This window comes from Apodemus sylvaticus, chromosome X, assembly GCF_947179515.1.
Source record: "Apodemus sylvaticus chromosome X, mApoSyl1.1, whole genome shotgun sequence".
NCBI lineage: Eukaryota > Metazoa > Chordata > Mammalia > Rodentia > Muridae > Apodemus > Apodemus sylvaticus.
Window position 1 is genome coordinate 4371525 of NC_067495.1, and position 72089 is coordinate 4443613.

At 39.9% G+C, this 72089-nt stretch overlaps 1 protein-coding gene across 1 annotated transcript; it reads left to right on the plus strand.

Annotated features, from left to right (window-relative positions):
• Positions 1-18621: 18621 nt before the first annotated feature.
• On the plus strand, positions 18622-28665 carry Ndp (norrin cystine knot growth factor NDP). Its single transcript, XM_052171427.1, has 2 exons — positions 18622-18985; positions 27569-28665. The coding sequence occupies exons 1-2, from the start codon at positions 18818-18820 to the stop codon at positions 27794-27796; spliced, it is 396 nt and encodes a 131-aa protein (XP_052027387.1). The 5' UTR covers positions 18622-18817; the 3' UTR covers positions 27797-28665.
• Positions 28666-72089: the final 43424 nt, after the last annotated feature.

Here is a 72089-nt window from a genome sequence, read left to right on the forward strand (position 1 = left end):
TGCTGTGCCAACCACAGGCAAATCACCCAAACTCTCAGAGCTCTTGCTTTCTTCATTGGTTAAAAATAGAAACAAGAACAGTATATAGAGAGTTGGATAGCTTTCTGAAAGAAATAATGCATATGGAATATTTGGTATACGGTATAGTAGAGAGTAAGCATCCATTAGAGGATTGCTACTTTTATTAACTAATATTTCCTAGATGAATGAAATTTATATTTGAGAGGGCAAAAAGATTAGTACTTTCATAAGTAAATATAAAACTGTGCCTAATATATTGTGTTGGTGGTTTGAGAGCACACATACACACACATGCACACACACATACGCACACATGCACACACATGCACACATACACATACACACATGCGCGCACGCGCGCGCGCGCACACACACATACACACACACCTGTACACACACACACAAATACAAACAACACTATGTACCTTGTTATATACACATATAAGAATTTTCTTTGTGTCTGGAGAGACATAGCAGAAACTATAACAGAACTGACAATGATTCTGAATGTATTTATTTTTGAAGATGTGGTAGCTGTATGTCTATGTGTTTATTAATGGTATTAGTTTCCCTAAATTTGGAAAAAGAGCATTAAGGAAAGGATTTCTGGTTACCAACCTCCAAAACTGACTCTAGTTAATTAAATCAGGAAGGAATTTATTGGCAAGATTATGGCCAGGCGAGGGTTAGGTTGTAGTTCATTGAGTCATCAGAAAAGCTCTGTAACTTTTATGTTCATAAATGGTGGTCAACACAGATACAGCGGGAAAAATATCAAACTGCTAAGATTGCCCTCCCATAAGCCTTCTGTCCCCAAGGCCACCCACTGTCACATTAATGGGTTCTGTTTTCCCTAACATTGGCCTGCTGCAGCCCCCAGGCTTTCCATTCCATTGTGACCACAGAGAATAATTTCAGAGTGTCTGTATGCCTTGTTCATTTTTCCTCATCCTGTCTAGTGAGTTACACATAATCACACTCCTCCAGAATGGCTTGATCCTTTAAGTCTGCAATGAGGAAGTGGGGCCTGTCTCCCACTTGCCTTGGGCTTACATTCTGCAGGAGTATTTAGATAATGGGTAACTCTTCTCACTGTCCACTAATACACTTAGAGAGAAGCAATTGGAAGACAAGAACAGAAACAAAAGATTCAAATATGGTCCCTTGGGACAGGGGTGTAGTTCAGTGGCAGAGTGCTTTCCTAACATGTCTGAGTCGCTCTGTTTCATCTCCAGCACTGGGGTATAGATGCCTTTGAAGATTATCCCCTGAGATATCTCCTTCTTTCCACCCCAAATATATATGAAGTGGTAGTAAGAGAATCCCCATTCTTTTGCATAGATGGAAATTTAAAGGGAATCTTTCTGAGCAACATTTATCATGGCCAGTAAAGCAACTGCATGACATACTGACATTTATAAAAACCTCGCTGATGTGCTGAAAACAGTTGCTGTTGCCAGATACCTATTGGCAGGCTTAGAAACAGGTCTCTTGGAGCCTGATGGGCAGTGGCAGAACCTCCCTTTTGAAAGGCGCAGCAGATGGTAGTCTTTGCCATCCCTGACAGAGTAAAGCAGGAGGAAGCCATGGGGTTCCATCTGGGAAAGAGCCTATCTTCTGAGGCCAAGCAGTCAATGTGTTTGCAGTCTTTACACTTTCTGTGGTGCTCTTTTATAAAGAAGGGCAGATTGTAGAAGACTGGAAAATTCCATCCAGGAAGAACCACTCCTTTTATGTTGCTTCACAGCAGATAGGGTAACCCTGAGAAACTCTAGGCACAATATGGCAAGATGGAGCAGTAAGCACCTTCTGCTTAGGAGGTTCTTAGGAAATGTTTCTTAGGAAAATGAAGAGATGGGTGGCTGTCAAACTCTGATATTTGAAAATGCTGGTGATCTCAGACTTTATTTTCCCTCTGAATCTGATCCACCTAAGTCAGAAAATGTATTCCTGATTGTTTCCATGGCTCTTACTCAGGGGCAAGTCATATGCTATTGAAGTCTATTTCCATTTTTAAAGATCCATTTATCCTGAGCTCTTAGAAGTAGATTCTGTGACTGGTCCAAGGTAGATAGGGCTTTCCTGATAGAACAAAAGAAAGCTACTTCTTAAAAGGTTGTGGCAAAGCTGAAAAAATTTGCATGCCTCTAGTAAAACACTAGTAGCTGTTTGGAGTAATGGGTCTGTGGAACAATACAATTTGGTTATCAATTTATTGATGAGAAATAAATAATCAGATACAGTATGATATGATGGTTTGGGAATCAGCAATTAACTGGCAGGAGCTCTTAAAAGAACATTTTTTTCCTCAAGGTTTATGAAATATTTACATTTTAATAAAATATCATAAAGACTTCATTTCCTTGGTTTAAGTTCTCATCAGTTTTAATAAAATAAATTGTTCTGTGTCTGAATCTACCTGACATGAAAACAATTAAAAATGGTTCTTTGTATTGCCCTCTGGTTTCTAAAATTGCTGATCATTTTATCTTTAAGCATTTTAAGGGCAAGATTTGGGAAATCTTTCCCTTTGTTGTCCCAAAGCTCCTAACAGGGCATTATTAAGTAGCAGGTGCTTAGCGCACACACAGAGTTCACCTTTGTCTCTTTTCTACTAAGTGTGATGTGATGGCTTGGCCTCACCTTTTAGTCACAGCCTCACATTTCTCAAGGAGTCCTGGACCAAACATTTTGCCCTTTGTTTCTAAATCTATTACAAAGTTTTGCTCCAAATGATGTCAGTGAAGGCACTTATTAAAGTGCCACAGAGAGCTGAATCGCATTTATGCTGCTAAAAATCATTTAATGGATGAACAACTTGGAAAAAAGAGCTCTCACCACCCACGCACACCATGCTAAAACAGGGTAGCGTTTTGCACTTGCTTCTCAGCTTAGTCTGAGAAAGACTGCTGATGTCCACCTTTCCCTCCCTTAGCATTTCAACTTCATCCTGACCAGCTGCTTAATCGTTAAACAGAATGCCACCCTGTCTTTGTATTTCCAAAACCATGTGTCTCTACTGCCAACTGCACATCTTTATAGCAGCCACATGCTTGCAAAAGAATTAGACTCAGAATATTCATGTAGCCTGTTCTTAGTGTACAAATACAAAAAACGTAATGGGGGAGGGGGGAAGAAAACTTCCGTATTCTATGCTGTTGTTCTCATCGTAAGATGCTCCATGGAAAAGAGCCCGAGCAGTGGGCAGAGGCTGCGAGTCCCAGATAACGAGAGCGCCTAACATTTCCGTGGTATTCCCATTTGCTAGTGCGCTGCTGCGACCACACGCCTGATTGATATATGCCTGCAATGGCACTTTTCCATTTGACACTCTCCCTCTCTCTCTCTCCCTCTCTCTCCCTCTCTCTCTCCCTCTCTCTCCCTCTCTCTCCCTGGGTCGCTTAAACAACAGTCCTAACTTTTGTGTGTTGCAAATATAAAAGGCAAGCCATGTGACAGAGGGACAGAAGAACAAAAGCATTTGGAAGTAACAGGACCTCTTTCTAGCTCTCAGAAAAGTCTGAGAAGAAAGGAGCCCTGCGTTTCCCCCAAGGTAAGCAGGCAAACAAACGCTGACGGCTTGCCTAGGAAATTACTTCTTTCCAAACTCTGCCTTTCATCCTTCTTGCAGACAAAGAGACAACCTTTAAATACCACTTAAATTTGCATCACTTTAATTTGCATTAATCTGTAGCATGCTAGCCTTGTGGAGGGTTTTTTTTTTTAATTTGTTTGTTTGTTTTAAAATGAACGGGTCTTTGAAGTCTGTGACTGGAAGCGTCCCAGAGAAGCTCGAAAATATCTTTTGGCTTGATTTCTTTTCAAACTCCGCGTAGTTAGATGTAACTTTGGAATGGTTCTTCTATGTGACACCATAAAGGGGGACGGAGAAGCAGCAGTTGCCGACTTGCGTTTGTGGAGTCCCGTATCTTCCCTACCGCCTTCATCCCACTCACAATGGGGGCACTATTAACGCAGGCGAGTCTGCGAGGTTAAACGCGCACTATTTACTTTTGTGACTCCTTATGTATGCGGCTGATCTCCTGCCAGGGCTGTGCCGGGAGTGCTCAGAATGACTTCAAACAAAAGGCAACATTTATGCCTAGCTTTCAGTGTCAGTTGCTCCTTTGCACTCTTCTCCTATCCCGCGTTGGGACTTTGCTTCCATGGACACATTCAGCAGTGTCGGGGAGAGATGAGGATGGGATTGCTGTATGATTTTGATTGGGCAAAAAGTCTGAGGAAATGCATGCTGTTTGCCTTGGCCTTATTGCAAAGGGTTATTTTTAGTAGTCGGTTTGTCCCTGCAGCACGACCAACAATGCTCAAGAAGTGACCAGGAAAGGATGCTCTTTGACAGCACAGGGAACAGGACCTGGAGGAAAGGCTCCTACAGACACCTGAGGAATATTCAGAGGGTTCTTTCCAATTCCTGAATGCAAGTTCTCTCATTAAATGAACAATTGAGCTGTAGGAGGCCCGGGCATAACTCTTGAGGGAAGGGAAGTTTGATTGTGTACAGAATGTTAATGACTCAGAAAGCACAGTAACTGAGGCTCATTGTAATGGACAAGCCCAGATAAGCCTCTGTGAAAGAGCACCCCGGTGCACACACACACACACACACACACACACACACACACACACACCTTCCTAAGGACCAGGTGCAAAAAAGCAATCTATTTAGCAAGATGAAAATCGTTTATATTTTGTAACTGTCATTCCTAGCAGATATGGCTATTATAGAGCATGCTTCTCTCCATTTCTATTATCATTGTGTTTTAATTACAAGGTGCAACATGACAGATTGTTTCAAGACAACATTAGTTACCAGATGCACACAGAAACACAGAAATGCTGAAAATATAGTGGTGGCTGTGGCTGTCAGGCAAATACATCAGGCACTGTAGACTGTCTCACTATGGCATCTAGTCTTCATATGAGTGTCTGGTCACTTTCTTTTCACTAATTTTACTCCTTAAAGTGAACTTTAGGGTTCTGTTGGTGAGCTTTCGGTAGAACATGGGCACAATATATGGGAATTTACCCCCTGACTTTCATAAATAGCTAGTCCAAGGAGCATTGTTGAATAAAATCAGGCATTTAAATGAAGGAATTCACAACTGCTTCACTAATCAAGAAAGGCTGTAAAAATAATATGTATTGTATTTCAATATTTCATGACAATTTAAAAAAAAAAACCTACTGCTGTTAGCAAAGCATTTAAGTAACTCAAAACAATTTTCTTAAACTGTTATTCAGACCACTATGTGACAGTGTTTGAACACAAATGCAATGTAGTGCATCATTTCTTTTAAAATACATTTGGTTCAGGTAATGGCAGAACTAGCTAAGGCCTTCTTATTATGACTGTATACTGAGCAGCTGACACCCACAGATGGAAATATGCCTGTGGAGTTCTCAATCTTAATTTGAGTTCCAATGACACTGTCAAGGGAAAAATAAATCATTTTTCAATACATTTAGCAATTTCCAACTCATTTATTTTCCTAGGCTCTTGAAAAATGACTTTCTCAGAATTACAACCACCAGTGGTGGCCAAAGACTGTTACTGTCTTGAGAACTCACAATTTCAGTACATTGTTCTTCCTGGTTAATAATTCATTCCATCATCTTTTTGATAAATATTTATTAAGCATTTGCAGTGTCCCTGGCACTATGCACATTCTGGTGGATACAAAGGTGAATGGGACATTTTCTTATAACTTTATTTTTGGTTTGTATGCTCTTTCCGATTGAATCTGGGAAGAGAAATTAATGGGCTTTGCCAATGGGTAATTGGACAAGAACTTTCTGCTTATTAAGAACCATGTAAAGTAGCTGCTAGTGTTTCTAGATTTACTTAAAATACTTATTAACAGATTTTCTACTTATAATGAACGGACTCTCTTCCGCCTTGGCTGTTTGCACCAGATCCTGAGTGTATCACACTTACACAGCTAATATGGTCCTGATTTTTCTTGGGGTGGGGGTTGAAGCCATCTGGAAAAAAAGAACATCCTTCCTCAGTTCTCTTGAGCAGCCTCTGGAAGGTTTATCTCTATCAGAAGATGGGTGTGAGTCACCTCCCTAGCAGCTGACATCAGGGCTGCTTCATGAATCACTGTATTAGAAACATGCACAGAGGAAGATGCAGTCACTCTCTCTCATCACTTACTGGTCCCATTCCCTAGACCGGGGAAATCAGTGACCTCTGGGCTTGGCCTAAATTTAACAGGGCCCTGGGATAAGTAGCTGTAAGTTGTTCCTCAAATCTAGGTCTCTGTCTGAGCCACACACAGTGCTGCTTTCCAAAAAACCAGTATAGTGTCTCACCCCATGTTTAGGTTACTGGGGGGGGGGTGCGAAGACATCAAAAGTATCCTTGATTTGGGTGCTTATTAGCACAAAATGCATGGTGATGGGATTGCCTCTGACCCTCTAGAGTGCCTGACGTATCCAAGCTAAGCTACATCTTCTTGGCCATTGGCCTTTGTACCTATGCTCATTTCCCCCCATGACTGTCACTTAATGACACCCTTCTGCCAGGCCAGCAGGAACAGAGGGCAGGGAAAGGCAGGTGGAAGGACTAAGGAGTGTGAACACTCAACAGGAGAGGGAAGCAGGGCCATGGGAGGGTGGGTGAACTCCGGGGCCCAAATTGCTGTAGCCTGTCTTGGCTGTGATCAGCTGTCATTTCCTCTTCGTGTATGACACTGTGGAACATATTAAAATTTCTCTGGGATGGTATGTTTGGAATTCCTCTGATGCCCCACCTCACCAACTTACCCGGACAATAAAAGCAAGGTTGTAAGCCATTGAACAGCTGGCTGGCTATATATTTCCCCTCTTTTTTTCCCATAATCTAATACAGAAAAGAATCCAGTTAGACTGGCAGTGCCATGTCTGGGTACTTGTTTCCTGCAATTGCTTCCTCCACCACCTCCTCCACCACTGCACAGCATGAAATCTTCCTGGGTGGCAAGTGGCTTCTTTTGTTTGCCACTGCTTTCAGCCCGCCCTTTTCCCTATGCCTGATCTCCTATTGTGAGCTGCTTAGTTCTGTTTTCCAGACAGCCCGGGTCCTGTTCCATCTGGGGAGAACAGCCCATGAGTTCTCCTCATCTCCATAGTATTCCCAGGATGTCATTCTTGGCACAGGTTCTGCTCCGCCGATAGGATATGGGGGCTTTTTTGTAGCCCTGAGCCTGAACCCACTCACAGAAAGGAGCAGCCACGTGGCTCGCCAAGAGCGGGGCTGGAGTGACCCGGGTTGGCAGAGACAAGCATACCATCACAGTGACCCGGACATCTCTGGCGAAGGCCTGGGGGTGGGAGTGCTATGGGAATGCCTGGATGCACTTCGGCCCACATTAAGAGAAATGTGGTTATTCTGTTTTAGACAGACAGACAAGTGACTTGGAACAAAGATCCCCAGATCTTTTGGGCTGTGCCCTGCTCCCAGGTTCCTCAAGTTTCTCTCCTGTCTCTCCTCCCCAGACAGAAAGGAGAAACAGGACTCTGTTTGGCCAGTAGAGGCCTGATGTCTTGTCAAACCCATTGTTCAAAGGAAGAACCACGGAATTCCTTCTAAGTTGAGTGCACTGAAAATGTGTGGAGCTTGAGGTGAGAAAGGAGGCAGCCTTCCTTCCTTCCTTCCTTCCTCCCTCCCTCCCTCCCTTCTCTCTCTCTCTCTCTCTCTCTCTCTCTCTCTCTCTCTCTCTCTCTCTCTCCTTTTTTCCTCCCTGCCCCTTCCTTTCCTCCTTCTCTTCCACCTTCCCCATTTTCTTCTCTTTTACTCCTTTCCTTTCTCTTTACGTCAGAAGAACAGTTCAGTTCCTTAGTTTCAAGCCTAATGTACTGGGACTTTTCAATTTGAGATTCCCATTTAAGACCTTTATTGTACAGCATCCCAAAAGATGCTGCAAATGTACCTGGGAGCAAGAGTTATTGAAGAGAAATCTACAAGGCGATGCCCTGTTCTTTTTCACTTCCTAGGACCTTTGGCCATCTTTTCCCAATTAACTAAATTAATGTAAAAGATACAAAAGGGAAAAAAATAACAGCTGAATTAAATTGAGCCTTTTCCATTCTCTTTTGAATGGAGAGAGGGGGAAGTAGAAAGAGAGGGGAGAAGAGAGGAGAGGAGAGGAGAGGAGAGGAGAGAGAGAGAGAGAGAGAGAGAGAGAGAGAGAGAGAGAGAGAGAGAGAGAGAGAGAGAACCATCTACTCTTCACTGCCAGTTCTTGGGTTTAATATGAATTATTCCAAACAAGTCCCTAGGCTAGAGGATCTATTTAAAGAAGCCTGGCAGCATGAAGAGAGAGGGTAAAAATACAACCAGTCTTTTGTCCATCAAAGGTTTTCTTTGGGAGGACATTAAGAGCATTTCTGTTTTCCTGTCTGCCCCTGCCCGTGGCGGCACTCCAGCTGGTGGTGCCCACTCCTCACCCATCAGGTCAACAACCATGAACTCCTCTGATTCCAGGAGAAAAGCAAAGGCTGAAGAATTCTTTAGAAACTCTCATGTGTGGGCAGCATGCAGGGGAGGCCGGGCCTGGAATGAGTGCATGCTGGCTAGGCTATACAGGTTGACTAGTGAAATTCACTCCCCACACACATTTTCAGTTGGTGAGGAAGATTGTGCCATTGTGCTGGCAGCATTGTCTACCCTCCTATTTGGAAAGCTTCCTTTTTGTGTCTCTGACACTACTTTGCTTTGACTGAGTACTTCATCAGAGTATCTATGAGCCTGGTGCTTACGTATATATTACTAAGTGTCCCACTCTCTGGACCATTTTTAGCAGTTAGAACCTAGCAGCTTAGAAGTTTACAATCTGAAACAATCACTTTTCTGTTAGAAAGAGTGCTGACTCAGAAGATTCAAAGAATGGGTTAGTTCAGTTGGCAAGACACCCTGAGTGCTTATAATCAGGATTTCTTCCAATTGAGGTCCATTTCATCCACGTGTCAAAATCTGGACACGAATGCTGACTGGTAGCTTGGTATAAAATTTTCTTTTTTCCACAAAAGCTAAGACTTATTCAGTCAATTTGCTCTCTTCCAAGGCCTGGCTCGATCCCAACTTTTCTCTTTTAAGCCATGGTCCAACCGATTGCAGTATCCTTTAAAAATGAAAGGGCAACAGGTTAAGACATTCAGTGGACCAACTGTCAGAAAATGCTAAGGAGTAATCTTTCTTTAGCACAGGAAAGCAACAGTAGGTCCAAACCTGGAGTCTCTTTCCATCCTTTCATCCATAGGGAATAAAGAGAAGAGACAAGTAATAGAAGAAGCAACAAAAGAAATGAAGAAGAGATTATTCGTGATGTTAAACTTGGCTACTGACTGCCCTTTTAGTTTTCCAAATAGCTCAGTTTCCTAAAGGGAAAGTTTCATTTCCCCTACTCTCCCCCAGAGATGGGTTTGAAATAGCCTTCCTTATGTAAAAAGTGGCCAAACCCCCAGGTAAAAAAACATCCCCAAGCTCAACTTTAGGTAAAAATGTAGGTATGCACTTTCCTAACATGGACATGATGAATGAAAGAAAGCAAATCCTTAATCAATTTCCAATCTATCCTTACAACTCAGGGACATACTTTGGGACATGATACATTTCTGTGATCCCTTACCCATCCTCAATTCTGAGAACAGGCTCCTTTTCAAACTTTAAGTGTCCAAAAACAGGCGAACTGGCAGTACTCAATCAAAACAAAAGACAAAGAGAAAGCCCACACCCCAACAACTGTAGGGAGACTGGCAGCAGAGGAGCCATGTTTTTCACATGATGCTTATGCTTGTCTTACCCCTTTTCATGCAGGCCAACATCCAAGTGTCTTCTGATCTGAATTCTGTATTCAATCCCATCATGGAGCAGAAAAGGCAAATTGCATGAGCAATGGAAAGATTGAGCTGCCTCATTGTTTAGGGCCCATTCCTTAGTGAAGACCCTCCAGCTGTTATATGAGATCACTCCCCATCATTCCAGAATGTGGTTTCCGGGTAGGAGATTGCAATGCAGCTTTAGAAACACTTCACTAGACACTTTGAAGAAAAGCCAACACACTCATTTGGCTTCAGGGCAAAAGGGAACTGGAACTGTGCTAGGACTGGTCATTTCTTGTAAGACCATGCCACAGCCAGCAGTCAGGGGCAGAGCAAGAATTGCATTATGTCAGCAAGTGGGTCCCCAGAACACCTTTTCTTTCTATATGAAAGGTACATCTCTAGCAAGATTGTGCCCTCTTGGTTGGGTTTCTCAAAACTCTGGATCCCAACACAGTGAGTAATATTGTACCTAACTATTCACTGGTATTTGGCTCAGATCTCACTTCCTTAGGAAGGAGTGAATAATTTAAAGGGAATCCTCCCTTCTTGAAATAGTGCTATTTGGGAAAAAAAGTTGTGGTAGATTTGAGGCATCCAAGAATCACTTCTCCTTTTCTTCTCTTACTTCTGACGCATCTACTCTGGTTTTATGTGTATCTGTGTTGTTATTTTATTTATTTACATCCCAAATGTTGCCCCCTTCTAGTCCCCCCCCTCACAGAGTTCTTCACCATATCTTCTCCCCTTCAATTCTAAAAAGATGCAGACCCTGGGCATATCCCCCCTCCCTGGTATATTAAGTCTCTACAACACATCCTCTCCCACTGGGTCAGACAAGGCAATCAGTCCTCTGCTATATATGTGCTGATCAGCCTGGTATATGCTCTTTGGTTGGTAGCTTAGTCTCTGGGAGCTCCCAGGGGTTCAGGTTAGTTGACTCTGTTGGTCTTCCTATGGGATTTTAATCCCCTTCAGTTCTTTCCATCTTTCTCCTAAGTCTTTCATAGGGGTCCCTGGCCTCAGTCCAATGGTTGCCTGCGAGTATCTGCATCTATCTCAGTCAGCTGCTAGTAGAGCCTCTCAAAACACAGCCATGCTAGGCTCCTGTCTACAAGCACAACATAGCATCAGAAATATGTGTGTGTGTTCTTATTGTCATTTCATTTAGTTAATTTGTGTTGTTTCTTTTTTAGACATGAGCTCATGTAACTCAGGCTGGTCTTGAACACACTATGTAGCTGAGGATGATTTTGAACTTCTTATCCTCTTGCTCCTGCTTCTTGAGTACTAGAATATGGGACATGCACCAGTTTATATTGTGCCCAGGGTTTTATATACACTACCAATTGAGCTACATACCCAAAGCAACCCCACTCTGTTTATATTTTTATGCCTTGTGAATGAAAGGATAGAACAGAACTCAGAGTCCAAAGCTACTGGTGATTTCTGTCACCCTAGAAAGGCTACCATTGAGCATTTTCTGAAAGTTCATTACCATATCAGTCATAGTTCATAGTTTTGTGGCTAGATCTGCAGAATAATCTAACACCCCCCCCACCCCACCCCCCAAGAAAAAAAAGATTTAACAGAAAGTTACTTCTGTTAATCAGATCTGGTAATTTCTAATTTGTGGGAAATTTATATTCTAGAAGTCAATTATTTACTATTAATATTTTAACAATTAATCAACTGTTAAGAACTCAGAATTAGTAGTATTCCTGTGGAAACTATAGAAGGTCACAGATGTCTAGTAGAGGATTCCATTGCTACAGTCAATGCTCATATCTTTGAGACAAGTTAAGCCCAGGGTTCAACCCAAGAACCCTTGGGACAAAGGTTCTACAGAGACCTTATCAAACAGAGGGACTTATCTTTTATCCCTTGAGACCACATTAATTCATATCTTCAAGAAGACTTTGCAGATCCAGCCTTCTATCCTCTCTTCTGTGCCAGAGCCCTGCACAGGGCCCATTAGGCTCTTAGTAACTAGATGCAGCTCAATGTGGGACTATGGACTATTCCTAAGAAAAGAACCTACATGTAGAATTTAGCCTATATCAACATCATCCTCAAATGGAAGAAGTTTCTCTGATTGTCCTCTTCTCCTATGGATACATTGGATGAGACTGGAACAAAATAGCATAAACTTTAAAGGAAAAGTTAAGAAAAAATAGAAAATGGTTATCTATACTCACCAAGTGATTCTTGTTATTAAGAAGACATGAGCTTGGCATAATGGCACACCTCTATAATCTTAACATTGTGGGGGCAGGGTAAGGAGGCTCACTCAAGAATTCAATGTCAGCTTACTCTACGTAGTGAATTTCAAGCTATCTGGGACTACATATCAAGACAATGTCTAAAAAGAACCAAAGCAAAAACAAAGAAAGATATTAATAATTTATGAACTACATTTAGTAAATCACAAGCACCAAATCAATTGGATATTGGAGGCTATTTTTATTTCAGGCCACCCAAATGGCCTCATGGAAGAGCACATTCTAATAGCTTGGCCTCCTGTTGGCTCAGGCACTTCATTAGAATGTTCTTGGAATCTTGAGTGATCATTAGCTCCTTGAAGAAGAAAGGAAGTCTTGCTGTAAGATTTCTTGGGGGAGTATGTAGTCCCAGAGCAATGCTATATAGTCTGAGAGGCTTGGGAAGAGTCAGACATGATTAGACATGGACAAAGCTGCGAAGTATTACAACCAATTAACTTATTTTATAGATAAGAAAACGAAGTCCCAGAGAAAACAAATGACTTGATAAAAGCTCTCAGAGCCAATCATGGGAAGGGATGATGCAGCTTGAAGATCATCAGGTCAGCCTCCCTTCTACTGGATCAAGCAGCAGCAGACTGTTCTGTAGGTTTCAGAATGCAATGAAATAGTTATTCATTGTTTTCGGATAAGTGAATGTATAATTCAGAGATACAGAGCTCTAGTAACATAGGCTAGCAAAGATCTGGGGAAGGAGACATGATGATGCAGGGAAGTGGGGGACCAGATAACAATAAGAGCTTTTTTTTTTTCCCCTCACAAATTGCTCAAGGTCAGGAATTTTAGTTACAGTTAAACTCAAGGTCAAGTCCTCCCACTGCATTTTCTCCCCAGGTTGTAAAACTATTCAAGTCAAAGACAGACAGACAGACAGACAGACAGACACACACACACACACACACACACACAGGTATGGCCCATTTTACAGTTGGTGCATTGCTGCTCCACGTCAAGTTATTTCTATTTTCAGGCATTTGTTTGAGTGCCCTTATCTACTGGGAGTGTGATATATATTGCTTCTTTCCCTGGTTCTAGTCTTCTTCCTCCTCTTTTGCTTTCCTTTCCCTCTTCTTCCATAACTTCCTCCCCTTAAATACTTACCTGCTGCTGTAAAGCTCTGCCACAGATGTCACACAGTGGGGAGAATGCAGTGTCCTATCACAGAACAGGGGACTACTATTTAATGGTAAAGCTATTTTCCTCATTCACCTAAGGTCGCACTGTGGAGGCGGCCATTGCTTCCCACTATAAAACAGATATCCTGAGATGAAAGGAACAAGAGCTATATTCTCCTCTACTGACCTTATGGCTGTATCCTTGGAGATCCAAGTGGGCCTTGCATCTTTTCCATCAAGTACTACTGCTTCAGGGTCTGTCTACCCAGGCTTGGCTTCTTGGCTGCTACTCATGTGCTGCTAGATAGAAATAATCTTAAACCATTCATTGAGTGCAGGGGATGCTTTATACAATCCAACATGCTGTTTACAGTTTATAAATTGTCTTAGGAAGAAGCATCTGACTTTTTCTTCAAGGCATCTCGTTGACTAGATCCCATTGGAATTCTTTGGGTTTCTGGGAAGGGGCTACTTAGCACTTTGCACTCTCCGAATAAAACCCAGAATTTCTTATTTTTCCAATCCTTGCATGAAGCAATATCTAGTAGCAAGCTTTCTTCCAGCCTTATAGTTTTAATTCTCTTCCCCCCTTTTATATAATTTATTTGCTTCCACGCATCGCAATAAATTACAACATATCTGTGAGTAGTGGTGCATATCTTTAATCCCAGCACCCAGGAGGCAGAGGCAGAGGCAGAGGCAGAGGCAGAGGCAGAGGCAGAGGCAGAGGCAGAGGCAGAGGCAGAGGCAGAGGCAGAGGTAGATGGATCTCTGTGAGTTCAAGTTCAGCCTGGTATATAGAGAGTTCCAGGACAGCCAGAAGCAGTTGGATCTCTATGAGCTCAAGGCCAGCCTAGTGTACAGAAAGAGTCCCAGGAGAGCCAGTGCTACATAGAAAGACCCAGTTGCAGAAAACAAAACAAAATTGCATTAAATAATACATATTTCTGTCTTATACACTGATTTCATTCCAAAGTCATTATATTTTACCTGCTTCACTACATCTTCTCTGAGATGATGCTGTGCATGCTGGGTTTAATTTAGTTGATAAATGAGGAGTATCAATGGGATCCCAAAATTAAAAAGGAAAACAGGCCCAGACTCATTACTTATCAATGCAGTGACCCAAAAGAGATATCTAAGATAGGACCTACTTTTTCTCTGACCTTTATCTTTGTAATTTGTTTTTGTTGCTGTGCATCTAACACTGAGCCTTGGCATGCCAGCCCCCAGCCCCTTATGTTACCCCAATCTTCATGTTTTATCTGAGGAAAAGTAGGTGCATGGTTGGTGCTCAATACATAAATGTGTTGAATAAATGTTTGCTGAAAGAAACAGAGAAAGAACACCTACCTATTTCAGGACTGAAAACAGCCTGGGAGAAGACAGATATGGAAATACTTACTGCCCTCCTTTGCCTCACAAGTAGGGCAAAACCAAGGTCATTCTTGGCACAGGACACTCCTCTTAGCCTGTTGATGGAATCACTTGTGCAAAGCTAACACTTTACTCTCTGCCAGGCAGAAGGTCAGCCCTAGACTGAGCTGATCCATGGGCACAGCACCATCTCTCACCCAGGAGGCTGCGATATTATTTCAATGAGGATGACAGGTGGGGAAATCTGGGCACCAGTTGTTCTTTTCCACTGGTAGCCTTTGGAGGGTAACTCCAAACTGGGGCATGTTGGCCTACGTGCTTCTCCTGCAGCAAAGGGCTCTGCACTGGAGCCATGAGAACGTGGGCTCTGTCCTGTGGCCAAATTCAGGGCTCAGAGACCATACCAAAGCACAAAGCACAAAGGGAACACAGGACTACTGAGTTCTCTTGTTCAACTCATCATGGGCTGTCTGGCTGAGGACCTAAGTCCTGATTGCCAGCATTTGAGCTTATTACACATGGCTTAAAAAAGAGAACAAATGAATTAGTTTAGTTTTAAGAAAATGCTAGAAGGTCCAATAAAGCTAATATATGCTAGCCTGGCAGAAAGCAAGGAATTTAGTGGTGGTGTAAATTTTCTTAATTCCTTAATTCCCCCTTGTACATCCCTGCTCACAATGCACATACTGGTCTGTGCACACTACAGTTTGACTCAGTGATCCTCCTTTCTTAATCTTTAGTTTTCGAAATTCATCTTCAGCACAATAGTGCTGGTTCATTCAGTCTGTATAGTTGAAGCAAGCCAAAGTGCAACATGAATCTCAGCTGTTGCTAAGTGTTGTGGTACAGGCCTGTAATTGCAACATGACTTGGGATCTCAAGGAGTCTACTTAGTAATAGTCTGTCTCAAAAACAAACAAACAAACAAACAATTGCTTAGCTGGAGAGATGGCTCAGTGACTGAGAGCATTTGTTGGTCTTCCAGAGGACCTAGATTCATTCCATTCCCAGAACCCACATCATGGTTCAAAAACATAAACAACTTCATTTCTAAGGCATTTGATGACTTCTTCTGATCTTCTCTACCACCAAGCGTACACTGTGTATAAAAATAAATAAATCTAAACAACTACTACTAATAAAACAGATCCTAGTGTTACATTGTAAAAAGTTCACCTTTGTGTTTTGAAGGTTTGATTAATTCTGAGTTTCTTATCATTGCTTGCAGTATTATTTCAGTGCGTTCATTGCATTGTTATTTCAGTGTTAATAGAAAAAATGAAGAAAAATGTCATGAATATACTGGAAGCAAAAATCTTAAAAGTACACATAAAGCCATATGTACTTTGTCATTTTTCTGTCACTTTAAATTTTTCTATTTTTTTCCTTTATGTGTATGGATATTTGGTCTACTTGTATGTCTGGGCACTACTGTGTGCCTGGTGCCTAAGGAGGCCAGAAGAGGGTGTGTCAGATCAACTGAAACTGGAGTTACAGAAGGTCCTGAGCCTCCATGTGGTTGCTGGGAATAAAACCTGGGTCCTCTGGCAGGGCAATGTTCCTTACCACTGAACCACCTCTTCAGTTCCCTTTTGTCATTTATAACTAGTTTTGAGTGCAGTTTTTCCTGTCAGAACTACAAAGCACTTCACAGGGATCAGGATATAAAGTTCAGTCAGTAAAATAGCTGCTGCTCAAACATGAGGACCCCTGTAAGTTTAGACCCCCAACACCTATATCAAAGCTCATGTCTATAACCCCAGCACAGGAGGTATCCTGGTATTCCATGGTGAGATGTCAAGTAAACAAAAGCTTACATATCCAGCTCAGAAACTATCTCTAATTGATAGCCTCTCTCAAGTGAAAAATTAGTTTTCTCCAACAGAGTTTCACTGGGTACAGGCATAGCACTTAACACAGGCCTCATTCCTATGGATAGATGGCCAATTCAGAACGAATTGGATGCTATTTCTGGAGTTTGTTTTGTCTCACAATGCTTTATCTGAGCATGATTTTAGCCACTATGGTTTCCAGGTTTGTGATTTTATGGGATCTTTGTGTTTGCAAATGTGTGTTTCTGTATCTATGTGTGTTTCTTGTGCTTTTTCTTTGGCTCTCCCCCCCTACCCCACCCCCCACCCCCGTTTGTTTGTTTTATCCTATTCTGGTTTGTTTGATTTTATTTTAACATTATGATTTCTTAAATATTCATTTGTTTTGTAATGAAAGAGAAAGAGCAAGAAAAGGTGTGTTTTGGGTGGTTAAGGAGGTGGTCAGGATCTTGGAGGAATTGGGGGAGGGGAGACCGTATAAGAATATATTTTATGGAAAAATCAACTTTTAGTAAGAAAAGAAAATGTTCTTCTGCAGCTTTTGCTCATTTGAGATACTCGGGCACAGGCTTGATCCATTTTAAGGAGAGGTCACTATGAGCATGTACATAAAGGAAAGTGGTGCAAGGCTATCTGAGAAAGGGCTTTTCTAGTCTTATAAATGACCCTCTGCATATGGAGATAGAGATGGTAGTAGCCAAATCCATTGCTATTCAATGGTGGCATTTTAGAGCAGGAGGAGACAGCAGATGCTATTGCTGTCAATTCCTCTATCCTATAGGTGAGGAAATGGACTGGAAGAATTTAAGTGATCCGTGCAAGATGCCATAGATGATTAATGGTTGTGACTTAGTCCATGTGGGTCCTCACATTATTGGTCCCTGCCCTTCCTGCAATTTATAGGACTTCCCAGTGACACAGACTCTCAGCCTCTGATATTGCCAGAGATGCTCCACTCTGAGCTATTTCTATTGCCACACCCTTTTGCACTCAGAATGTCCTGCCCTGCATTGCAAGCTGGCTAATTGTAGCTAAGGTAGCCCAAAGCCAGACACTATTGCAGCAAAATGAATTGGCTTATACCACCTTGGACTTCTTATCTTGATCACAGCAATACTTTACCCTGTTTATTCAGACTGTTCATGAGTAGGAAGTTAAAGAAATACTTGTACTAAAAACAAAACAATCAAATTTTGATCTGAATTTCTTTGAAATGTTTTCTTTAATTACTCTATTCTGTTGGTTTGGGGTGTACCATCAGGTTCTCTCAATTTCCCCAAATGTTTGAAAATATTTTTGAATATTATGTGTCTTCTGGTATAATGAAAAGCATCAGTGAGGTAATTTTAGTAGATTCCTAAACTCAGGTCCTTGGACAAGGAGGTATGATTAAAAGAACAAAGCAAATTTTAGAAAAATGAGTCCAACACAATCTCACTTTAATGATAAGTCTCTTCTCCAATGACCACATTTTCAAATTACACTGTGGGCTTCAGCTACAAAGATTTTGTAGAAATGTGTGACTCTTGGGAAATATGTATGTACTGCCTTAGCAACGCTGGAAGCCAGTGATCATAATTCAAGTTTCATATGCAGTTGGTCACTGATGCTGGGTGGCAAGGGCTTAAAACAAAAACAGGATGAGTCCTAGAGCCCAGAAGTGGAAAATGAAGTGGGTGGGTATGGAATGGAAAATGTGCTCCCTTAGGCCATGGGCTGTGTTCATTAGTGCTGACCTGCCTCCTCTCCTACTCTGGAAGCTGATGCTGATACCAAAGTTTTGAGAAAATCTGAATAAACCCTCCTGCCCCACAAACCAAGGACAAAGATGGGACCACCCAATTTAGCTATCCTCTGGCCAGAACCACATATTTAATCTTGTCCATGGGCTCAAACTCTTCTTGCTCCTAGGCATAGGGACTCAAGCAATTAAAGTCAACATATGTTTCCACTCAACCATCATGTCCATTTCCAAATGGTCATAAATATGTAGCATAAACACTAAGGTCAGAGGACATGGAACGGATGAGAGCATAAGCTAATAAGGCTCTAGAAACCAATATTCTTTACCCCAAATGACATGGAAATGTTTAACTTCATATCTCTTGTATTTCATCCATATTTCTGGGTAAAATCATTTCTGCTTTTGTTCCAGCTGTGCAGCACATACTGCAGTGATCGGTTGCAAGTGAAAAGAAGCAAGAAAGCCTCCTGCATACAAAGGACAATGACAACCAGAAAGAGGCAGCAGCCCCATCCTGCTCTGGCCTTGAAAGGGACTGGATCCTAGGAGGTGGCAGCATTTCCGATCTATTGTCCTCTGTCTCCCTCTGCTGTTCTTCCAGAGAAGGTTCCCCTTACAACAATGAGAAATCATGTACTAGCTGCATCCATTTCTATGCTCTCCCTGCTGGCCATAATGGGAGATACAGACAGCAAAACAGACAGCTCGTTCCTGATGGACTCTCAACGCTGCATGAGGCACCATTATGTTGATTCTATCAGTCACCCATTGTACAAATGTAGCTCAAAGGTAAGATCAAGGTCACTCCAAAGCCTTTGGAGGATACCCCTCTCCCTCATTAACAGAAGAGCTGCCTTAGTTCCTTGTCAGTGGATGGAGAGCTATGACCAGAGCCTAAACTGGAGCTCTGCGACTGGCCTGTAGATCTCACAAGGGAATGTTTCTTTAGAATTTTCCCACTATGCTTTCCACTTCTGTGTCTATAATGGAACATGTGTGAGCTTATTCTGTTGTGGGTGTGTCTTGTGGCCCTGGGTGGGAAATTTATGAGCAATAACATTCCTGTATAATAAAGAAAAATAGGGACTGGGAATAGGAAAAGTGGGGAAAGGGAAAACCTCAGTTTAGATCCTTAGTTTAGGCACTCACATAAAAGAGCCTGGCATAGCAGTACACATATCTCCAATCCCAAGGCTGAGGAAGCAGAGACAAGAGAACCCATGGGGCCATGCTCACTAGTCAGTCTAGCCCAGAGAGTGAGCTCCAAGTTCAGTGAGAGACTGTCTTAAAAAGTAAGGGATCAATCGATGACCAAATCTTTGAGCAACCTCTGACCTCCACAGTCTGTGCACCCATGTGCATATGTGCAGGAACATGCACACATATTACACATGTGTGTGTGTACACACACACATGCACACACAACATATGCAAAAAGAATAAAGACAAAACATAGAGCCTTTAAATTGTCATAATTCCTTCTACTTCGATCAAGAAAAAGAAGGGGAAGCTATGGAATGTGATTGGACAGTGGAGCATATTCTTGGAAGCTCTTCAAACAGTTTCTGAACTACCCTAGAACCAGCTGGGTGGTCTAAACCTTCCTCCGCATGTCACACTGATGTTAAAATGACTCTACAACTAAAGATGATGATTTGACTGCTTCTCATTTTATCTTGTTTTAGCAGTTCATTCTTACTGGCAGTGGGTGGAGTGTTTCTTGCACAGGTCATCTGTGACTTGGTGCTTCGAAGAGGTGTGCAAAGTAATAACATGCTAACAGACCACCAAGAGTGACTGCCACATAGACCACCCAGAAGGGAGCCACATGGAGGGTGGAATGGATCTCACATGAGAGTTCTCATGACCGTCATTGTCCCAGTCACATGCTCTAAATTTGTCTACACTTAGTAAATGAGACTTTGTTTCGTTCAACCTCAAACAATTTTCACTTTAGTCCTGAGACTAATACAACAAAACCCCTTTAAACATTCTCATATGTCAAACCTTTTTAAAATTTGCAATATAGTTAAGAATTTTACAAATTTCTATCAACCACTAGAATTAAGGTCATAGGAATCAATCTCTCCACTCTTCATTTCAAAACATGTCTGCTTTTACATTTTCCATAGCTTCTTTGGTTGTAGCCCAAGGAAGATCTTTAGTTTGAGGGCTTCAAATTTTCAGTTAAATCAATTTCACCATTGTTCTAATAAGACCTAGGACTGTGGGAAAAGAAATAGAGGTTTTTTTCCCCTTAAGAAAATGTCCTGGCTCTTACTTATATTTGAGGGACAAAACCAAAGAGAAATCATTAGACATGGATAATTTTTGGTGAAATTCCTTCTTAGAAATGGAGAAATTGAGCTGCTATAGCCAGCAAGGGGTAGGGGTGGTACAGCCTTGCTTATGTTCATTTCAGCACCACAGAAGCACAAAAAGCAGCAACAGCAACTGAAACAACAACAACAACAACAACAAAGATAAGTATCTTTATAACCGTGACTGTTCAGATGTTGCTTCAGAAGCAGATGCCACAGCACTGATATCTAGTGTTTGTTAATTCATGGATGATTTCTTCCTTTGTCGAGCTGTGCTCCATAATCATGTTTCTTTAGAGAAAGAGACAGACAGATACACGGACACAGACACGGACACAGACTCAGACAGAGTAGGGGAATTCAAATTTAGAGAAAGCACCATTGTGATGAAAGGCAGAGTATAGGAAATAGTAGCATGTACAAAATGTTGAAAGTGGGCTAGGAGTGAAATTCAGTAGAGAGCACTTGCTCTCTTGTGTGAGGTTCTAGGTTTCAAACACAGAACCAAATAAAAATTTTAAAAAATCTGGAAAGATAGGACAAAATGATGGAAGACTGTCTTAGCAAGTTAACCTCAGAGGGGAAGGGTCAAGAAAGAAATGTCCTTAACTAAAAGTCTTGGGGTTTGAGCATGACTTTTAGAAATGAATTTTAGTCTATTGTTTTTCACCTTTGCTTCTTCCAGAGTGCTACAGTAAATAACAGGGTAAAGATTGTGATGATAGAAGAAATGTTTGTAATTTCATGGGAACAATGTGTTTTCAAACATACTAAATGACCCCAAATATAGCAATGGTTTTATGTAAATGCCGCTTGGAATTATTAATCTTCCTTCCTTGGCCACAAAAAAAATGTGCCTGGCACAGCTTCAGCTACCAGACCCTTTCTGGATTAAATTTTCTGTATGTATTGAGGAAGAAAATGATTTTCATTTGGAAATATTCTATAATTCTTAACTTTTCCAGACTCAGAATAATAGTCTCTTTGACAAAATTGTTTTCCATCAGAGCTTAGGAGAAAAATGTTTAGCTTATGTCCAGAAGAAAGACGTCAGGGCAGATTTTATAGCTTTACAAATATTCTCTTCAGTATCATAAGCAAGAACATTATTTTCTGGACACATGACCACTCCTTGCCCTACCAGTTAATGTTCCTGACATATATTTGTCAAGTGGGTCTGGCCTCCTGACTACATGAAAGGCACATGTGGCCCAGGGAATGAAGCACACTGGCCCCAACACCTAATCTGTGTCAGTCACTTTACAACACATATCGTAATCACTACCAACACACCTGCCATGGAGGTGTTATCATTCCCATGCTACAATGAAGGAAACTCACAATGCACAACAAAAGACAGGTTTCCTGATGCTCTGGAAAGGGCAATGTCATGTTTGAAGGGTTTGTTTTTCCACTGCCTGATTCCTCATATTGAAGGAAAGTAAAAAGAATACAGGCGCTATTATACAGAATCCAGGCCTAACTGTCTGTGGTAATGATTCATATTCTATACATTTTTTTCTAGAAAAAAATAGAGATAATATCCAGAAAAAGATTTTCTGAATACTTTTAGTGGGACTCTCTGTCTTTCATGGTCCTAAACTTGCATTTGACCAGCTTTGGTTTCTGTCATCCTCCTCCTAGCAATTCAAGAAAGACTATTATAGTCAGGCAAGAAAGACTGACCCAACAAGAAAACAATATGGCCACTGTTTAGATTATACCTGGGAGCTTTGTTAGTGATAATATAGTCCAAGAATAATATAGTCCAAAAATAGTCGAAGAGTGGCTAGGAGTGGCAAGCAAATTCCCTCTCTTCCCGAGAAACTACATTTTCTACAAAAGGTATGAAGCAAACCTTCTGAAGATCTGCAATTAGAGCAAACTGTCTCTCTGGGAAAAGTTGAAGGAACCAAGGCATCCCAGACTTGGAGGTAGCTGAGATCCTGTCTCCAATTCTCATTTCACAGTTTTCCAACTGGGTGATTTCTGGAAAGCTAAGTCGTTGTTTGGTGTTTCAGTTTCCTCCCCTGGGAAAGAAGCTGTTTGCCCAAGGTCACGGACATGTATGGCCATAGTGGTGATATTTGTAAAGCAGCTAGCACAGTGTCTGTCATATGCTAGACATGTGATAAATGCTATTGTGGACCCTGATGATGAAGTTGTAAGCCAGACAGGTGTTTCAACCCACTTTTCTATTTCAGTCACTATTAAGACTTCAATAACTGTTGGGATCCCTGCAGCCTTAAAGGATTAGGAAAGTGAGCCTCCATATGGCTCTGCTGGATGAGAGGGGTGGGGGTGAGCAAAAGAGCAAAGTAAATGTAAGCCACTGTGCACGGTGCTAAGAGGGAGGATCAAACGGGACAGACTCTACTGGCTGCCTTCTGTCACCAGGTGGGTAGAGGATGTGCAGGGGTGAGTTCTGACCTCTGCTAGACATGGGTTTTCAAGAACCTGGCTTGGCAAATTGGCTTCATGTTTGAAGCCCAAGGCAGTGAAAATAGGGACTGGGGTGGTCTCGGGCAAGGGGGTGGAGCCAGATTCTAAGGAGTAGCAAGAGGTTGGAGTGAGGCACACTTTTATGAGTGAGATGAGACAGCAGCTGGTGAGACAAGAAGGAGGTGAGTTGAGGCAATAAAGGCTTTGAAAATTCTCAGAGAAAGCTGCAGGATTGGGAAGGAGCTCTTAGGATGCCCACGCTCTCTTCTGTTGCTGGCCCATATACTCATAGGAAAAATTATGGGCATTAGGGATACAGAGTTTATAGCAGAATTGATAACTTGAGAGATGTGACTTGATCTTTTAAAATAAAAACAAATTTATACTGAATGCATACAATGTGCTGGCCTCATAGAAGTTGCTAGAGACAAAAATAAAGTGGGAGGAAGACAGACAACAAAAAGTTTGCCCTTCATAATGCTTACGGGCTAACAGGATATAGGAAAAGGAAAATATTCTGTATGCAAATGCCTCTTCACATGTTTCATTTATGGCATATATGACAGTAACAGACAGGCGCTGGAAGGAGTGGAGTTGCCACCCAAATCTTCAAGTCTCACCACCCCAATGTGACTTTGTTCCCTGGTTGTCATTTTGTTGTTGGCCACAGCCTGGTACGGACTCTGAATATTGACCTGGCTTCCTAAAGATAAGCTGAACAGTCACATCTTAATGCTGTTGGTAAGGGAGAGGTGTGGTGGGAGTGGCATAGATGTATTTGTTCCTGATATATTATATACTGAGTAGTTAAGCTTGACTGAAGTACAGGGTGGATGAGAATAGCTATAAGATTGGAAGATGTGATACCTGAGGTAGCCATGGTATATGCACACTGGCTGATCCTGGTTTATTCTTCTTGTGCAGAAAACAGCTATTTGAGAAACAGGTCCATTGAGGTAGAGCCAAGCTCTGGAATCCTAGAGATCGTGTCCTTCCATGTGTGCTGGTCATAGAGCTTCAGATCCTGAAAATGTCTAGTGAAATCCCAATTAAGTTAGCTTGTCTTCACGTTGTCCTGTATTGGAGACTTGACCATTTATGGAAAGCTAATATCCTGATCCATTATGGCTATGTCTCACTGTGTGTCTTAGTGGGATGTGATCTTGTACGCTGCATTTGGCCCTTCTTAAAGTTTTCCTTATCCATGGGGGTCTCTAAAAACTTCAGTTTGGAAAATGGCTGTCTAATTGCTTCAATCTCCAGATAATCCAGATTTGGGTGCAGCAAATTCTGCACTGTGCCAATGTGGGAAGCAACCTTCCCGTGTACTGGCAGATATGGGAAGAAGGAACTGGGGATGATCTTGAACTCTTTTGTCAGGGAAATGGGGCTAGACACCAGAGACAGTCCTTTGTGTTACCCATCTATGGCATAATTCTCTAAAACCTGTTCAGGATGATGATTATCTTACCTATCAATTTGAAGAACAGACAGGGCAGCATCAAAAGCTTTAACAGAACCAGAATAGCTTAAAGCAGACATTTTCTCTCTGCCTTTGTGACCTTGCAAGGAAAGTAATGTTAGACCAGTCTAACTTATTTCTCTCTTAGTCCTTCTAGTTTTTTTTCTGCTAGTATCTTGTTGAATTTTCCCCAAGTAATTTTTTTGCAGTTAATGATGTCAGTAATCTATAACTATCGGGAGTCATCTTTCCCAATTTTGGAAAACTGTGCTAGCCATTATCCTTTTATCACTGAAGGTTTAATTTTGCCCCGTAGAATGATGCCAGAGATCATCTCTAGTGAATCTGTAGTGTTAAGCACCAATTACCAAAATATTAAAAATTTCTATAGCATCAGGAATCAAGCTGCCTCACCCCACCTCACTCATGCTTTCCATTCCTAAGATTCTAGGATCTTTGGATGATATGAGCTACCTTTTTTCTTTGATGGGCCAAGTCCTTTGTTAACTCACATTCAAAGCATCTTTTCTTTTGGTTTAGTTTAAACTTATTTTTGGAAAAACAGAGCAAACAATTCCACCTGCCCAGTATTATAATTCAAACTAGCCATGGCCAGAAGAACTCTTACATATTCTTGTCATTTTGTCCCTGTAAACAACTTGATGGATTTGACCTAGGAATGCCAAGAGATGTATTCAGCATCTTTCCTTCTTGAACTATGATCTCAAATGTGGCATGCTTGGGATTGTCTTCCGTATTCTCAGTGTGCTCAGGAATAGGCCCCATCCCTAAAGTGCTTACGGAGTGAATATATATATATATGTATGTGTATGTGTGTGTGTGTGTGTGTGTATGTGTGTGTATGTGTGTGTGTATGTGTGTGTGTGTGTGTATGTGTGTGTGTGTGTGTATGTGTGTGTGTGTGTATGTGTAGGTGTATGTGTATGTGTATGTGTATGTGTATGTGTATGTGTATGTGTATGTATATGTATATATATATAGGCTCCCATAGGAAACCTCCAAGCTTCCTTTGTTTGGGAAGGGTATTTGGAAATTTTCCCCTGTGTTCCTTATCTCTATTCTTAAAAAATTCCAAGGAGCCTTTTTTGCATCTCCTTAAGCTGTATGCAAAGTGTATCATCTGTACATTTGTTGAGGATAATTTTGATACTTTTTAATTGGAGTCATCCATTTTTCAGATTTATTTATTTATATTTTTTGTGTTTCTGTGTGCCTGCTTATCTATATGTGCATCACATAGGTGCAGGTATCTGAGACCACTGAGAGGGGGTGTTAGAACCTGGAGTTACAGGCTATTGAGAATCTCATTTAGATGCTGGAAAGAAACCCAGCAAGTGGTCTTAACCACTGGCTCATCTCTCCAGCCCCTTAGTTAGAGGCTTCTTGCTATAAAGAACACAGGCTCTGATGTTGCAGCCAAAACATTTGGGAATGGAGAGGATCAGGGAGAATTTTCTCTAAATCACTCTGAAGATAGATGCACATAAATTGTACAAATGACAGGTATAATGTACAGGCCCAGGCATATGTGTCTCCCAAATGTACCCCATTTCTCTATTTCAGTTTCTTCTCCTAAGTTGTAGCCTTCTACAGACACCACATTCCTTCTGTTTAACTAGTTCCTACTAGAACAACCCCACCCTTTCACTCCTCACTCTGTTTACTCAAGATTTCAACTTGAAATGATTTTCAGCTTGCTGTTGTTGATAGAATTGCAATTCATTTGGGCAGTGGTAGACCTCCACCCACAAGAAGGAACTCTGGTGGGGATTTTAGTAGTCATGATAGTTTCTTTTCCTTCCTTCCTTTCTTCCTTCCTTCCTTCCTTCCTTCCTTCCTTCCTTCCTTCCTTCCTTCCTTCCTTCCTTCCTTCCTTCCTTCCTTCCTTTCTTCCTTTCTTCCTTCCCGTCTGAGCATTACTTTTTTTTATTCGATATATTTTTTATTTACATTTCAAATGATTTCCCCTTTTCTAGCCCCCCCCCCCACTCCCTGAAAGTCCTTTAAGCCCCCTTCTCTCCCCCTGTCCTCCCACCCACCCCTGCCCACTTCCCCGTTCTGGTTTTGCCGAATACTGCTTCACTGAGTCTTTCCAGAACAAGGGGCCACTCTTCCTTTCTTCTTGTACCTCATTTGATGTATGGATTATGTTTTGGGTATTCCAGTTTTCTAGGTTAATATCCACTTATTAGTGAGTGCATACCATGATTCACCTTTTGAGTCTGGGTTACCTCACTTAGTATGATGTTCTCTAGCTCCATCCATTTGCCTAAGAATTTCATGAATTCATTGTTTCTAATGGCTGAATAGTACTCCATTGTGTAGATATGCCACATTTTTTTGCATCCACTCTTCTGTTGAGGGATACCTGGGTTCTTTCCAGACAGAGTTAAACAAAGAATTCTCACCTGAAGAACTTCGGATGGCGGAGAAGCATCTTAAAAAATGCTCAACTTCATTAGTCATTAGGGAAATGCAAATCAAAACAACCCTGAGATTTCACCTTACACCAGTCAGAATGGCTAAGATTAAAAATTCAGGAGACAGCGGGTGTTGGAGAGGATGTGGAGAAAGAGGAACACCCCTTCACTGCTGGTGGGGTTGCAAATTGGTACAACCACTCTGGAAATCACTCTGGCGGTTCCTCCGAAAACTGGGCACCTCACTTCCAGAAGATCCTGCTATACCACTCCTGGGCATATACCCAGAGGATTCCCCACCTTGTAATAAGGATACATGCTCTACTATGTTCATAGCAGCCCTATTTATAATTGCCAGATGCTGTCTGAGCATTACTTAACATCTTGTAAATCCTTGAAAATCCTGGGCCCTCCTAAAGGAGTTTAATTCAAACCGGTATCAGATAGAATAGTGTTGACTGGCTTCTCACCAATCCCTGGGTACTAGGGATCGAACCCAGAGCCTTGTGCATGCATATCAAGTTCTCTACTGCTGAGCTACACCACCTTAAACATTTATTTTAGATTCTTATGTGTGACTAGAGACTGGAGCCACTAGTCCAACCCAGCAGGAATCAGTCAGGAGTGTTGGGGTCTTTCAAAGGATGCTGTGGTAACTTGAGCTTTTGATAACTGTACAGAGTAACCACCTCCCTTATTTCTCCAGATGGTGCTCCTGGCCAGATGTGAGGGGCACTGCAGCCAAGCATCACGCTCTGAGCCCTTGGTGTCCTTCAGCACTGTTCTCAAGCAACCTTTCCGTTCCTCCTGTCACTGCTGCCGACCCCAGACTTCCAAGCTGAAGGCTCTGCGTCTGCGCTGCTCAGGGGGCATGCGACTTACTGCCACTTACCGGTACATCCTCTCCTGTCACTGTGAGGAATGCAGCTCCTGAGGCTTGCTGATGATTGGCTTTCTGGCTAGCACAACCACAGGAGCAGTTCAACCTGCTAGAGAAGGACTGGCAAGAAAAGAGTTAAGACAGATAAAGATGGAGCAAGTCCCACAGGATTGTGCATATTCTAGTCCTAAAGACTCAATGTGCTTTTGACAGAAAGTGACTCTGGGAACTTGCTTTCCATTCCCATCTCCTTTCCCTGGAAGAATTTCTTTGGTTACTTTTCAGATTCAGGCATTTCCCCTGTTGGCTCTGATTGTGGTTTGGGTGCCTGACAGCTCTTCATTAGTGGGAAAATGTGGGGCCCTGTACAAGAGCTTGTCAGGCTGTCCCTATTTGGTGCATATTAGGGAAACATTTACCTAACTCTCCTTAGGAGATCTCCGGTTGTTGTTTCCCCTTGTCATTTTGGCCTAAGATTTGCCTCTAAAGGTTTCCAGTTTCCAGATCTGGACACCGAGTCCATGTATATGTTTAGTGAGGTTTACTCACAGCCAGCTAACTGCTACTAAAATAACTAACACACGGGTTCTTTTATGTGACAGCAGGATTCCTGACCACTATTGTAATTGTTCAGAAATGACTTAGGGGATAATATAAAGTTGGCAGAGAACTTTATAATCTGAAGGCTTTTGCAGGTAAATGATCGTCAACTTTTGTGGAGGAAGCAGGCTTTCACACATACACACTCAGATGGATCGCACACTGACTCTGGAGAAGGCATACATTATACTTGGTGTGGAGAACACACCATACTCATAATTGAGCATTAGTCAGGCATGTAGGAATGTCCTTGTGGGTGTGCAATAGCTTTAGCCATATCTTAGCTACATCCACCTGTCTATGTGAAGCTTGTTGCCATAGTGGTGGCCCGACTTATCCTCTGAAAATTTTGTTTCAATATATTTTTGGTCCTTGAAGCTCAAATTTTGAATTCCCCCCATGTTTTCAAATAAAAATAGAGCACCTTCAAATATTTGGCTATGTGTTATTATTTCCCCTTCTTCCTCCTCCTTCCTGCTCCTCCTCCTTCTCTCTTCTTTAATATCCTTCTGTGATGTGGCTATAAGATCCATGTAGCTGCTGTTTGGACATCTCCAAGTATATGGTATGGGTATGGACAATAAGAGGGAAAATGAGTTCCAGAATGCATGATGGGAACTTACAAAAATTAATATACTGTGGTGGGTGGACTTGGCTGTAGGTCTCCAATTTTAGCACAAAAACTGATGTATTCTGGCTTTCCTAGGTACCATTGTGTGAAGTTGACATTTTTTTCATCCTTTTTAATCTCTTTACTTTTCTCAAAAAAGATAAAGTATCCACAAGTCAGGGTAACAGATCCAGCAGAACAGAGTTCACAAACAGCAGGTTCTATACCATTTGAACGTCTGTGCTCCAAACCTACTATGATCCTGCTCAGCACTTCAGGAATCATGACATTGGAATAGCATTATGTCCACTACAGGCACCTCAATGTGAACCCTACCATGAAAATTCAGTTTCCAGGGCAACCTTGATATCACAGTGTCCTGATTAACCAGAAATGACAGTGCTCCCCACTGTTAACAAAACTAACCCGTGAATTATTTTTTCCTGAGAGATGATGGTTTTCTACACTCTTTGGTACAACTTTCACATGATTTTATGAAAGCTGGCAGGGTTAAAGTTATTTCATGACTTTGAAACAGAAAAAAAAAAACTTGAACTTGATTTTAATCTTCATCGTGATGGTGATGGAGCCAGTTAATTGAATTGGAAGATGTCTTCATCCTGAAAGCAAATTTAAAATGGCATTTTGGACCATTATATGAACAGAAAAGCTGTCATAGGGAGAACAAAATTTAACATTTAAAGTTATGTAGTTCTAGAACCCTCCTTTTTGATGAAGGTCTTGCTATGTTTCCCAGGCTGGCCTTGAATTCTGAACCTTCTTCTCTCAGCCTCCAGAGAGCTCTGCCACACCCACATAAATGGTTATAATTCCTACCAGATAATGAAAGGATTTTTGTCTAGCCAGAGTTGAGGATTTCTTTCATGTTGCTAATCAAAAGTAGAAATGGCTGGAGAGATAACTTGGCAATTATTGCTATTTCAGACGACAAGGGGTTGAACCTCAGCAACCACTGAAGGTAGCTTACAGATGCCTGTAACTTAAGCTTCAAGGAATTTCACTCCCCATTGTGGCTTCCATGGGCATCCATCCATACATAGACAGACAGACAAATAATAAAATAAATATATTTTTAAAGTAGAAATGGTACTTTTGACTTTAAAATGTTTCTTCTTAGGGTTTGCAACCTCATAGGAAGAACAATAATATCAACCCACCAGTTGCCCCAGAGCTCCCAGGGACTAAACAACCAACCAAAAAGTATATATGGAGTTACCCATGGCTCCAGACACATATGTAGCAGAGGATGGCCTTGTTGGACATAAAAGGGAGGAGAGGCCCTTGGTCCTGAGAAGGCTCGATGCCCCAGTATAGGGGAATGCCAGGACAGGGAAGTGGGAGTGGGTGGGTTGGTGAACAGGGGAAGGGGGATGGGATAAGGGGGTTTTTGGAGGGGAAACAAGGAAAGGGGATAACATTTAAAATGTAAATAAAGAAAATACCCAATAAAAAATTTAAAACATGTCATTTCTTGGTTTGGAAATGTTACTTGACTCTGAAAGTCTATAATATAAACCAATAAAATGCAGCCTTTATTTGCTTCTTAGGTGTCTAGACTGTAGCAGGAGAGCATCATATGTCTCATATTTTCTAAATTAGCCAGAAACTATGAAAAAGGCCAGTTTAACTCTCATTACATGGGTCACTCTTAAATCTTCATGTATAATAACCAGAAAATAATGGGGGCATTTGAAGGCCTTTAGCAAGAATCCTCTCTCTCTCTCTCTCTCTATATATATATATATATATATATATATACACACACACACACAAGATTCATACAGAAGTCCAGATACTTGGATTTGGAATTTGAGACCAAAGTCCCTGCTCACCACAGCCATGAATGCTTCTCTTCCCTACCCCAGTCAAGAGCACCTTTCTTCTTTATTTTTAGGATCTTGCATGCTGAGTAAACTGGATAAGCTAGAAAAGAGTATGGGGATATTGAGTGAAGTTTAATGGCAACATACTAAAGCTAAGAAAGAAAAAAAAAACTACATTTTCCTCTAAAGACTTTAAAATAGCCCTGGGAACCCAGAGAATTGACATGTTATTGGATATTAAGTTGCTATGGAATTTGTACTAAATCTTTTAAAAAATTTTAAACATATTCAGTTCTATTTTAGTGTTTACCCCTAAGGATGGAGAAAGTACCAAATGAAAACATTGATCACTTATGAACTTTATTCCTGGAATGCCTAAGGAATGTTTGCTTACCTTCTCCATTTACTATACATTAAAAAAGAAATGAAAATGCATTATAATTCTTGCAGCTTATATCTTAGACATCTATACGTTAACTCATAGTACTGGAAGAAAAGATTCTTGTAAATTGATCCAACTCTCATTGTTTATGAGCACTTAATAACAATAAGCTACTACTGCAGTGGAAGAGAAAGACCCTTATGAACTTACATGATTTTCCTCACATCCTGGCTTCCTAGAACTATTTCTTATGTCATCTATGTATAGTAAGCTCTTGAACTTTCTCCAGAAATTTACCATAAAAGACAAGCCAACCTTTCTTTGTTCAGTTGAATTGGCAGTTCAATTTCTCTTAAATTCAATTGCTTACTAACCTACCCAGTACACTATTTATTGTTAGATAGAGTAGGCTGTGTGTGTATTAGGGCCATGGGGCTGTTAGAGAAAGTATATTTCTTCATTGTGACTTAGGAGGAATTAAAATGTGGATTTACTTTTGATTACTTCCTCAGGCAGTACTGAAATATGACCCTTGAACACATAGTTTCATACTACATAAGACCAAATGTATTGGCACCAAAAGACATGAAGATGACTGAAGAATAAAAATTAAGTCAGAGAAGAAAGCATATCCTGCTGCTGGTGTCCCCTTTGTGGCTTTAGAAGAAAAGACATCCTGGTGGACATGTTCACTTGCTCCTTAGGAACTAGAACAATGGAGCATCTTGGGATTTGGAGGAATTTCAAATGAAACTGTGTAGAAACATCAGAGGAAGAGCTTTTTGCTTATTAAAAAGCCATGTCCATATATAAGCAAGTACCCAGCCACACCTAATGAAAGAGAGAATTTCATAACAACATAACATCTTATGCCAATATGTCTATGCTGTCTTCCTATAAGTCACAGTGTGTGAATAAAATGTTTCAGTCTACTCTAGAATAGCACAGGTATTTTCTTTGATCCCAGGGAAAATACAATTTGAAATGTCTTGCTAAGTTCACTCTGTATCCTTAAACATGAATTCCAGTGTTTTACATGTCAAACAGAACATTTGAAATTGAATAACAATAACAAATATGGAAGTGCACCAACCAGGTTCACCTTTAAGAAAGGGTTTGTTACCTCACTTGTCAACCTCCTGGAGGAGGCCTCCTCAGCTCCAGTGATACCTTTCCCAAGGGTATGCTCTTGAAAGAAAAGTTTATCCAGTGCTAGACAGAGGTCGGGCTCCCTTGGTCCAATGAAGGACAATTCTTATGAATAGTCCTGGCTCCAGACCTGACCACAGATTTCCCTTTGTAACCATCTGTCCTTCTCTGTTCAGGAGCATTTATCCTTAATAAACAGCAGTAGTACAAACTCCATCCGTAACTATTTTTACCTACAATTAGATGGAACCCATCTAGTCTCATTGGGTGACACACAATATTTAAGGATTCAAGTCAATATTTTGAGCTGGATGCCCATAATGCCCATAATCCCAAGACATGGAAGGTTGAGGTAGAAGGATTTTGAGTTGAAGGCAAATCTGGACCACATAACAAGTTGAAAGCTAGCCCTGGCTACCTAGCAAGGCCTTGTCTCAAAACAAGCAAGCCTACCAATGAGTCTTCTGATATCCTTCAAATGCAAGATTTAAATGTGTGTGCCATACCTATGTCAGCAAGAATACTAAATGCCAGAAAGATTAAGGGGAGAAAGTTACAGTCTTGCTATAATTTATTTTATTATTATTATTATTACTATATTTTTTATTTACATTTCAAATGATTTCCCCTTTTCTGGGTCCCCACTCCCCACAAGTCCCATAAGCCCTATTCCCTCCCCCTGTTCCTCCATCTACCCCTTCCCGCTTCCCTGTTCTGTAATTCCCCTATACTCTTGCACTGAGTCTTTCCAGAACCAGGGGCCACTCCTTCATTCTTTTTGGACATCATTTAATATATGGATTATGTCTTGGGTACTCAAAGTTTCTAGGCTAATATCCACTTATCAGTGAGTGCATACCGTGATTGATCTTTTGAGAGTGGGTTACCTCACTTAGTATGATGTTCTCCAGCCCCATCCATTTGTCTAAGAATTTCATGAATTCATTGTTTCTAATGGCTGAATAGTACTCCATTGTGTAAATATACCACATATTTTGTATCCATTCCTCTGTTGAAGGAAACCTGGGCTCCCTCCAGCTTCTGGCTACTACAAATAGGGCTGCTATGAACATAGTGGAGCATGTGACCTTATTGCATGCTGAAGAATCCTCTGGGTATATGCCCAGGAGTGGTATAACAGGGTCCTCAGGAAGTGACATGCCCAGTTTTCTGAGGAACCGCCAGACTGATTTCCAAAGTGATTGCACCATCTTGCAATCCCACCAGCAGGGGAGGAGTGTTCCTCTTTCTCCACATCCTCGCCAACACCTGCTGTCTCCTGAGTTTTTGACCTTAGCCATTCTGACTGGTGTGAGGTGAAATCTCAGGGTTGTTTTGATTTGCATTTCCCTAATGATTAATGATGTTGAACATTTCTTAAGGTGTTTCTCAGCTCTCCAAAGTTCCTCATGTGAAAATTCTTTGTTTAGCTCCGTACCCCACTTTTTAATGGGGTTATTTGGTTCTCTGGGTTCTACCTTCTTGAGTTCTTTGTATATATTAGATATTAGCCCTCTGTAGGATTTAGGGTTAGTGAAGATCCTTTCCCAATCTGTTGGTTGACGTATTGGTACAATGTCAGGCAAGCGGATCAATGGAATGGGATTGAAGACCCAGAAATGAACCAACACACCTTGCTATAATTTAAAAAGAAACAATTATATGTGTCTGTGAATAGGGGCACAGTTGTCCATAGATATGAGAAAAAGACATCAGATACTCTGGAGCTGAAGTTATAGGGGGTTGTGAGCCACAGGATATGGGTGCTGGCAACTGAACAGAGTCCCAGAAATTTGTGTTCTCTTCAAAATGATCACTAGAATTAATATGGTTATTATTATCTCAAAATGTAGATAACTTGTCTGTGCATACATAAGTGTCCTCAACATAACTTGATAAACTCTATCCTCCTATGAGAGACCACTTATTTTCTAAACCCTGTTTGATCCATTTTTTGTTGGGGCATTTTCTTCTCTTTCACTGACTAGATTCTACAACTGTACTTTATGACTCTTTAGGCAGTCATTATTGGAAGAAACTGTAGAAACACAAATTTAATATAGACTTTTGTTTGAGCAAAGCACAGAATAATAATCCAACGCCTGTCATTTCTATACAGTTTTGGGTCCTCTGTCTTTTCACCTTTGAAAACATGCTTACGTCACTGACGAATGCTATGTTCTTGAATCTTCTTGCAAGAATCAAGATGAAACAGTAAATGGACATTTTCACTGTTGTTTACTGTCTTAGGAACCAAGATAGAATGAATTTCTCTGGCTCTTTTTCCACTCATCCCTCAGTTTAAAATGCTCCTCATTGAATACTAAGAGTGATAAATCTAGGATCAGGTTGTTCCATGTTCTCTTGTTAACCATGTGACTTAAAGCAAGTTCCTAGTTATCCGTGTGTCCTGGCTTCCACATCTTTAAGACAGAGATGAAGGAGGTATGAATATGTTTTCTGGTATTATATTGAGGATGAAAGATTCCAACATATCATGTGTAAAATTCTAAAATCACACTGGACAATCAGTAAGCACTCCTGAGCCACCATTAGGAAGTACTCCTATTTATATACTCATATTTTTAATAAGCTATTGTTTCTAGAATATAGCTTTAGTTGAGCTGAATATTATTTTAGTGAGATTTCTAGAAAATTTTAATAATAATTTTTTTAAATAAACAAATAAAATATTAATTATTTTATTTCTTAAACTTCTTACTATCTTACTCTATAATAAAAAGTTCCTTTTTAAAAGAATGTAATATTGAATAGGAAAAATTAGAGATCATTGTTCTTTCATAGACTATTTTTATCTTGTATACTCAGGTCTTCAAATTACATTCACATAAGTGACAGAAAACACTTGAGATCATTTTATGTGTCCACCTACATGCAGAATCTCAACTCAAACAATGACATATGAAATTTCTTGCTACTTATTCTGGGGAATGTTATTATTAGATAAGTTCATGACCTTCACTTCTTTCCATTACACAACTGTTCTCCAGAGTCATACTCACCCCTTAATGAATTTCTTAAAGATGGGAGTTTGTTCTGAAAGTGATAGAAGAACATCATAAAAGAAAATAATCATTATCTTTTGTCCTTTTTTGAAGTGCTGGGAATGGAATACAAGGCCTTGTGCATCCTAGAAAGGTATTCTATCCCTGAGTCACACTCCTAGCCTCAATTTTAGGAAAAGAACATTTACCAGTTATATAGATGACAGGAGTTTTGTATCTAGAATATAAAAGTAGCTCAAAATATGAAACATTAAGAAAGAAAAAAATCCAATTAAAATGTGTATGGATCTAAACAGAAAGTTCTGAAAAGATGAACTACAAATGGCTGAGAAACTTTTTTGAAATATTCAACATCCTTAGCCATCAGGGAAAGCTATTAAAAACAATGACTTCTTGAAATTCTTAGACAAATGGATGGAACTAGAAAATATCATTCTGAGTGAGGTAACCCAGTCACAAAAGAGCACACATGGTATGCACTCACTGATACGTGGATATTAACCCAAAAGCTTAGACTACCCAAGATAGACACAGACCACATGAAGCTCAAGAGGAAGAAAGTCCAAAGTGTGGATGTTTCGGTCCTTCTTAGAAGGGGGAACAAAATACAGAAGGTTGAAGGTGAGAGGAACTTGGGAGGAAGAGAGAAGGGGTAGGAGGAAAATGGGGGACAGGATCAGGTATGGGAGGAGACTGGAATGATATACAGAGGGTCAGGAATTTGAACAGAGGTGTGTAGCAATGGGGGATGGGGAACTGGGAGAAGCCACCAGTAAGTTCTAGATGCCAGGAAAACAAGAGGCTCCCAGGACCCAACAGAGATGAGATTAGCTGAAAAGCCCAACAAAGGGGAGGGAGAACCTATAGAGACCATATCCAGAGGTTAGGCAAGACCCTTGGTTGGGGGATGGGGCCACCCACTCATCTCCAAATTTTTAACCCAGAATGGCTTCTATCTAAAGGAAATATGGGGACAAAGTGTGGAGCAGAGATTGAAGGAAAGGCCATCCAGAGATTGCCCCACCTGGGGATCTATCCCATATACATTCCCTAAACCTAGAATTCAAAAAACAAAACAAAACAAAACTAAAACTAAACTACTTTGAGATTTCATCTTATTCCAGTTAGAATGGCCAAGTTCATAAAAAGTAAATGACAGCAGATTCTCATGTGGATGTGGGGAAAGGGAACACTTATTCACTAATGGCAGGTATGCAATCTGTTACAACCAATACAACTGTTTCCCCAACTGATCCTTGATCTATCAGTGAGGTGCCAGGGGTGGAAGGAAAGAGGCAGGACTTCTGGGTCCACAGAGGAGAGAAGGAAACACAGGGAAAGAGAGGGAGTTTTCAACAATGCTTCATAGGGACAAAAGGTGACCAGCCATGTATGATCTCAGGTGGAAAGGCCATAGGCCGCTTCTCCAGGTGGAAGTTTGGGGATGTTGAATTGGGTAACTGAGCAACTGAGGGCAGATTTAGGGTGCAGAGCTAAAAATACTGGGAAGGGTGTGCCAGCCACGGGAGATTAGTAGTGCCCAGCAATTGAGCCAAGAAGGCAGGTTGAAATTGAGCAATGTGTGTGTGTGTGTGTGTGTGTGTGTGTGTGTGTGTGTGTGTGTGTTACATCCACAGATCTAATTATTCTCTGGGTGGGGGCTGGTAGCATGGCCCGCCTGGAGCTTAAAGCAGGGTAGCAAAAACGACAGGTTACAACTACTCAATTCACAATAGCCAGGAAACAAAAACATCCAAATGTTCATCCACCAATGAACAAACAATGAAAATGTGCTACATTCACACAATGGGATAGTATTCAGCCTTTAAAAAAAAACATAAAATTATTTGGAGAATAGGTAAAGGTATAAACAATTATTCTTACTGCAGTAACCCAGAAACTGAAAGAGAAATGTTGCATGTTCATTTATAGATGTTAGCTTTGGATCTTTCAGATGTGTGTTCCATTTGGAATACTCATAGACTTTGGAGGGCAGTCAAGGGAGAGGAGGTAGAACAGAGCTGTGTAAAGTATTAAAGGGAATAATGGAATAGAAATTGTGAGATGAGAAATGGAAGAACTGGGTAGAGAAGGGAATATGGAGAATGGATAATTAACACTAAAGGCTTTTTGAAAAAGTCACATAAAAACATACTAATATAGGAGCTTCCTAAACTGTATGCATACACAGACAAACGTTTTTTGTTGTTGCTTTGTTTTTTTGTTTTGTTTTTTTAGATGCCAACAAGTGCTTGCTGACAGGAGCCTGATATAGCTCTCTCCTGAGAGGCTCTGCCACTGCCTGACAAACACAGAGATGGATGCTTACAGCCAACCATTGGACTGAGCACAGGGTCCCCAATGGAGGAGCTAGAGAAAGGACCCAAGGAGCCGAAGAGGCTTGCAGCCCCATAGGAGGAACAACAATATGAACCACCCAGTACCCCCAGAGCTCCCAGGGACTAAACCACCTACCAAAGAGTACACATGGAGGGTCCCATGGCTCTAACTGCATATGTAGCAGAGCCTTTGTTGGACGTCAATAAAAGAGTTTTAATGACATCTCCTACAATGGAGGAAACAATACCCAACCATATAGTTTTTGCTAGTAAATACATACTCCAATGGCAGGAATGAATTATATCCTTTTAAGCTGTTGGTCAATGAGATTACATAGACCCCCCCCCATCCCCTAAGAATTATAGCTAGTGTTCATTCTCTTTGCTACCTTCCTGAACTTTATAGTAAAACCCTATTCTTAAAGACAGGATGTATTTGAGTCACAGAACACAGAAAAATCCACCTGGTACTCACCCAAAACATCTATCCCTACTGAATGTTTCCTTTTAATGAAGGCCATCAGATACATCCTAAAAGAAGTAAGTCATACCCAACTGTAAACCCTGGAAACTACAAAAATGATTAGCTTGTCAAGATATACCCACTGGTACAATAATGACAAGAATATTATGAGAATAAACAATCACTTTCTGATTGCATTTAAAGACTTCTCTGTTGGTCTACACCTCTGCCTTGCTGCTAGGATGGCCAAAGGAGCACAGCCAGCATATCGCTTAGGGGAGGCAGAACATAGTCCATTATAGGGGCCCCAGTCTATGTTTTCTTGGATGAGAAACAGTAGGTCTGAGATGGATGCTGTGGTTTTCAGTCCCAGATGCTGCTGGGGTACCCTGGAGAGTTGGGAACAGGGGTCTGCAGGTCTGGGATGTCTACATGCTAGGCAGAAAGGGGATGGCTGAGCCCAGGAGGAGGCGGGGAGAGAATCTAGTTCGGGTCTGAGTATGGAGGGCTGGAAGAGGCACCAGGAAGGCCAACCTCCACGGAGATCCTTGATGATAAGCCTGTTCTTGCTTGCCCAAACTGCTTTATTTGATGGCAGATGTGTGCATGAATACATCTTACTCAGGGTAAACCATGGATTAAAGACCTTATTTGGGAAGGAATGCCCAGGAAGGGAAGCTCTTTGGCTAAACACTCTGGACTTATCTAGATACCTCATTAGCATGGATGTTGGCAGCATGCACAAGAAACATACAAAGCCAAGCCAGACAAACTTCTAGCCTAGCAGGGAGAAGGTGGACATGAAATTTGGGAAGCTATTGGCATTTGATAGCTACCCAGAGAGAGTGTGTCAGGTTTCTTTAATGACAAGACCTCTGGTAGGTAGAGTACGTTCCAGGTCAGGCTCCACTGCAAAGACTAGTTGGGCTACATAAACTGGACGCAGTGGGGACAAAAAAAGAAGAGAAGGCAGAAGAGGAAGAGAAAACTCAAAGTTGAGTGGGTAGGGCATTAAGGGTAGAAGGGTGATTGTGAGAAGAGTTGAGGGAGAGTTGGATATCATCAAAATATATGGAAATATATGCAAAATATATTCTATGGACTTCTTTAAAAACTAATAAACACATCACCTTAGAGAGAGAAAACAAGGGAAGGTGTGAAGGTACAATTTTGTAACTTTGGCACCGAGGAGGACGATGACTTTGACAAAAGCTTGGGCTACTACCCAGGGAGCTCCAGGACATCTTGGGCTACACAGAAAGGATCTGTCTCAAAAGCTGAAACAAACAAAAAGCCAAAAACAAAAACGACAAAAAAGCCCACGAGCAGGCAAAATTAGTGTTAATGTTAAAACGTTGGTGCTTCAGTCCAACATCTCCTATTATTATTTCAATATGTAATCAATGTGAAAGCTAGTAAGACATATTTTTATAGCAACTCACTGAAATCTGGTAAGTATTTTACACTCAGGGCATATCAACTGACACCATCTACATTTGTGACATTTCATGGATGCAGTGATATTATTGGGGGAAAAAGATCAGGTAAGGTTCATAAGATAAAAATCCAGAGCAAAGAACTTAGGCTAGCAAATTATGAATGAGCTATAATTTGCTATAAATGCTGGCAAGAAAAATTTCCTTAGAATTTCAAAGATTATTGTTAATGCCTAGATGTCCCCATAAAGTCAGAATCCTACTGTACATGGCCCTGGCCTTGCCACTAAATGACTGTGATTCTACGTGAATCACTTAAACTTTTAATATTGCTTTAGACCATATTTTGAAGACATCTTCTAGTACACAAAGAGGAGAAGAGGGAGAAGGAGAGAGATTTCTCCACTATCATATGATTTCAAGTTAATAGTACTTAAAACATAGAGACTGTGTTCCTGTTTTGTTTTCACTACTAAAAAAAAAAATCTTATATTTTTACTTATTGGGTTTCTCCAGTTTTCATTTTTATTCCAAGTGTTGTGCATGGGGACAGGTGGTCGGAGCTCAGTGAGAAAGCACACAGTTTGCATGTGTGAGGGCCTGGGCTCTCCCAGCATTGCAACAAAACAAAACAAAAATATGGAATAAGTTAAAGAGTAGCATAAAGGATGTGTTTTATGCATGATTAAAAATGGGAGTAATCAAGTTCCTATCCTAGGACATCATTATGCAAGTCTGCTATTCCCTCTTCTGGAGGCAGGGGGATTGGAAGTGGCAGTTGCTAGGCAACACCAACTGCTCTGCAGCTTCTTAGCAGCTCTGAGAACATCTCTTGCATCCCCAGTACAATAGTTGGGCACTGTCTTAATTAATTTATACTCCAAAAGAAGATTTTTTAAAAATGAGTATAATTTAGTAATCTCATTAAAATAATAATTTAAAGCCAGACCCAGTGGCACAGGTCTGACATCCCACTTTTGACAATCTTATGTTAAAGACATGCCTGGGCAACTTAGTGAGACTGTGCCTGGAAAAGAAAGTCAAAAGTGGTTGAGAATGTAACTTAGTGGTGAAATACATGCCTACTATGCATGAGACCTGAGGTCCAACCACCAAAACTACAAATATGTACTAGTAAAATATATATATATATATATATATTTGCATATACATACATATACATATATTTATATATGTAAACATGTATATATGTGTACATGCATATATATGAATGTATATAAATACATACATATTACATATAAATGTGTATGTATACATATATACATATATTATGTGTAGATATGCATATAAATATGTATATAAGAATGTGTGTACATACACACTTTATTTCTTTTATGTCTTATTTTTATTTATAATTATTTATTATTTTTATTTATTTTATATTTAATTATTTTTTATTCATTCACTTTGCATCTTGCTTACTCCCCCCTTTTCAAGTGACTCCTTCCTACAATCCTTCCTCCATCCCCCTCTCCCTTTCTCTTCTGGGAGAGTGGAGGACCCTCTTGGGTATCTTTCCACCCTGGTACTGTAAGTCCCTGTGAGGCTAGGAGCTTCCTCTCCCACTGAGGCAAGACAAGACAGCTCAGCTAGAACATACCCCACATACAAGTAACAGCTTTTGGGATAGCCCTGCTCCAGTTGTTACAGACCCATGTGAAGACCAAGCTGCACATCTGAGGGGTACACACACACACACACACACACACACACACACACACCTGTCTCTCTCTCTACATATGTGTGTGTGTGTATGTGTGTGAAGGCACATACATCTCAGTGTGTACACACATGTATGTCTTCAAGTCAGTGTCAGAACATAGTTAACTTTATTATGTCACATCAGCTAGAATTGCTGGTGGTGAATGTATCATTCAATCTGAGAAAAGAATGTATTTTTAGTGATAATGATGATTGGAACTAGGGCCTTGTGCATCCTCAGCTCTTGATTACTTTTTAAAAATGGAAAAAGTGTTGCATTTTTCTTTCCAGTCCACCCACCTTAGAGCTCCTCCCACTTTCCTTTTAAAATGTCCCAAGCAACAGAAGGATGGGAGGGACTACGCAGCTCAGCGGTGCCTGTGTCAATCAGCCCTTTGCTTTTGTCTACTAAGGGTCTGGAAAGATGCCAGGGCTGTTTGAAGAAGAAGAAAAAAGAAAGATGCAGGCTTTTAGGTTGAGTACTCATCCATAATTGAGTTGCTTAGTAGTAGGGCATCAAAGGAAAACTACAAATAACCTGATAGCAAGAGTTCCCAGGTGCTGAAATGGAGTCAGGCTCCTGCAGGGCTCATGACAGGAGGCAGTGAGTGGGGAGGACATTTGGGAAGACAAAGCCAAGTCCCTGAGCTCTGTGTTGCGGGAAACTGGCCATCCTGTCAGTTATGCCTGAGACTTGCAATCAGTGTGCTCAGCCGAGTGTTCATAAGCAAGAGCCTTTAGCCTCCAGCAAGAGACTCCGAGTTTGAGGTAGTAAACCAATGAGCTCAGTCACAGCATTTTTGCTCTGCAGCCAGTATGATGCTACATACAGTGGACACCACATTGAATTTAATCTTCTCCACTACTCTGCTGTTCACCACATACCCAGATATGAAATACAGGGCTTTAGAGAAATGGCATTTGGCCAGAGGCTGAGGACCAGCAATAGGCAGAAGGCTATTTTGAGCCCAGATCTATTTCTGAATATTCCTTTCTGTTCTAGACACCTTCCATTTCTGTTTGTCCCTGGATTTGACCCACAAATGGAGTACATTCAGACAGATGACTGCATTTTGGGGAGGGGTTGGATCCAGGTCAATTTGTTCTAAAATTCCCTACCATTGAAGTCTTTCATAAGATGAGACTTCTTTCTAAATGGTACTTGGGAGCACTCCAGCTTCTAGGAACAACAGAGAACTACTGGAACCCCTGTAAACGTCCCAAGGACATTTTAAGTCAGATTTTTCTTGGCTTTGACTCTAAAGGATTTGGGAGAAACTTGGCTGGACTTAGGAATTTCACAATTTGAGACTGGCCTGAAATGCTTTATGCCATTCTCTGCAGTGACATGAAATAGAGCTAAGAGGTAGGTCATCTGTCATCTCTATCGCCTTCCCAGACCACACTGATGTCAGAACAGGATGTGATCCTGTACTCCAGATGAGAAGCTCTTAGAGGCTCAGGTCACAAACCTAGCACACAGCGAAGCAAAATTAGAGCCTGGAACCCCCAGGCCTGAAATAATGGCTTTTAGATGTCTGTTTCATGATTAATGGTCAGTTTCTAACTAGCCCACGGACAGAATAAATCTCCAGAGCTGAAAAATAACTAGGTACCTGTGCAAGAAATCAGGCCAACACGGCTTTGATACACATGCTCTATTTCTTGATCCCTTTTAAAAAGACAAGCACTACAGGAAAGCATTGCAGAAAACATTAACTATCCCCAGGAGTAGAGCCATCATGGGCATAGAGATTGGCATGGCAGCATCCTGCTGCATGTCAGGTAGGGATCAGTTTTCAGAGTGAGTTCTCTTTTTTCAAAGAATCTTATAATGTGAGCAAAGAACATTTTGAGCAGTATGCATGCTTGCAAGTCATTTGGTTTGCGACCTTTAGGTGGTGCTAATGCTCTACTATAACACAGAGCCTGTGAGTGTCTGGTGCCCAGAATCAAGGAGGTAGATGACTCCTCAAGAGGCTAGCTATCTTTCAACCCTTTGTCTCAGGCTGGAGGAACATAGTCACAGAGAAATCTAGAGGCATATCAACACAAATAAAGTTCTAGCACTTTGGTTGCCCTATTTAGGTTTTGATAATGCTAAATGCAGGGAAGTATGCAATCCATACCGTAGATCAGCACTTTCAACACGAATACACATCGTTGCCATTTGTATATGCACTGTGTATGGAGCAGGTGGAGATCCTGGTTTAAAATGGAACTATTCTCCATGTGGGACAGTTTTCTTCAGGGAAATCTTATTCACTCTCTTAAGAACTGATGAAATAGAATCTCCTCCTCTTCCTCTTCCTCTTCCTCCTCCTTTTTTTCTTCTTTCTCCTCCTCTTCTTCTTCCTCATCCTCTTCCTCTTCCTCTCCCACTTGATCTGGCCATGAAAAGGGGACCAGGGATGAATACATCACATTATAGTAACCCTTCTGCACCAGGATTTTATGTCTTATTTCTTCTTTTTCTATACATGTACCACCTTTATGCTCTATCAGTTATACACTCTTGACAGAAGAGACAATGTTTTGCTACCCACTTTTCCTTTACCAGTACCATGAGTGACATGCTGTGCCACAATGGTATTGCTTTTTATGCAGGAAAGAAAATAAGTCCATGTCCATTCTCATGTCTGGCTCTGTGCTTGTGGGAGCTGGCAAGGATTTCTCACTCCAGATGTGATACTTAGAACAGATGTGTGGTGTTTACAGTTATCTATACTTGTGTGTATTATTGTCTGGTTACAAGGCAAAGACTTGAGAATGTGAAATCCATTTGTCATGATAGGTTTTTATCCTTGGGGGAAGGTGAGAAAAAGGAAGAATCAGGGTACCACTTCTGAAATTGTTTTAGAAAAAAGTAACTAGAAGCATCATGTCAGAGAGAAAATTTGAGCCAAAGAGATATAAACCTGTAGAAAGACATTTCAATGTAATTTCAACCACATTTTACAGCTTAAAAATTAAAAATAGTATTAAAAATTTTAAATATTAAAAATAATTTCCAACTACAAAAGAATTTCAAGGAAAGTACAAAAAATGTTCAAGGGCTGCTCACCTAGATTGCCCAATTTAAACATTTTGTTACATTTACTTTTTCTTGATATAAATTTGGGTACATATGTATTCATCACTAAACCACTTGAAAGTAGATGGCATTATAATGTTCTTTTATTTCCAAATATTGAAACATGCATTTTCCTAAGAACAAGGCCCTACTCTTACACAATCAAGCTTAAATTACATACTTCATGCTCAAAGCAATCTAACTCCATCAACTATCTCAACAACACTCTTTAATCAGCATGTTTTCTCTGCTGAATTCACTCTGATTTATTGATAATAAACACAAAATGTTTTAAAATTTGGGACTTTTCAGAAATGAAAGAGACTTGATCAAATTTGAAAGAGAAATTGATCAAATTTCAGTTATCTTGGTAAATATATAATGTTTGCAACACCAATTTTGGCTGTGTGGTAGAATAAATGAGCTAGCAACGTTAAACAACTAAAGGTTGGAGATGTCGTATAACAGAAAAGTATGTTATCAGTATGTTTGAGGGTCAGGGTCAATCTTTAGAATTATAACAAGTTAAATCAACTGATGTAAATATCTGAAATCTTCAAGGTTATTTTTTTGGTGTCATGAGTAAGTCCACCCAAGACTAGAAAAAGTAGTGTCTCTAGCTGGTACCACTCCAAATTCACAAACCACAAAATCATGATATGACACATAGCTGTTTTTACCAAGTTAATTTTGAAGTCTTTTGTTGCATAGAAAAAATTAAGTGGTGCACTCTTACAAAGGCTTCCTAAAGAGCTGTGGGAATATCACACAGAAGAGGGAAGCTACATAGGGTTCTAGAAGTCAGATGAAGATCACAAAAACAACAAGCACAATATTTTTGTCTTGAGCATTTGACAACACTTTGTCAAAAGGAATTGATTTATTTTCACACATCTCTGCACACATTTATGAACTGAACAAAGCAATTTGTCACAAGAGTCATATATATGTCTCTACAACTATCAACCTGTCAACATCTATCAATCTACTCCTATCTTTTTTCATTGGAGGAGATTGTGACCATATTAAATAACTGGATGGTACATCCATAGAGATAGCCCAGAGTTTACAAATACAGATCCTCGGATATTAAATCTTGATAAAATTTCTATTAAAATCAAGACAACTCTGCTTTTCTTGATAACAAAGAATATTGACAGTGCCATTAAATTGTCTGTCTCCCATCAGAATGCACTCAGCCCATAATTAAATAAAGGCATTTGTTTTGCAGTACTGGGGAAGAGACATGCTAGCTGAATGCTGAGCTATATACAGGGGCAATTTGTGGGCTTTTATGCCCATGAGAAGAATAAACAAATTTTAAAATATTAACTCCTAAATAAGATTGCACAATTCCCGAGGGGCAATTAAAATTATTAGTCTAAGAAAAGGAACTTGCTTTTTCAGTCTTCTAATTCTTAGCCCCTAAATTCTAGACAATAGAATGGAGCTGGGGTGATAACATCACTTCATTCCATTTGCACACAGTGGCTTATTTTCAATCAGTGTGTCTGTTTTGAAAATGTTTGTGTAATGTCACAGAGATAGAAAGCCCGGTTGGACACTTGCTTGGCAGGGACAAAGCCCTTGGTTCAATCTTCAATGTGTCAAAAAGAAAGCCTCCAATAACTACATTTTGTGATTAGTAAATTCACTAACTTGTTACACCACACTCTATCAAGATTTATGTGAGAAAATAAGATCTGTGATGATCTCCCATATGCGAAGAGATTAAATCCATCTCATAGAATGCATTATGGGGCATATAATTTTCTGGCATTCAGGCTGCATAGAAATTACAACTCCTTACTGTCTCATAAAAATTCCAAACGTTAAAATTGCAAAAATATTAAGCCCTAGATTTCTATGCCCACTTTTTCCATGAAAATATACCTTTCATATGATCACAACCTTTTGCTCTTTAATTAAACTGTAGATTAAGTTTGCTTTTCTTCCTCTGCTAGGTGAACCCTGTTCAATTTCTAATAAATGACCAGCCAGGATTTTGCTATTCTAATTAACTCAGGGTATTTGAAATCACAAGACAATGTTTCACAGGGTGTTTTTTTTTTTTCAGGTGTGATTTTAATGTAAATGCTCTCTAGGAAAAAGAGGCAGAAATAGAATATTTTGGCCTTAAGAGACTTATCCCAGGAACTTTTTTCCCTATCTAAAGGGAAAGGAAGAAATTTCATAATTATGTAATCAGTCCATGAAGAGTTATCAGGAGTTATACATTATGCCCAAGTTAGGAAGAAATAACTCCCTGATAAAGTGTGAATGCTGATTTAAAAACTTAAAGATCCAATCCTTCACACCATCACAGAATTCCACATTGCTCCTGCAGGTTCCAGCATTACTTTCTAGATTTGTTTGTTTGTTTCAGAGACTCAGTTGTATTTGAGTGAAAGATATTTTACTTTTAAAAAGAATATTCTCATGCTGATTATAAAGACTAGGAGACCATGGAGTACTCAGATCTAAATGGGACTTCTACACCACACTCCTTCCTGCAAGGCTCATGGACCATCATGAAAGAGAGGGTGAAATGATTGTAATTGTCAGAAGTTGGGGAAGAATAGGATGAAGCAGGGATTTCCAGACATGGTTATCATTGTACCTAAGAATTCACAAAAGCTGTAACTGAATACAGGAGTCCTGGACAAGATCAACCTAGCCACATTTCCAGGATGAATATGAGAGGGGGCACAAAAATCCCACCCATAATTGAGGATATTGGCAATTGATGGCTGATGGCAGAGGAGAGTCCATTTCTTCATGAAAATAGTCCCTAGTAGGTTGCCCATGTCCCAGTAGACAGCTACACCCAGATACATGCTGGGAGCACTAAATGGATTTAGTGGGTTTTATGAAGAGTACATGAAATTGGGAATGAGAAATGGTGGGCCCCAAGCATAGAAAGAGTTGGAGGATAGGGGTGGATTTTGTTAAAAACATTGCATGCATGTTAAAAACTACCAGACAATAAAAAAAGAACATCTAATGTATAAATTATTTCCATGCCAAAACAAGTACCTATTTGAAGACCTAGCTTTTCATCCTTTGTCTTTCTTTTTATTTCATCATTGCTTTTGTGGAAAAAGATAAATAACAAAGCAAGAAATAAGTTAAAATGAACATCAGCACCTGCAAAACTAGACCTATCTTGACTCGACTGTAAGACACAAATCTTCTTGAGGTATATCTGAATTGGAGTCCACTTTCACCAAGGTAGTGTGAAGCCAAGCATACAACAGTGACTCTTTTTAGTTCTAGATGTGACATATCATTGTAGATTAAAGAAAAAACAGCTTTCCATATTGAAGTTGATGAGATTTATTATGTACTAAAATTTGATTTGGATGTTTTGGCGAAGACATGCTCCATGAACTATTAACAGCCTTGTCTTTCCATTTGCAAAGTTAGCATGAAGTGCCTAGTCTTCACATAATTAGACACAGTGGTTATAAAGATAGGGTGGTAGGAATGCTTAAACACATGTAGCCCAGCATTGACATTTTGTAAGCAAAAGGCAGCTTCCATAAGTCCAAGAACCATTTCAGTCACAATAGTGATAATGTTCCTTTATGTTCCCCCTCTATTTGTTAAACAATTAGCTCAGCCCACATTCCTCTGTTGAGTCTGCTTTCCAACTTCTTTCCATCCTCCTTTCCCTGTCTGGTATACACAGCAAGAATCTGTCTTAAAAATACGAAAAGGATCTGGAGCCCAAGAAGTGACTTAGCAGATAAGAGCACTGCTATGCTTCCAAAGGATCTCGGTTAAAATCTCAGCACCCACATGATGGCTTACAAGTACCTGTGACTCCATTTCTAAAAGATCCAATGTAGGCAAAACACTCAAATACATAAAATAAAATAAAACGTTTAAAAATTAAGACTTTATAAAATATTTTGATTTTTCTGTTTGCTTTCAAAGGCTTTAATGTTGAGTTTTTATAATAGCATCTATACTTATAGAAAAAAATAATGTAATGTAGCAGAACATGATGGCATATGCCTATAATCTCCACACTCAAGAAGGCTGAGGCAGGTGCATCATAAGTTTGAAGCCAGTTTGGGCTATTTAGGAAGACCCTATTTCAAGAAAAGCTTAAAGAAAGGACTTTGAATATTTCACTACAAAATCAGCAAGTGCTTGAAAAGATGGCAATATATAACTTAATTTAAACATTATGCAATATATATGTGTTTAAAATATGATACTCCATTATTAATAAGTAACATTTTTCCATTTTAGATAAGTAAAAAAATCAATGAGAATTTATCAAAATTTTAGCATCTTTAAGATAAGACACCATGGAAATGTCACCTCTCCTGTGCAAGCTTTTCTTTTCTTTTCTTTCCCTGTGTGAAGCCTGTTTCTACAGTATTTATTTATTCATTATTTTATCTTATCTGTATACACACACACACACACACACACACATATATATATATATATATGTGTGTGTGTGTGTGTGTGTATATCAAATGACTGCCTGGTGCATATGGAAGTCATGAGAGGGTGTTGGATCCTTTGGAACTGGAGTTACAGATAGTTGGGAGATGACGTAGGTGCTGGGAATTGAACCCATGTTCTCTGCAACAGCAGCAAGTGCTCTTAACCACTGCTCTATCTCTTGAGTTCCAGCATTTATTTATTTATTTATTTATTTATTTATTTATTTATTTATTTATTTTGTGTGTGTGTGTGTTGCGGATTGGCAGCATATAAGTGATTTTGGTAAGTTGTCATTCTCTTCCTACTATGTGGGTTCCAGAAATTGAATTTACATTGTCAGTCTTTGAATCAAACACCTTTACCCTCTAAGCCATCTTGCTGGACGAGGAACAAAAGTATTCATGTGAAATTAGCCAGAAGGCTGAGAAGTGATAAAAGCAAATATTTCCAATGCTCTTTCACGAAGGTAAAATGCATTTGTGGCTATGTCCTTTCTCTGCTCTTGACTGAACATTGTAAAAGGCACATTTAATCTTGCATCTGTGAGATTTAAAAAACTGCTTATTTTTTTCTTTCTGATTTCAAAATACTTCATATTTTCAATTTTTCCATCTTTGTTTTAGTTCTGCCTGTTTCCGGTATAACAGAAAACTGCAAACATGGTGACTAAAGACAATTTCAGTCACCATAATTCTGGAAGGCAAAATTAGGAAAGCAGACAAATAAGATAAAAGTTTGAGTTTGGGAATGGACTATTCTGGAACAAAATTGTCTTCATCCACAACCTTGAGAAACCAGGCAAATTGTCTGCTTATAAACTACAGACATTTATTTCCAAAGGGATAAAATGAAAGGATAAAAGAACATTCTAAAGAACTTTCAAACCTTAGGACAAACTCCATCAGATTTCAGGGCCTGAGAATGATTTCCTTAAGCTCCATGTCATGAGCTTCAATTCTACTGCTACTTTGACCATATTGGCTCTGAGTGATGGTTTTGCCCTTAGGAAACCGAGAAGACACTTTCTGCCCTGGCCATTGCATCTGTGGCTGAATCCTTAAAGATAATCTTCCTCCATAAACTTCATCCCACTTTTGTCCTTTTCAGTCCATATGGGCAGTGTTTCTACTGACTTGAAAGGTTGAAGGAGGGACTGAGAGACTCACACTGAGAGAGAGGTAGGAGAGGGAGAGCAAGAGGGAGAGAGAGACAGAGAGAATATTATTGATACTCCAATTTTTATTTAACTGGAGATCATTGTTCCCCAAGGAAAGAAAGAAGAAAGCAGAAAAAAAAACTGTAAAATAAAGAATAGATTATTTTGAGGATGACATGGTGTATATGTATATGCATATGCGTATGCGTATGTATATGTATGTATATCTTCATTATTTTCACATATATATATGTCCTCTGAAACAAAAGTGAAACTAATGAAGTGAGCTCAGGAAACTGCTAGATCTAAGCATTGGCAGTAATTTTATACATGACTTATAAAAAACATTAAAAATAGGACTATTGCACAATGTATATATACTAATTTTAACAAAATATTAATGTCTTAGTCAGGGTTTCTATTCCTGCACAAACATCATGGCCAGGAAGCAAGTTGGGGAGGAAAGGGTTTATTGAGCTTACACTTCCGCATTGCAGTTCATCACCAAAGGAAGCCAGGACTGGAACTCAAGCAGGTCAGGAAGCAGGAGCTGATGCAGAGGCCATGGAGGGATGTTCCTTACTGGCTTGCTTCCCCTGGCTTGCTCATCCTGCTCTCTTATAGAACCCAAGATTACCAGCTCAGAGGTGGTACCACCCACAAGAGGCCCTCCCCACTTGATCACTAATTGAGAAAATGCCCCACAGCTGGATCTCATGAGAGGCTTCATCTACTGAAGCTCCTTTCTCTGTGATAACTCCAGTCTGTGTCAAGTTGACACACAAAACCAGCTAGTACAATTGCTAACGTACATTTAAGGTGAAATAAATTAAGAGAAACATCATGTTCGCTGGTAAGAAAACTGAACATTATTAGGATGTCAGTTTCCGGTGAGTGGAGGGACATACCTATTCCAAGCAATAAGTAGACTGCAGAGGGGGGGTTTCCTTACGAATGTCCTATGAAGCGAATTAAGTCTCAAAACATCAATTTCTTGTAGAGTAAATTATAGATCTAATCATAATGCAAATACTGATTTTTGGTTTTCATGAAAATAGATAAGTGGTTTCTCAAATTCACATCAAAATGTAGTGGGCCCAGAATAGCCTAAACAATTTTGAAAAAAAAATAGCATAAAGCCAAAGAATTACTAATGACCTTAAGATTTACTATAAATAATATGCTGTGTGGTATCAGTACAGTATAGTGATAAATATTTAGATCAATAGAATATAACACTTGCCTCTACATAATAAATTTATATTTGAAAATCCCACAAAATATATCTAATAAAATATTTATAATAAGATGTACTTGAATCACTATCTGAATGAAAGAATGCTAAACACATCAAATATATTATTCCAGTATACTCCATGCCATAGGTGCTATTTTGAGATTATTATTGTAATAATTAGCAGCCACAGAAGTTGTGACATCATAGTACATGATTCCCTTTTCAAACTTTTTATTTTTATGTTTTTAATTGTGTGTGTGTGTGTGTGTGTGTGTGTGTGTGTGTGTGTGTGTGTGTGTAAGTTCAGGTTTGTGTATATAAGTGCAATGCCTATAGAATCCAAGAGAGAGACTGGTCCCTTGATGCTGGCGTGGTAAGCTGCCAGAAATGATTTCTGGAAATCAATCTTTGTTCCTATGCAAGAGCAGTACACTTTCTTAACACCTGAGCCATGTCTCCAATCCCACATATTGCCCTTTTCCCTTGTTCTTTTTTTTTTCTAAATATCTCTCTTGATTTTTTTTAAGATTTATTTATTTTTGTTTATACAAATACACTGTAGCTGTCTTCAGACACACCAGAAGAAGGCATCGGACCCCATTACAAATGGTTGTGAGCCACCATGCGGTTGCTGAGAATTGAACTCAGGACCTTTAAAAGGGCAGTCAGTGCTCTTAACCACTGAGCCATCTCTCCAGCCCACATGTTGAGCTTTTACAGAGAAAATTTATTTATAAAGGAAATACTCACTTATGTTGGGAAGAGAAGAAGGTTTTTATATCTCTAAGGACCTTCATTAATAGGGGAAACACTTAAGTCTGCATAACAAGTACAATATGTATATGTGTATATGTGTGTGTGCATATAAATGAAGACCTGATGATCTAATGCCTTGCACAGCAGAACAAAGATACAAAAATAATTGAAGGTATAGACATCAGAGCAAGTGATATAAATTGTACCAAAGTCATTTAATTAATGCGTATGTGAGTGTGTAAGCATATACATTTGTGCATATGTGTGAGATGTTGCATTTAGAACCTAGCATCTTATGAATATGGAAAATGCTCTATGACTGACATACCTCCAACTTGATACTATTCTCTATTTGTGCAAGATATTACTACTAAGCAAAACATGGGATCTGCATGTGCACTAAAGAAAAATACTTCTTGAAAAGATATAATTAACTTAAAAGTTATTTTAAGATATATCATTTTAGATTATGTATATTGTAGAGGCATGCACATATAATTTCAGGTTCTTCTGTGGTAAGAAACACAAGTTTCCCCTGGAACTGTAGTTATAAGTGTTTGTGAATCACCAAAACTGGGACTGGCCTGGAACACAGGTCTTCTAAAAGAGCAGCACACATTCATGAATCCTCAGCACTACACTCTCTCCAGCCTTACTGTATAGAACTGACTAGCCTGGAACTTGCTATGTAGAGTAAGCTGTAGTTACCTCCCTTTCTTTGTCTCCCACGTGCTGCAATTAAATGTGGGTATGAAAAAACAGGTTAAAACTTTTTTAATTAATTAATTTATTTTTACACTCCACATTGTATTCCCCCCAACCCGTATCCACCCTCCGACTGTTCCACATCCCATACCTCCTCCCCACCCCTGTCTCCACGTGGATGTCCCCACCCCACCCCACCTAACCTCTAAACTCCCTTGGGCCTCCAGTCTCTGGAGGGTTAGGTGTATCACCTCTGAATGAACACAGACCCGGCAGTCCTCTGCTGTATATGTGTTGGGGACCTCATACCAGAAGGTGTATGCTGCTAGTGTTTGAGAGATCTCGGGGATCCAGTTTAATTGAGGCTGCTAGTTCTCCTACAGGACTGCCCTTCTCCTTTGCTTCTTTCAGTCTTTTCTAATTCAACAACAGGGGTCAGCAGATTCTGTCCATTAGTTGGGTGCAAATATCTGCATATGTCTCTTTTAGCTGCTTGATGAGTTTTCTGGAGTGCAGTCATAACAGGTCCCTTTTAGTGAGCACTCCATAGCCTCAGTAATAGTGTCAGGCCTTGGGACCTCCCCTTGCGTGGGATCCCACTTTGGGCCTGTCGCTGGACCTTCTTTCCCTCAGGCTCCTTTCCATTTCCATCCCTGTAATTCATTGAGACAGGAACAATTATGGGTCAAGAGTTTTGACTGTGGGATGGCAACCCTCTCCCTCATTTGATGCCCTGTCTTCCTGTTGGAGGTGGACTCTATAAGTTCCCTCTCCCTACTGTTGGGCATTTCACCTAAGGTCCCTCCCTTTGAGTCCTGAGAGTCTCTCACCTTCCAGGTCTTTGGTGCATTCTGGAGGGTTCCCCCCAACCACTTAATTCCTGAGGTTGCCTGTTTTCATTCTTTCTGCTAGCCCTCAGGGCTTCATTCCTTTTCCCTCACCCAATACCAGATTCCCTCCCCACTCCCCTCCACTCCATCCTCTCCCTGTCCACTTTCCCTCAAAGGTCCTTCCCTCCCTCCCTCCCTCCCTCCCTCCCTCCCTCCCTCTCTCTCCACTTGTGATTACTTTGTTCTCACTCCCAAGTGGGACTGATGTGTCCTCACTTGGGCATGTCAGTTTGCTTACCTTCTTGAGTTCTGTGGGCTGTATCTTGGGTACTCTGTACTCTTTTTTGGGCTAACATCCACTTATTAGTGAGTACATACCATGTATGTCATTTTGGGTCTGAGTTACTTCACTCAGGATGATATTTTCTAGCTACATCCGCTTGCCTGTAAAACTCAGGATGTCCTCATTCTTAATAGCTTAGTAGTACTCCATTGTGTAAATGAACCACATTTTCTGTATCCATTCTTTTTTTTATTTACATTGCAAATGATTTCCCCTTTTCTGGGTCCCCACTCCCCACAAGTCCCATAAGCCCTCTTCCACCCCCCTATTCTTCCATCCACCCCTTCCCACTTCCCTGTTCTGGAATTCCCCTATACTCTTGCACTGAGTCTTTCCAGAACCAGGGCCCACTCCTCCATTCTTTATGGACATCATTTAATTTGTGGATTATGTCCTGGGTATTCAAAGTTTCTAGGCTAATATCCACTTATCAGTGAGTGTATACCATGATTGATCTTTTGAAACTGGGTTACCTCACTTAGTATGATGTTCTCCAGCTCCATCCATTTGTCTAAGAATTTCATGAATTCATTGTTTCTAATGGCTGAATAGTACTCCATTGTGTATATATACCACATTTTTTGTATCCATTCCTCCGCTGAAGGACACCTAGGTTCTTTCCAGCTTCTGGCTACTACAAATAGGGCTGCTATGAACATAGTTGAGCATGTGTCCTTATTGCATGCTGAAGAATCCTCTGGATATATGCCCAGGAGTGGTATAACAGGAAGTGACATGCCCAGTTTTCTGAGGAACCGCCATACTGATTTCCAAAGTGGTTGCACCATCTTGCAATCCCACCAGCAGTGGAGGAGTGTTCCTCTTTCTCCACATCCTCACCAACACCTGCTGTCTCCTGAGTTTTTGACCTTAGCCATTCTGACCGGTGTGAGGTGAAATCTCAGGGTTGTTTTGATTTGCATTTCCCTAATGATTAATGATGTTGAACATTTCTTAAGGTGTTTCTCAGCTTCTCGAAGTTCTTCATGTGAAAATTCTTTGTTTAGCTCCGTACCCCACTTTTTAATGGGCTTATTTGGTTCTCTGGGTTCTACTTTCTTGGGTTCTTTGTATATATTAGATATTAGCCCTCTGTCGGATTTAGGGTTGGTGAAGATCCTTTCCCAGTCTGTTCGTTGACATTTTGTCCTTTTGACGGTGTCCTTTGCCTTACAGAAACTTTGTAGTTTTATGAGGTCCCATTTGTCAATTCTTGATCTTAGAGCATAAGCTATTGGTGTTCTATTCAGGAACTTTTCCCCTGTGCCCATGTTCTCCAGGGTCTTCCCCAGTTTCTTTTCGATTAGTTTCAGTGTGTCAGGTTTTATGTGGAGGTCCTTGATCCATTTGGAGTTGAGCTTGGTACAAGGAGATATGAATGGATCGATGCACATTCTGCTGCATGCTGACCTCCAATTGAACCAGCACCATTTGTTGAAAAGACTATCTTTTTTTCCACTGGATGCTTTCAGCTCCTTTGTCAAAGACCAAGTGACCATAGGTGTGTTGGTTCATTTCTGGGTCTTCAATCCTATTCCATTGTTCCGCTTGCCTGATATTGTACCAATACCATGCAGTTTTTATCACTATTGCTCTGTAGTTAAGTTTAAAGTCTGGGATACTGAATCCCCCTGAAGTTCTTTTACTGTTGAGAATAGTTTTAGCTATCCTGGGTTTTTTGTTATTCCAGATGAATTTGAGAATTGCTCTTTCTAGCTCTATGAAGAACTGGGTTGGGATTTTTATGGGAATAGCATTGAATCTGAAGATTGCCTTTGGCAAGATGGCCATTTTAACTATATTTATCCTGCCAATCCACGAGCATGGGAGGTTTTTCCATTTTCTGAGATCTTCTTCAATTTCCTTCTTCAGAGATCTGAAGTTCTTGTCATATAGGTCTTTTACTTGTTTGGTTAGAGTCACCCCAAGATACTTTATGCTGTTTGTAGCTATTGTGAAGGGGGTCATTTCCCTAATTTCTTTCTCAGTCTGCTTATCCTTTGAATATATAAAGGCTACTGATTTGCTTGCGTTGATTTTGTAGCCAGCCACTTTGCTGAAGTTGTTTATCAGCTGTAGGAGTTCTCTAGTAGAGTTTTTAGGGTCACTTAAGTATACGATCATATCATCTGCAAATAGTGATAGTTTGACTTCTTTCCAATTTGTATCCCTTTGACCTCCTTATGTTGTCTAATTGCTCTAGCTAGGACTTCAAGTACAATATTGAAAAGATATGGAGAGAGGGGGCAGCCTTGTCTAGTCCCTGATTTTAGTGGGATTACTTCAAGTTTCTCTCCATTTAGTTTGATGTTGGCTACTGGTTTGCTGTATATTGCTTTTACTATGTTTAGATATGGGCCTTGAATTCCTGTCCTTTCCAAGACTTTTAGCATGAAAAGATGCTGAATTTTGTCAAAGGTTTTTTCAGCATCTAATGAAATGATCATGTGGTTTTATTCTTTGAGTTTGTTTATGTAGTGGATTATATTGAACCATACCTGCATCCCTGGGATGAAGCCTACTTGATCATGGTGGATGATCATTTTGATGTGTTCTTGGATTCAGTGGGCATGAATTTTATTTAGTATTTTTGCATCGATATTCATAAGGGAAATTGGCCTGTAATTCTCTTTCTTAGTTGGATCTTTATGTGGTTTTGGTATCAGCATAATAGTGGCTTCGAAGGAGATGGGTAGTGTTCCTTCTGTTTCTATTTGGTGGAAAAGTTTGAAGAGTATTGGTGTTAAGTCTTCTTTGAAAGTCTGATAGAATTCTGCACTGAAAGCATCTGGTCCTGTGCTTTTTTTGGTTGGAAGCCTATCTATGACCCCTTCTATTTCTTTAGGGGTTATGGGTCTGTTTAGATGGTCTATTTGATCCTGGTTTAATTTTGGTAATTGGTATCTGTCTAAGAAAATGTCTAAGAATCTCCAGTTGTGTTGAGTATAGGTTTTTGTAGTAGGATCTGATGATTTTTTGAATTTCCTTGGTTTCTGTTGTAATATCTCCGTTTTCATTTCTAATTTTGTTAATTTAGATAATTTCTCTGTGCCCTTTGGTTAGTCTGGCTAAGGGTTTATCTATCTTGTTGATTTTTTTCAAAGAACCAGCTTTTGGTCTTGTTGATTCTTTCTATGGTTCTCTTGGTTTCTCCTTGATTGATTTCAGCCCTGAGTTTGATGATTTTCTGTCTTCTTCTCCTCCTGGGTGAATTAGCTTATTCTTGTTCCAGGGTTTTCAGTTGTTCCGTTAATCTTCTGGTGTAAGCTCTCTCAAATTTCTTTTTGGAGGCACTTAAAGCTATGAGTTTTCCTTTTAGCACTGCTTTCATTGTGTCCCATAGATTTGTGTATGTTGTGCGTTCATTTTCATTAAATTCTAAGAAATCTTTGATTTCCTTCTTTATTTCTTCCTTGACCAAGGTATCATTGAGTAGAGTATTGTTCAGTTTCCATGTGTATGTGGGCTTTCTGTTGTTTTTTACTGTTACTAAAGACCACTTTTACTCCATAGTGATCTGATAGGAGGCATGGGATTATTTCAGTCTTCTTATATTTGTTGAGGTCTGTCTTGTGACCAACTATATGATCTATTTTGGAGAAGGTACCATGAGGTGCTGAGAAAATGGTATATTCTTTTGCTTTGGGATAAAAAGTTCTATATATATCTGTTAACTCCAATTGGTTCAAATCTTCAATTAGTTTCATTGTCTTCCTGTTTAGTTTCTGTTTTCCTGATCGGTCTATTGGTGAAAGTGGAGTGTTGAAGTCACCCACAATTATTGTGTTAGGTGCAATGTGTACTTTGAGTTTTACTAAAGTTCCTTTTATGAATGAGGGCACCCTTGTATTTGGGGCATAGATGTTCAGGATTGAGAGTTCTTCTTGTTGGATTTTTCCTTTGACCAGCAAGTAGTGACCTTCCATGTCTCTTTTGATGACATTAGGTTGAAAGTCAATTTTATCTGAAATTAGAATGGCAACTCCGGCTTGCTTCCTGGGACCATTTGCTTGTAGAATTGTCTTCCAGCCTTTTACTCTAAGGTAGTTTTTGCCTTTGACATTGAGGTGTGTTTCCTATATGCAGCAAAATGTAGGGTCCTGTTTACGTAACCAGTCGGTTAGTCTATGTCTTTTTATTGGGGAATTGAGTCCATTGATGTTAAGAGATATCAAAGAGTAGTGGTTATTGCTTCCTAACATTTTTTATTTTAATTTTATACATGTGTGGTTATCTTCTTTGGGTTTGATGAAAGAAGCTTAATATCCTGCTCTTTCCAGGGTATAGTTTCCCTCGTTGTAATGGTGCTTTCCCCCTATTATCCTTTGTAGAGCTGGGTTTGTAGAAAGATATTGTGTAAATTTGGTTTTGTCATGGAATATCTTGGTTTCTCCATCTATAGTAATTGAGAGTTTCACTGGGTATAGTAGTCTCGGCTGGCATTTGTGTTCTCTTAGAGTCTGCATGAGCTCCACCCAGGATCTTCTAGCTTTCATGGTCTCTGGTGAGAAATCTGGTGTAATTCTGATAGGTCTTCCTTTATATGTTACTTGCCCTTTTTCTCTTACTGCCCTAAGTATTCTTTCTTTGTTTAGTACATTTGGGGTTTTGATTATTATGTGACGGGAGGTAGTTCTGTTCTGGTCTGTTTGGTGTTCTGTAGGCTTCTTGTATATTCATGGGCATCTCTCTCTTTAGGTTAGGGAAGTTTTCTTCCATAATTTTGTTGAAGATATTTGCTGGCCCTTTAAGTTGTAAATCTTCACTCTCATCAATGCCTATAACCCTTAGGTTTGGTCTTCTCATTGTGTCCTGGATTTCCTGGATGTTTTGAGTTACAAGCTTTTTGCATTTTGCATTTTCTTTAACTGTTGAGTCCATGGTTTCTATGGTATCTTCGGCATCTGAGATTCTTTCTTCTATCTCTTATATTCTGTTGTTGATATTTGCGTCTATGGTCCCTGATTTCTTCCCAAGGTTTTCTATCTCCAAAGTTGTCTCCCTTTGTGATTTCTTAGTTGTTTCTACTTCTGTTTTTAGATCCTGGAAATTTTTGCTCAGTTCTGTCATTTGCTTGTTTGTGTTTTCCTCTAATTCTTTAAGCGATTTTTGTGTTTCCTCTTTCATGACTTCTGCCTGTTGATCAACGTTCTCCTGTATTTCTTTAAGTGATTTTTGCGTTTCCTCCTTATTGGCTTTTGTATTCTCCTGAATTTCTTTCAATGATTTTTGTGTTTCCCTTGTAAGGGCTTCTAATTTTTGATCCATTTTCTCCTGAATTTCTTTAAGTATGTCCTTCATGTGTTCCTGTACTAGCATCATGATCAGTGATTTTAAATCCAAATCTTGTTTTTCTGGTGTGTTGGGGTATCCAGGACTTGCTAATGTTGGAGAATTGGGTTCAGATGCTGCCATAATGCCTTGGTTTCTGTTAGTAACTTTCCTACATTTGCCTTTAGCCATCTGGTTCTCCCAAGGGTTAGATGGTCTTATTGTCACTGGCTGGTGCTTCAACCTACTGTGGATCTTTAAGATTATCTCTGCACCACTGGATGACTGGGTTTCTTCTGGCACAAATTACTGATATGCTGGCTTCCTCTTTTGTGCCTTTGGAGCCCTTCTCAGTCTTGCCTCAAGCAATGCTATACTTAGGTTGTCAAGGTCAACCAGGTTTTCTCTATCTGCTCTATTATGGAGGGAAGAAGTTGTGGTGGGGGTCACTCCCTCTGTTGATTCTCACATAGGACACAGGTTCTGCGATGGACTGGCTTGCAGATGAACCGCCTATGTGCTTAGTTCCTGAGTGCAGGCAGACCCCTGGCGGTTTGCACCACCAGAAATCTAAAGCTCAGGATCCTTTTGTGTCCCAGCAGGCAGCGAGTATGGCCGAGGGGCTTCTCTCCTTCCACAGCTCCCTGGCAGACAAAAGCCGCCTAAGTGCTCAGTTCCTGAGTGCAGGCAGACCTTCTGTATCCATTCTTTTGCCATGGGACATCTGGGCTGTTTCCAGCTTTTGGCTATCACAAATAAGACTGCTATGAACCTAGTGGAACATGTGCCCCCATGGCATGTTGGGACATCTCTTGCTGGGTCATCAGGTAGATAGATCTATTTCCAATTTTCAGAGGAACCTCCAGACTGATTTCCAGAGTGGTTGTACCAGTTTGCAATCCCACCAGTAATAGAGGAGTGTTCCTCTTTCTCCACATCCTCTCCAACATGTGTTGTCACCTGAAGTTTTGATCTTAGCCATTGTGATTGGTGTAAGGTGAAATCTCAGGGTCCTTTTGATTTGCATTTTTCTGATCATTAAGGACTTTGAACTTTTCTTTAGGTGCTTCTCAGGGGACCCTCATGAAATTGGAAAGCTTCTGTAAGGCAAAGAACATAGTCAATAAGACAAATCGGCAACCTACAGATTGGGAAAAAAATCTTCACTAACCCCACATCTGATAGAGGGGATATATATATATATATATATATATATATATATATATATATATATCCAAAACATAAAAAGAACTCAAGAAACTACTCACCAAAAAAACCAAACAACCCAATCAAAAAATGGGGTATAGAACTAAACTAAGATTTCACAACAGAGGTTAAAACTTCTTTTTAATGTTTTTTAATTGGATGTTTTCTTTATTTACATTTCAAATGTTATCCCCTTTCCTAGTTTCCACCCCTCCCAGAAACCCCCTATCCCATCCTCCCTCCCCCTGCTTCTATGAGGGTGTTCCTCCACCCACCCCACACCCACTCCCCTGCCCTTAATTCCCCTGCTCTGGGGCATCTATGGAGCCTTCATAGGACCAAGGACCTCTCCCCTCATTGATGCCTGACAAGGCAATCCTCTACTACATATGCAGGTGGAGCCATGTGTACTCCTTAGATGATGACTTAGTCCCTGGGAGCTCTGGGGGGATCTGATTGGTTGATATTGTTGTTCTTCCTATGAGGTTGCAAACCCCTTCAGGTCCTTCAGTCCCTTCTCTAAATCCTCCATTGGGGACCCTGCTCTCAGTCCAATGTTTGGCTGCAATAATCCACCTCTGTATTTGCAAGGATCTGGCAGAGATTCTCAGGAGACAGCCATATCAGGCTCCTTTCAGAAAGCATTTCTTGGCATCTAAAATAGTATAGGGGTTTGGTGACTATATATGAGATGAATTCCTGGATGGGACAGTCTCAGAATGACCTTTCCTTCAGTCTCTGCTCTACACTTTATCTTCATATTTACTCCTATTATTTTGTTCCCCTTCTTAGAAGAACTTAAGCACCCATACTTTGGTCTTCCTTCTTCTTGAGCTTCATGTGGTCTGTGAATTGTATCTTGGGTATTCCGAGCTTTTGGGCTAATATTCACTTATTAGTGAGTGCATACCATGTGTGTTCTTTTGTAATTGGGTTATCTCACTCAGGATATTTTCTGGTTCCATCATTTTCCTAAGAATTTCACGAATTCATCATTTTTAAAGCTGAGTAGTACTCCATTGTATAAATATACCACATTTTCTGTATCCATTCCTCTGTTGAGGGACATCTGGGTTCTTTTCTGCTTCTGGCTATTATAAATAAGGCTGCTTTGAACATAGTGGAGCAGTGGAGCATGTGTCCTTATTACATGTTGGAGCATCTTCTGGATAGATGCCTAGAAGTGGTGTAGCTGGGTCCTCAGAACTATGTCCAATTTTCTGAGGAACTGCCAAACTGATTTCCAGAGTAGTTGTATCAGCTTGCAATCCCATCAGCAATGGAGGAGTGTTCTTCTTTCTCCACATCCTCATCAGTATCTGCTGTCACCTGAATTTTTTATTTTAACCATTCTCACTGGTATGAAATGGAATCTCGGGGTTGTTTTGATTTACATCTCCCTGATGATTAAGGATGTTAAACATTTCCTTAGGTGCTTCTTGGCCATTCAATGTTCCTCAGTTGAAATTCTTTGTTTAGCTCTGTATACAATTTTTTAATAGGATTATTTGATTCTCTGGAGTTTAACTACGTGAGTTCTTTGTATATATTTGATATTATCCCTCTATCAGATGAAGGATTGATAAAGTTATTTTCCCAATCTGTTGGTTACCTTTTTGTCCTATTGACAGTGTTTATTGCTTTACAGAAGCTTTGCAATTTTATGAGATCCCATTTGTTGATACTTGATCTTAGAGCATAGGCTGTTGGTGTTTTGTTCAGTAAATTGTCCCCTGTGTCCATGTGTTCAATGTTCTTCCCCACTTTCTCTTCTACGAGCGTCAGTGTCTGGTTTTATGCAGAGTTCCTTGATCCACTTGAAATTGAGCTTTGTGTAAAAAAAAAAAGAATAGGTTGGTTTGCATTTTCTACATGCTGACTGCTAGTTGAACCAGCACCATTTGTTAAAAATGCTATCCTTTTTCCTAGGTTAAAACTTTTTAAATGTATAATATAGTATCTTATTTAAATAATTTGACAAGGCTGTCCACTGGAATAACGAGGCACAATTTTAAAAATTCATACACTTCCTGGCACCCATATTAAAAACATAAAAAGCAGGTAAAATTCATGATACATTTGATATATTTCAGCACTCAAAAAGTCATTGTTTCAATATATAATAAATGTGAACTCTTTTCAGTAATAAATTGTATGATCTTTTTCCATAATATGTTTTCAATGTGTAGTTTGTACTTTATGTGTATCTTAAATAGAGCTAGCTACTACATTTCAAGTGTTCAATAGCATTGTTTGACTAATGTTTAATATACATTGTGTTTAATATACATGATATATAAGGTTTTACTTCATAATTATGAAGTTACCAAAAACTGAAATAAGTAGTTTTGCTGGCACTAACAAAAGGGATAAAAATATCATACAAATTATTAAAGTTGAGGTCTCAAGAAATTGCTTAGCTGGGGATATAGTGTGAGACTCTAAAAAAATAATAAAAACATGGAAACATTACATATATACATATACATATACATACACACATATGCATATATATATATATATATATATATGAGAGTTAAAACATATATTAAGGTAATTTTGTTTGAAATTTTCTGTACTTCACAGCCATATTTTAAAAAGCCTTTTGAATTTGATGCTGATGCCCACAGATGTCTTTTGTTTTGAGAGATTCAAACTAAATAAAGGAAGTATTATTCTTCTCTAGGAAGGATTTCAGGATCATGTAGTTCATAACTTCTGATCTCATTGCCAAAAAAAAAAAGCAGAAACAGAATCTATGAAAACCACTCTTTGTTCCACACATACCCTGTCTTGCTTTGCCTCAGACACAGACATCTGGCCAACTTGGAAATATTTGTTGTGATAGTAGTCAGAATTAACTATTTTATGCTTGTTGCTGCAACAACTGGGTGATAATGTGATGAAATTTGTCTAAGATAATTTTTGTTGCAATTACCTTGAAAACTCCAAATAAACAAGCTTTGTATTCCACTGAGAATTAAAAGAATCTGCTTTTTTTCCTCGTGGGAGTAAGCAACCAATATGTGATTTGACTGAAGTCCCACTCCACAAGACAGAACCAATACTTTATATTGCTTGATACTGCTTGGGTGACTAAGAACCAGAGACTATATAGACCAGAGACCTAGGGTAAAGCAAAACATGACTGGTCTTTACAAAAAAGAGTGATAAAATGACTTCTAATGCTATTGTGCTCTACTCATGTATCAGCTTCCTCCTGCAGCAGATGGGAACAAATGGAGAGGCCCATAGGCAGACATTATGCAGAGAGAGAAGGTATGGATGGGGAGATCTTGGATCACAGAGCTCTAAATGGTATATGTTCATCAAAACCTTCAAGGTTCAGGGAATCCCATGGAAGAGGACATAGAGTATAAGAGTCAGAGGAGATGAAGGATTCCAAGAAAATAAGGCCCTATAAATCAACATGAGCAAAGTTCATAAGATCTCACAGAGACTGAAGCAGCATGTTTGGGGCCTAACACAGGTCTGCACTGGGTCTCTGTGCTTATATTATACCCTTCTAGTTTAGTGTGTTTAAGGGACTCCTGAATATGTGACCAAGTGGGTCTCTGATTCTTGTGACTTCTCCAGGGGCTCTTTTCTTTCTGTTGGTTTGTTTTGTTGAACTTGTCACTTAGATGTGATGGTTTTGTTTTCTCTTAACTACATTTTATGTTGTTTAAAAAAGAACTTGTTTTTTTCTCAGGATAGTTGCAAAGCTCTGTCATAGTCTAGTTGTTATAGAAAGGTCCCAGATACCTAGTACCTGGACACTGCACAGCTCTTGCCAACACAAGCACAGCTCCTGCCAAATGAGAGGTAGTATCATGAATCAACAAATTGTTTAAATAGCAAGAAATATACAGATCTATTTATAGCCAAAGCATACACAAGCAAGTGTGCATAGAAGTTGCTCTTTACTCTGAAAGCTCAAGTGAGTGGAGAAATAAAATGAACAGTCTTCAGGAGAACCAGGGCTCTTTGAAGTGTTTATGAACTAAGACTGTCATTATTTTCTTATGGAAATAAGAGGAAAATGTGAGCAGTAATGACTTATGGATAATGTAGGTACAATTTCAATTTTTTATGATGATGGATATATGTTGCTCTTTGAAGCTGTCATTCATCAATTGAACCTCATTGGCCGCAGCTTCATCTACCACTCAGACTGGATAAGGTGACAGGGAGGCCATACCTGCATGTAGCAAGGCAGTATGAAGGAAGTCTCCGTGACTTCTGCTTAATTCTGTCCTGAACTAAAAACTCACCTACAAAAAATTAATTCTTACCAAATATCCTTTCCTCTTATTAGGTAGCTAATCAATGTGACCACATCTGCCTTGGCTCAGAGTCTCTCTGCCCCTCAACAAGAAGACAGAAATCTGCAAGGTTCTCCCCCCTCTCCCTCCCCCTCTCCCCCTCCTTTTCCCTCCTCCTGTCCCCTCCCTCTCCTTCTCCCCTCCCTCTCCCCTCCCTCTCCCTCCCCCTCCCTCTCCCCTTCCCTCTTCCTCTTCCTCTCCCTCTTTTCCTCCCCTTCTCCCTCTCCCTCCCCTCTCCCTCCCCCTCTTCCTCTCCCTCTTTCCCTCCCCCTCTTTCCCTCTCCCTCTTTTCCTCTCCCTCTCTCTACCTCTCCCCTGATCAGCAGTTTGCTTAAGCTGCTTACTTTTTACTTAATTGTTAGTCTTAAATAGCTCTCACCCCGTCTTTCACACACTAGAACTCCCCAGATCCCACTGGGTTCTCTGTCACCATGATCAGTCTGAAATACAAATTCTTTCTCTATCTTAAAGTTACTTCATCTATTTATTGAATACTTAAATTAGTCCCTTGATTCTATATTTATTACTGTGCTTAGTTTAAAATATTTTAAATGTTCTTTGATAAGTGTATACGTGCATCCAATATGCTGTGATCACATTCACTCCCTGTTACCCTCCTCTATCCCTCTGTCCAATCGTCTCTTTCATGTGTTTTCTTTTGTGGTTTTGGAAAACTATGGGGCGTCACTAAGGTTGCTTCCATGAACATGGGTATCAAGTTATTTACTGAAGCATGGCCAACTTACCAGTCACAATACCACTGAAGAGGATGATACTCCCATGGTCAGTATGTATTTATACTCATAGTACAATGATTCCTTTATGTTCAGGATACATTTTAAATACATTTCCCCAGTGTTCATGATTCAACATTACTTTCTCTTCTGCATTGCCACCCACCATATTCATCAGGATTCTTTCCTATTGAAGCCACTGAGACATCCTGGAGGTTAAAACACTGTACTCTTCTCACAGGAGGCTATGTCTGCTGCAAATTCACTTTCTTCATGTAGCAAACACCTATATATTTAATGAAAAGAAGTTTTAATAGGAACACCTTTCAAATTATAGCATACATTTGGTTGTTGGCAGTCCTGGGGATTGAACTCAGAGTTTTGTGAATGCTATGTAAGCAGTGTATGACTCAGTCTTTAATCTTTTTTTCCAAGGGACGATCTTGCTAGTCGTGGCAGTAAGTGTTTGTAATCTTATCACTTGAGATGTGAAGGCAGGAAGATCAAGAAATCAAGATTGCCTAGCAAGTTCAAGGTCAGCCTGATCTACAGTTCTCTCACTTTCAAAAAACATTTAGTGGGGCTAAGTTATCTAGAGTAATCTTGAACTTTGGGGCTCCTGCTTCAGCTTCTTGGATAAGAAAACAGCATGCTCAGACTCAACAACTTGATTTGTAAGTAGCAGACACCATTTAAAACAAGTTTGAGAAGTTTTACAAAGCAAGTGTACAGAAATGGCCTTAAAATAGGAACTAAAAAAACTACTAAAGCTTCTATGACTCCTGATAGCTTCTTGCTTCTTATTCTCTAACTCCCCTATTTCCCTTTTGCAATTATTCTTCCTAGTAATTTGGGTCACCATAGAACATAAAATACATGTAATTCTAAATCCTTATTTATTGAGATAAAAACATTAAGCATCTCAATGTAATTTTGTATAACTTAAGTGAAATGATGCTTGTAAAAAAAAATCCTAGCACATTCATTGGCATGCAATATTCAAAGGCTAATTATTAAATGATTGGGCAAATGGGTAATTGAGCACTAAAACTCTGGGTATGTTCCAGTAAAGGCCAAAGACACTAGTTGAATTCCATATCAAATTAAGCAAACCACAAAAGTCAATGTAGCCAGAAATTTCTATGAAATACTCTGGGAAAAAAATCTAAAACTCAATGGATTTGGAAAAATGTTCTCACTTTATAAAATGGAAGAAAGATGATTTGTGAAAATCCAGAGAAGAAAGTGCTTTCAGAAAATGCTCAATCAAACTCTAGTGTAGATGAACTGCTGCTGTGATCCAAGATGTGGCTAAAGATGTCATAGGCACCGAGAAACTCTGTTTCTTTTCTTGATAATGCTAATGACTCAGGAGAAAGGTGTTTCACAAAGCATTTTCATTATATCTTTGCAGTAAAACTGTTAAATCAATAGTAAATGTTCTTTGCTCTTTCTTATTATGGTCTGATGTTTAGTTTACTTCTTATTGAAACAATTCAGTTTGCATATAAATAGGTTTAATTATGACATTTTTTCATGCATAAATATTGTGTGCTTCCCCTTAGATAAGGTTTACATTAAATTATAAACAAAATTTTAATACTAGTCTGCAATTTTACAGGTTACAAATATCATAATACAGAGAGACTGCTCAGTAGTTAAGAGCACTGACTGCTGCACTTAAGGTCCTGAGTTCAAATCTCAGAAACCACATGGTGACTTCCAACCATCTGTAGTAGGACCTGATACCCTCTTCTTGTGTAGCTTAAGACAGTATACATAAATAAAATAAATCTTAAAAACAAGAAAATTTTAAAAATTATCATAATACTCCTGCCTACCCTTTTAAAATGAAAATATAGGCATTGTACTGTATCTCTGTGAAGTCAAGGCTAGCCTGGTCTACATAGTAAGTTCCAGGTCATCTAGAACTACAGAGTAAGACCTGGTCTACTAGAAAAAAAAAACAGAGGGCATTGTATACCTTTAAACTTGTGAAATAAATGTATAAGGAAAGACGATAAGCCTGTGTTATTATAGGGTAATCAAAGACTTTGTAGATTATAAGGATAACACCCGCTAAATAGCTGGGAAGGAGATTAAGTAAAGATGGATATTGGAAACTAAGTGAGAATTGGCCAGCAAAGAATTCCAGACCTAAAACCCTTGATATATGATCCACTTTACCCTGGGCAAGAGTTATGGCCTGCATGTTTATGGTTTCTGAGATCCTAGAAAAACAAGCAGAGGAGAACACTAGTACAACAAAGAGAATGTCTATATACATTCCAGTGCTTGGGAAGGAAGCCCTTTGAGGGGTAAAGCTCATGAAACACCAATGCCTGGTCCTAGGGCAAAGGGCTTGAGAACTCATCGAACCTCTGCTATTGACAGTAATAAAACTGCCATTATTTGAGGTGAATAACATGATCATGACTGGCTGGCAAAACACTGTCTTTTTCACCTTATTTTTACTTTAAGGCCTATGGTGTTGTATGAAAATGAATAGGTAAAAATCTACCTCCCCTTATTCCCCAATGGGCAGGCCTGTATCAAACGAGCATATTTATCTTACTCTTCCTAATGCAGTAGGAACTAAAAACCAAATTGATTATTTGCTTATTTAATTTTGGGTTGAGGTATAATTAAAAGGAAACATTCATATTTATGCAGGAAAAGAAACTATATAAAAGTGTTTAGTTCTCATCTACAAATGAGTAGATCTAGCCTCCAACTTAATAGTATTTCTTTCTTTTTCTTTTCTTTCTTTCTTTTTGTTTTTTTTTATGTGAGGTGTAAGTTGCTGAGAGTGAAGATTCTTTTCATTCTTTTCATTGGAGGAACACTTGAACAGAATGAGGGCCTTAGATAAGATGAGAGAAACACAAGGATTTTTTTTCACGATCCTGAGAATTCTCTAGTAAACACTTGAACAGATTTTCCAGTGACTTTGGAGTCTTTCCTGGAAGCTTTCTGTAAACAAATGCAAGGGTTCAGGGCTAAGGGGCAAGGGAGCTTTAGTCCTTGGTTACTCATCAGCTCAACGACTTTGGGAAACTTAACTTCTCTGAGTCTGATTTTAGTTGTAAAGTAGCAGCTCTGAATAAGTAAAGAGTACTCTTGATTCCTGGATGGATAATTGCTCACAAAGACAAATGTCAAGAAACTGAGTTCAGTTCTTGCTAGACTGTTCAATGGCTTGCAATGGTGTTTTTTTTTTCTCCAAAGCACTGACTATTGCACATTTTATCATTGTTTCAACAGCACCACCGGATTGAGCAATGTGTAGTACATTTCCCCCCTAAAGTCACATAACAAGCCTATCTTTACACTCAAAGGTCAAACTTCTCCATGTTGAACTTTGGTGCCTTGTGGAGAAGGCAATTTGATTTTGCAAAGCTCTTTACAACTGCCCTGTGCACTCACCCATTGCTAGCCTATCAAGTCAGCTCAGTTCTTAGAAAGTCTTTTTTTTTTCTCTTATAACCTGAGAAAAAGAAAGGGTGCTAACAAATTTGTTTTGGGGGCTGGTAGTTTTGACACTTAGCTGTCTCTCTCTATATATATAGTTGTCCTTCAGTGTCCATAGATAATTACTTTGAGGATTCCTTGATCATCAAAACCCACCCATGCTCAATTTTGTATGGTATTTTAATACCATAGTGAGATGTACCCCCACAATACACATTACATCTTTTCTAGATTGTGTATAGTATCCATTGAAAGGCAAATAATATGCAAATGGATGTTATATTGCCATTATGTGAGGAATGACAAGAAAAAGTCTGCATGTACTAGGTTCAGACACAATTATTTTCTAAAATAATTGTGGTCCTCAGGTGTTTGCACCTATAGATATGGGAGTTAGGTATAGGTAGAGGTGGAGCTGATTGTATACTCCAATAGATCGTACTTCAGGTCAACTAATATTTACTGAACAGACTTCGTAGTGGAAATACAAAGGTCGTGCTCATTAGGCTGTGAAGAAACATAGAGGATAACTGTGCTCAACAGTATCTCTAAAGGTAACTTCACAGAAACATATCATACATAAAGACAGGGGTGTTAAGCAGAGGGCATCCAGCCAACATGGGACCATCTGGGGGACTTTATAAAGAATAATACATACTAGTAAAGAGGTTATCATAAACTTTTTTTAATTTGCTATGCAAAACATACACGACTAGGTAATTTATCAACAATATGAGGGCAGTTGATCAAGTCTGGAGGCTGCCAGGCCCCAGAGCATAGGTTAAACTTCTATTTAATATCTGATGAAGGTTGCCTTAATCAGGGTTTCTATTCTTGCGCCAAACATCATGACCAAGATGCAAGTTGGGGAGGAAAGGATTTATTGAGCTTACACTTCCATGCTGCTGTTCATCACTAAAGGAAATCAGGATTGGAACTCAAGCAGCTCAGGAAGCAGGAGCAGATGCAGAGACCATGAAGGGATGTTTCTTACTGGCTTGCTTCCCCTGGCTTACTCAATCTGCTTTCTTATAGAACCCAAGACTACCAGCCCAGGGATGGCACCACTCACAATAGGCCCTCCCCCTTTGATTACTAATTGATAATATGCCCTGCAGCTGGATCTCACAGAGGCACTTCCCTAACTGAAACTCCTTTCTCTGTGATAACTCCAGCCTGTGTCAAGTTGACACACAAAACCAGCCAGTAAAAGGGTCTTATAGACACAGTATAACATGGTCAATGTACCATACAGTGAGACAGAGCCAACATGTTAGGTTGGGTTCCTTTCTCTTCTCATAAAGCCACTATTCTGATTGTAGGAGTTCTACATTGAAGAGCTTATTCAATCATAGTCACCTCTTAAAGGCCACATTTGCAATCAACAGATAAATTTTGGGATCATATTTGCAACATATGATATTGGACAAACATATGAAAACTATAGCAGGTGGTTAGGTGCAGAACACATGCAAACCACAGCAGGTAGTTAAGTGCAGGACATGGTGTACACAAGTTTGAGTGCTATGTGCACAATGAAAATATTAGTGCGAACATGCCCTTCGTATTACATAAAACATACTTATATACACAAATGTACTCATTGTTTCCATGAAATTAAAATTGGAAATCTTGTATTTTTGCTTGCTAAATCTGATAACCTTAATTATATTTTTGTATGTATGTGTTTGTGTGTGTGTGTGTGTTTCATGGAAGTGGGAGGTCAATGTCCAGCCTCTTTTACAATCACTCTCCACCATATTTTCTTTGAGACATGGTATCTTATTGGACTGATTTGGCTAGATTGGCTAGCTGGAAAGCCCTAGGGGTTCTCTTGCACCTACATTCCCACACTGGAATTACAGGTTCAGGTTCCCATGTCTGGCTTTGGAAACGGGCACTGGGGATGTGGACTTCAGTCTTCTTATGAGAAAGCACTTCACCCACTGAGCCATTTCTCTAGCATCATGGACAAATATAATTCCAGATAAAGGACCTACATCTATTAAAATCACATAAATGAGAACAGCCGTGTGTGTTTGTGTGTGTGTGTGTGTGTGTGTGTGTATACTCGTAAGGCATCACAAGAGAGCCAGATATAAGCCAGAATATAAGGCAGAAAAGTGCCTTAGATCTCAGCAGGGAGAGAACTGTTAATAGGTATGCTCTGCTAAGCTGTAGAGTTAATTCTATCCAGCAAACTTGTGAGACTAGAAGGTTGGAGGAAAATTATTTACTTTGCAGATTCACAGTGTGCAGGCATTTGTAGCAAGAGCCTATGTTTTTTGAATACTTTCATGCCAATTACTTCTGATTAGGTAATGCCTGGCTCTGATTTCTTCTTTGTTCTTCTTGCAGCAACTACACAACAGTAGATTAAAGAAACAATATCCTAGTAGCAGATGTGGTTGAAAACTCAGTTAACCTTCTCCTGGGTGTGTGTATAGTCCAGATCAAGTCCCTCTTTATGAACCTGTCACCCCAGTTCAATCTGTCTACGTGCTCAGTGTTGCTGCTCTTTGCTCCAAGACCTGACCAGTAGCATTCACTTCTGTTTTATAGATTCTGCTGTACCTAGTCCTTTAAGACTTGAATATTGGACTTGGAGGGATAAGATAGTGCTAAAGCACTTGCCTAATATACATTCAATCCCTAGGGAAAAAATGAGAGTGGCAGAACAGAAAAAGACAGACAGACTCCCAGCCATGGGTACAGCTTTAACACCACCACCCCCAAAGGCCTAGGCCTCCTCCCTGACAGTGAAACACAAAATTCTTGTTCTAGCTGGTGTGACTCTTGTTAGCCCTAGTGATCCTGAAGAACACTCATATGAGCTTTCTGTTCCTCCTATATGGCTGTCCTTTAGAAAGCTTTATCCCTTTTGAGAGATGACAATCTACTTGTTCTTCATGTTTCTCCTAGTCTGAGAGGATTGCCACGAGGGCTGAAGAGTGATTAACTTGTTTGGTGCACAAACATGAAGACTGGGTTTGGATCCCTAGCATTCTTATAAAACTTCAGGCAAGGGAGACTTCACCTATTATCTCAGTATTTGGAGGCAGGAGGATGCTTCTGATTTGCTAGCTAGCCAGGCTAGCCGAATCAGTGAGCTTTGAGTTTAGAGAGATACTGTGTCTCAAATGAAAAGCATTAACGTCAGAGTGGCTAAAGATGACATCTGACATGGGTCTTTATGCACATAATC

Coding starts and splice junctions, on each gene's coding strand:
- Ndp (XM_052171427.1), top strand. CDS start 18,818: ATGAGAAATCATGTACTAGCTGCATCCATTTCTATGCTCTCCCTGCTG. Junction 18,986..27,568: donor TGTACAAATGTAGCTCAAAG/GTAAGATCAAGG, acceptor TTATTTCTCCAG/ATGGTGCTCCTGGCCAGATG.